Source organism: Danio aesculapii, chromosome 11 (assembly GCF_903798145.1).
Source record: "Danio aesculapii chromosome 11, fDanAes4.1, whole genome shotgun sequence".
NCBI classification, from domain to species: domain Eukaryota; kingdom Metazoa; phylum Chordata; class Actinopteri; order Cypriniformes; family Danionidae; genus Danio; species Danio aesculapii.
The window spans coordinates 3,463,183-3,535,271 of record NC_079445.1 but is presented as its reverse complement, the minus strand read 5'-3'; the positions used below and the strand labels follow the sequence as shown (position 1 = coordinate 3,535,271).

General features: G+C 35.9%; 5 protein-coding genes across 5 annotated transcripts in view; 3 read left to right on the top strand and 2 right to left on the bottom strand.

The window, feature by feature from the left end:
* The first annotated feature begins 2,720 nt into the window (after positions 1-2,720).
* Positions 2,721-9,258, top strand: tuba2 (tubulin, alpha 2). The gene is made up of 4 exons (XM_056467766.1): positions 2,721-2,812; positions 3,805-4,027; positions 5,889-6,037; positions 7,149-9,258. The coding sequence occupies exons 1-4, from the start codon at positions 2,810-2,812 to the stop codon at positions 8,127-8,129; spliced, it is 1,356 nt and encodes a 451-aa protein (XP_056323741.1). The 5' UTR covers positions 2,721-2,809; the 3' UTR covers positions 8,130-9,258.
* Positions 9,259-14,306: 5,048 nt separating this feature from the next.
* prph (peripherin) lies at positions 14,307-29,853 on the top strand. The gene is made up of 9 exons (XM_056468510.1): positions 14,307-14,878; positions 18,646-18,706; positions 20,191-20,286; positions 22,574-22,741; positions 23,938-24,063; positions 24,618-24,838; positions 24,913-24,962; positions 27,062-27,132; positions 29,068-29,853. The coding sequence occupies exons 1-9, from the start codon at positions 14,397-14,399 to the stop codon at positions 29,116-29,118; spliced, it is 1,326 nt and encodes a 441-aa protein (XP_056324485.1). The 5' UTR covers positions 14,307-14,396; the 3' UTR covers positions 29,119-29,853.
* A 1,581-nt stretch (positions 29,854-31,434) lies between these two features.
* On the bottom strand, positions 31,435-41,749 carry sarnp (SAP domain containing ribonucleoprotein). Its single transcript, XM_056468686.1, has 11 exons — positions 41,659-41,749; positions 39,871-39,970; positions 39,508-39,551; positions 39,244-39,302; positions 37,403-37,454; positions 36,719-36,792; positions 35,911-35,942; positions 35,339-35,358; positions 35,175-35,243; positions 34,372-34,461; positions 31,435-31,617 (listed from the first exon to the last, which is right to left on the bottom strand). Exons 1-11 carry the CDS (start codon positions 41,689-41,691, stop codon positions 31,576-31,578), a joined length of 615 nt encoding a protein of 204 aa, XP_056324661.1. The 5' UTR covers positions 41,692-41,749; the 3' UTR covers positions 31,435-31,575.
* A 2,245-nt stretch (positions 41,750-43,994) lies between these two features.
* Positions 43,995-53,477, top strand: cdk2 (cyclin dependent kinase 2). Its single transcript, XM_056468610.1, has 7 exons — positions 43,995-44,312; positions 46,314-46,391; positions 46,511-46,631; positions 47,968-48,138; positions 50,001-50,102; positions 50,190-50,393; positions 52,828-53,477. The coding sequence occupies exons 1-7, from the start codon at positions 44,197-44,199 to the stop codon at positions 52,930-52,932; spliced, it is 897 nt and encodes a 298-aa protein (XP_056324585.1). The 5' UTR covers positions 43,995-44,196; the 3' UTR covers positions 52,933-53,477.
* Positions 53,478-63,976: 10,499 nt separating this feature from the next.
* The window catches only part of mmp19 (matrix metallopeptidase 19), a 16,236-nt gene continuing 8,123 nt past the window's right edge, over positions 63,977-72,089 (bottom strand). Inside the window, exons 6-9 of the mRNA XM_056468003.1 lie at positions 70,344-70,472; positions 68,421-68,585; positions 67,332-67,459; positions 63,977-65,336 (exon numbers count right to left, since the gene is read on the bottom strand). Of these exons, the coding sequence (XP_056323978.1) occupies positions 65,103-65,336; positions 67,332-67,459; positions 68,421-68,585; positions 70,344-70,472 (656 nt within the window). The 3' untranslated portion in view covers positions 63,977-65,102. The remainder of the gene's footprint in view (positions 65,337-67,331; positions 67,460-68,420; positions 68,586-70,343; positions 70,473-72,089) is intronic.

Genomic DNA, 72,089 nt, shown 5'->3' with positions numbered 1-72,089 from the left:
GATATTTTACTGTTCAGTATTCAGTGTTGTAAGAGCAGTCTTTAATATTGATATTCCTATGGGAATCACTGCTTTGAAGTAAATAGAGGTTTTGAATACAATTTTGGTTTTGTCTTTTGTCATTGAAGGCGCACCATGTAAGTTTTTGTCTTTTCTAAATCATAAACGTACCATGTTTGCAGATATTTAAGAGTGAACACTGTCACCAAAGAAAATAAATGAGTTGCTAGAAATTAGTTATTAAGCCACCCTCTGGAAATACTTTGAAAAGAATCCAAACGTTCACAGGAGGGCTAGGATAAATAACAACACTTCAGGTGTTTAGAGAGGGTATATTTTATTTAGTTTGACCTGCGAAATCATCTGAAAGATAAACTTATGGATAGAAAAGAAAACAAAGATTATAATCTCTGCGCTCTTAATAAATGGTGGTGGTCTTGATCACAGCTGGCTTGACCGCAGAGCAACATTGTTCAATAACCCTGCTAAAAACGAAAGAAGGTAGTGCTGTCGCCTCACAGCAAGAAGGTCGCTGGTTCGAGCCTCGGCTTGGTCAGTTGGCGTTTCTATGTGGTTTGCATGTTCTCCCTGTGTTGGTGTGGGTTTCCTCCGGGTGCTCCGGTTTCCCCCACAGTCCAAAGACATGCGCTATAGGTGAATTGGGTAAGCTAAATTGTCCGTACACTAAAAAAATGTTGCATGCAGAACTGTTGCAAACAATTTCATTTGTGTTGAATTTTAACAAATTTAATTTAATAATGTTCTGCTTGATTTGTTTGCTTAAATTCAGCCCAAATAAATTGTTTACAACCCCTTAACGTAAAAAAATTTAGTAAATCCAAGCAATCATCTTTGAATAATTTTTTCATTGTAGTGTATTAGTGTGTATGGATGTTTCCCGGAGATGGGTTGCGGCTGAAAGGGCATCCGCTGCATAAAACATGTGCTGGATAAGTTGGCAGTTCATTCCACTGTGGCGACCCGGGATTAATAAAGGCACTAGGCCGAAAAGAAAATGAATGAATGAACTTTAGCCGGTGTTTTTGAATAATCTAGCAATATTTTTTTGGAAAATGCAAAATTACGCTAATCTTTAATTTAGCCTTTGGGACATTCTACCAGAAACTTACATTATCTGTCCCTGAAACGAAAACAAATGAATGAAAAGTATTTCATCCCAAAACTTTCTAAAATGGACTGATGGTTGATTTCTGTGAGTTGTCATTCATTTGGTTCTCAGTGTGTTTTTCTGTATTAAAAACACTTTAGAACTGTATAAACCCTGTCAATGTCCTCAGCCCGACTGAACCTACAGCTTTAATAGATTTGTTATGCTAAAAACTGTTATTTAGAAAAATAAATACTTCAGAAATAGCATAAGATGTTATCATTCACATCCCTTGATTAAAACCATGAAGTTATAAATACATTTTACAAATAAATACTACAAATATATAATACAAATACATTAACAACTGTCCCCATGTTTCAGTCAGTCCTGTCACATTAGCATTACATTTAAAATGAGTGCAATACACCTTTAAGGCTACTCAGAATTTACATGATTTTTCGGAGAAGCTGACAGTAAATCAATGATGGATTTTATCATTGAATTTTATGATTTATGCTTGTTTTTGTATATATTTTTGTGAGGACGACACATTCAGGGCCTGTCACATTTTTAAAAGTGAAAATTTACACTCCCTGACAAAAGTCTTGTCGTTGATCCCAGTTGTAAGAGCAACAAATACTAACTTGACTTCTAGTTGATCATTTGGAAAAGTGTCAGAAGGTGGATTTTTCTGCTGAATCATCTGTTGAGCTGTATCCCAATCATCACACATACTGCAGAAGACCTACTGGAACCCTACTGTCCTAATGAAATCATTAAAAATCAAGGCGTGACTATATTGTATTTTGGTGAAATAAGCGTAATCTAGAGGCCTTTGTCTTTCATATAAGCCACTTCTGATACCAAATGATCAGCTAGTAGTCAAGTTATTATTTGTTGTTCCTAAAACTCGGATAGGCGACAAGACAGTGTACATTTCTAGTAAAATGTCCCCTATATATTCCATATGAATAGGTTAAACGAGCCGGTAAAAGCTCATACTCTCTTTTAAAGCAGAAACACACCTTATTTACACATATAAACTGCATTTTGAACAATACATCGTGTTTTTGTAAATACAGTGATTTTGCAGTGCGCACCATGACGTCATATGCTCTGCTGCAGAATCTGTCACGTGAGGGCGGCGGCACTGCCCATGATGGCTTTATTGTTATTAGCTTTCAATTTGTTTCATTATAAAAACCTAAGTTGGCTATTTGGAACCGTTATTATGCTTTAGAAATATCATGTATACTACTTTAAACACAAGTCTGTCCGGATGTCACATTACGAGCTGCGTGCAGTTCATTTGACTGAAATTCGCCAATTCAAAACTGCACTGATGAAACTATGATATATTATATTTGTTGTGGAGATGATGTACACGTTTAGTCCATTACAGCCATGAATGAACGTGCATAAAAAGATCTTATAATAAAGGATTGTTAGCACACACGAAGTAGGCTAGCCTTATGTTAAGCTAAAAACGTTTTATTTATTTACTCATTATTTATTTAATTTTAATTTAGCTTGTTCCAGAATGCTCTAGGTAGAATAAAAATGTTGAGTGTATTTGATGCTGAAATGAGCCACTCCCTCCCTCCTGCAGTCGTTTTTTTCCCCTCATAGCGACGTCTCATCCTCCATCTTCTCTGAATAGTGCATCGGTCTGCACACCTACATCTGCAAAATCGCAAAATGGTGAGTACATACTTATATTCCTCAATTAATTACTGCTTTAGAATATTATTTTGTTCTTTTGCACTTAAAAAATCTACTGTTGCTGGTTATTGCTTGAAGGGAAAAATAGGCTACTATATCTCATTGTTAATAGCCTACTAAAGGGTTTTTGAACCACACCGTGTATTCAACCGTATATATATATATATATATATATATATATATATATATATATATATATAACAGTATTTTCAGCTCTCTATCAATGAATTTTACAGGATACTGTGGTATTAACTGTAATAAGTAGTACAGGATTTTACCGTGGTATTAGCAGCTATGTATTTGTATATAGGGGTCATTTGTTTATACTCGACTACTATAGTTGTATTACTAAAACAGATTAATTCAAATATTTTACTATAGTGTGATTCAGAAACACTACAGTGTTTACTATAAATTACTGTAGTATTTTTATGAAGCTTTTTGTTCATATTTTCTGTACTATAAATTATAAAGTGACCAATACAATAAGATTTTGTTAGTTAATGTATTTGCTGACATTAAGAAATAGTAAACAATACAATTATTACAGTATTTATCTATGGTAATGTTATTGAAAATACATTTGCTCATTGTCACGTTATCAAGGGTTATCGTTATCTTGTAATATCAAGCACAATTATTGGGTATAATAACACGTTAGTTAAGCTTGAATTAAGGAATCCTGTATAAGAATAGTTCATTGTTCATTAGGGTATTCATGAACTAACATAAACCTTATTGAGGCGCGTGACCTTATTTTTGTATTGAATTCATCTGGATGCTGTAATTTACACCTGGATAAACAAATATCTGCTTCTGTAAAATGTTTATGTTAATGTCTACTCCATTTTGAGATTAACATTTGATCAGAGTGTTATGTGGTCTAATATAAATAAATCAGATTTATTACATTAAAGCTTCAATGTCCCTCACTATTGTAAATGATCACTCATTTTGTTTTTGTGCAACAGCGTGAGTGTATCTCCATCCATGTGGGTCAAGCCGGTGTCCAGATCGGCAATGCCTGCTGGGAACTTTACTGTCTTGAGCATGGGATTCAGCCGGATGGACAGATGCCCAGCGATAAGACCGTTGGCGGAGGAGACGATTCCTTCAACACTTTCTTCAGCGAGACCGGAGCTGGCAAACATGTGCCAAGAGCTGTGTTTGTCGATTTGGAGCCTACTGTGATTGGTCAGTATACTCGTCTGATGACCACGCTGCAAAACCTCAGATCTAGTCAAGAGTTACCCTGCAAAAAATGCTTTATTACTTTGATTTTGTTGCACTGCACTAATAAAATCGTAAGTTTTTGTCTTGTTTCTAGTCCAAATATCTCAAAATTCTTAAATCAAGAAGCTTTTTCTAGATAAGTAAAAAATATTGCCTTGTTTTGAGAAATAGTATGCCAAAATCAAGTGAGTTTTTTCCCAAAAACAAGCAAATAATCTTATGTCAAAGGGAAAAACTAGATTATTTTGCTAGTTTTAAGGAAAAACTCACTTAATTTTGGCATATTATTTCTCAAGACAAGACAATATTTTTTTACAAGTCTATAAAATGCTTCTTAATTTAAGAATTTTGAGATATTTGGACTAGAAACAACACAAAAAAATCTAAGTAACAAAAGCAAAAAGTGATCGGTCTTGTTTTAACAATAAAATACTATGCAAAATCAGATTGTGTAAGATTATTAGGACTGGTTGTGATTATAAGTCTTTTTTTTTCTTAGTCAGGCTTAAAGTTAGGTATTTACCTGCAAATGTAACTTAATTACAATCATAAGACATAATCTAAGACCAGCCTTGCATTTATAAGACTTTATTTTAGCTGTAATAACTTTAAGTTGCATATTAAAAGACTCAGTAAATCAGTTATTCTGTAGTATAGCTGTAGTAACTTGTTTTAAGTTTGCTCATTTTAAAATGGCGACTTATACTTGTTTTTATTTTGAGAAGCAACAAGTAATAATTTTGCATTATAACTCCTGTCAAGTCTTAATTTGGATTTTTTTTAAAATAGCAGACAATACGCGTAAATGTTTGATTTTGATTTTGAATATTCTTGGTTAAGTTGGTCTTAAATTAAGAGGAATTCTCCTGTTTGGTAAATCTAGTTTTAACACCTTTTTCATACAAAATAAGAAAAGCAAAAGAGTTTAAAATGATATTAACAATCTAGTTTGAATATAATTAGTCTAAATCAGGGGTCACCAAACTTGTTCCTGAAGGGCCGGTGCCCTACACATTTTAGCTCCAACTCTAATCAAACACACCTGAACAAGCTAATCAAGGTCTTACTAGGTATGCTTGAAACATCCAGGCAAGTGTGTTAAGGCAAGTTGGAGCTAAACTCTGTAGAGACACCGGCCCTCCAGGACCGAGATTGGTGACCCCTGGTCTAAATACACTGCTTGGAATAAGTAGTAGTATACTTATTTTAAGATTTTTTTTCACAACACTGTTTTTGATTTGTTTCTAGTCCAAATATCTACAAATTTTAAAATCAAGAAGCATTTTCTACACAAGCAAAAAATATTCTCTTGTTTTAAGAAATAATATGCCAAAAATAAGTGAGTTTTCCCTTAAAACAAGCAAAGTAATTTGCCAATGGGGTCAGCAAAATAATCTTGTTTTTCATTTGGAGATTGAAATATTGTTTTCCTCACCCCACTGGCAGATCTTTTTGCTTTTATTAAAGAGAAAAACTCACTTAATTTTGTCATTATTTCTTAAAAGAACACAATATTTTTTTGCTTGTCTAGAAAATGCTACTTGATTTAAGAGGTTTTAGATATTGGGACTAGAAACAAGACAGAAAATCTGAGTAAGAAAAGCATTTTTTGCAATGTAAAGTCTGTTTTTTTAAAGATATCTTAATAAGTTTAATTATCTTATTCACTGGCAGATAATATGGATTCTTTCTAGTTTGTATCGTTCTTAAATAATTCGTTTATTTCTTATTTTTAGATGGTTATTTTTTGCAGGGCAGTCTTTTATAGTTAGTCCTCTACTTATTCTCATCTGCTCATTTCTCTTTCTCTTCTGTGGTTCAGATGAGGTTCGCACTGGAACTTACAGCCAACTTTTCCACCCTGAGCAGCTGATCACTGGAAAGGAGGACGCAGCAAACAACTACGCCCGCGGCCATTACACTATTGGCAAAGAAATCATCGATCTCGTTCTTGACAGGATTCGCAAATTGGTAAGAACTTGTTTGTGAATGAATGATGCACAGTGATGGTTGTGTGATGGGCTGTTATTTTTAGGACCAAAACGAAAGCTGATTGGCCCAACTGAGTCTGGTTTTTCTCAAGGCTTTTTTCATTCATTTTCGTCAATCTGTGAAGTTTGTTCCTCGCCACTGGCTTGCTTGGTTTGGGACTCGCATCGATGGATTTGCTCTTCAGTGTTTGGACTTTCAGCAGAGAAATTTAAACTCTAAAAAATGGACTGACGCATTTTCATTTTACTCGAACTTCTATGTTAAGCTGCTTTGACACAATTTACATTGTAAAAGCACTATATAAATAAACAAACATCAATTCAATTGGTTGGTCAGTTGGTTGTCAGTCATGTGACAAAGTGGGCCGTCGTTGACCATTCAAAGCAGCCAAAGTTTCCAGACATTTAGCCGTCAGTCTGAGGTCTGGCTATGCGAGGCTACAGACGTCTTTCGTTGTGACAACTTAGTATATGCATTTTTAGCACCAACCTTTATTCAAAATAGCACCATCTCATTTGAATTTAAAGCGACAGTCACCAAAATGGCACAATTTGGATAGAAGCCTGAAAGGGTCAGTTTTAAAGAGGTATAAAATATTACTGATGGGGTATTTTGAGCTGAAACTTCATAAACACAATATGAGGACACCAGAGACTTATTTAACATTTTGTAAAAAGGGGCATAATAGGTCCTCTTTACCATTTAATGAAATTTTAATGACAAATTCAATTTGTACCCCTGCAGTTGAGGTCAACAAAAATATTTATGACGCTGTAATAAAATTAATGACACAATTATAATAGCCTCATGACAACCATGTTTATAGTGGATTTATGACATGTTGTCTTGGTAATGTCAAGTTGTCATAACAAAAGACATCTCAAGCAGTGTCACCTTTGTATTTAAAATGACCTAACAAAGCAATTGATGTTTAAAACTTGCATAAAATCTCCATTATATTCATGTCAAGTCATGATTATAAAGGTCTTATGAACATTCCTTCAAGTAAAGTCAAATTGCCGTCTTTGTGTTTATATTGTGATTTATAATGCGATTTATATACATGTCTTCCATTCTCTGCTCTTCACAGGCTGACCAGTGCACTGGACTCCAAGGCTTCTTGGTTTTCCACAGCTTTGGAGGAGGAACCGGCTCCGGCTTCACCTCTTTACTGATGGAGCGCCTGTCTGTCGACTATGGGAAGAAATCCAAGCTGGAGTTCTCCATCTATCCTGCTCCGCAGGTGTCTACAGCAGTGGTGGAGCCCTACAACTCCATCCTCACTACCCACACCACCCTGGAGCACTCGGACTGCGCCTTCATGGTAGACAACGAGGCCATCTACGACATCTGCCGCAGAAACCTGGACATCGACCGCCCAACGTACACCAACCTCAACAGGCTAATAAGCCAAATCGTGTCTTCGATCACAGCTTCCTTAAGATTCGATGGTGCCCTCAACGTTGACCTCACAGAGTTTCAAACCAACCTGGTGCCATATCCACGTATTCATTTCCCACTGGCGACGTATGCTCCGGTGATTTCTGCTGAGAAAGCATGCCACGAGCAGCTTTCAGTGTCTGAGATCACTAATGCATGCTTTGAGCCGGCTAATCAGATGGTCAAATGTGACCCGCGCCATGGTAAATACATGGCCTGCTGTCTGCTGTACCGTGGAGATGTCGTACCCAAAGATGTAAACGTTGCTATCGCTGCAATCAAGACCAAACGCAGTATTCAGTTTGTGGACTGGTGTCCTACTGGTTTCAAGGTTGGCATCAATTATCAGCCTCCGACTGTTGTGCCGGGTGGAGATTTGGCAAGGGTTCAGCGCGCCGTCTGCATGTTGAGCAACACCACTGCTATTGCTGAAGCCTGGGCTAGGCTTGATCACAAGTTTGACCTGATGTACGCTAAACGTGCATTTGTGCACTGGTACGTAGGTGAAGGAATGGAGGAGGGCGAGTTCTCGGAGGCCAGAGAGGACATGGCTGCTCTGGAGAAAGATTACGAGGAGGTCGGTGTAGATTCAGTGGAAGGAGAAGGAGAAGAGGAAGGTGAGGAGTATTAGACTTGGTCCACTTCTCTGTGGAATAAACAGGGTTCCCACGCTTCTTAGAGGTCCCATTTTTAGATGTTAGTACCAGTATTGTTCGTTTTAGGGCTATCTATAAGATAGTGCCCACCAAAAATCATGTTTATAGAAAATCGATAAAATGGATTTCTGCATATATAGATCAACGGTTTTACTCACGTTACCTCATCAAATCTTCTGACCAATCAAATGCTCTCTAGTATCTGACATGCCCCGCCCCCTTCTTCTCATTAGCTTTTCATTTGATGCGCTTGAGCTCAACCACTCTCACTGGCAGAGCTGTGATGAAAACAAAATGCTATTGGCTGTTTTTTTAAAAGGGGAGGAGCTACTCTATGTCCCACCCTCTCTTCATGTTTAAGTTGAGATTACATCAAGCATTGAATTAAAAAAATGCACATTTCAAATCCCTTTATGGGACCTTCAAATGTACTTGAATTTCAGACATGAATTCAAGGCGTAAAAAGATCTGAAAAACAAACACAGGTGCTTGAAAGTGCTTAAATTAAAATTAAACAGGATGATAGCGGGATAGAATGGTAAAATACAGGAGAATCCCAGCAAAAACGGGAGGGTTGACAGGCATGCTGTGGTATGATTTACAAAGGTGTGCGATTTAAAATTAGTTTTGCTTTAAGAAGTCTCTGAAAGACTTTGAATCTGCTGTTGATGAAAGCGTGGGAACCCTGCATAAAAATAAAATAGCTGGTAGCCTCTTGACAGAACGATTCGCTAGCTGAAGAAAATGCCAAGTGATGTAACGGTTGTGTGTGTCTCTGATCAACATATAGCAAAAGCGGTCACACTTTAGTTTCAGTAACTATTCACACTATTAACTTCTGGCTTATTACCTGCCTATTAATATGATAATAACTGTTATAAAGCATGATCTTAGTTGACATCCCTAATCCTAGCCAATACCTAAACCCAACTACTAACATACTAACTAAGCCGCTAATTAGTAGTTTACTGAGCTATAAGTCTTAGCTAATGGTCCGTTAATAGCGTGAATTGTACATTCAAATAAAGTATGACCGCAAAAGCTAATTGTGAATATTACTGTGCCTATTTTGGTGTGAAGTACTCAATAAAAACAGTAAAAGAATTGGTTTGTTTTTTTTCCTTTACTTTGCATTGTTGCTAAGTTTTACTAAATTATTTAAATATAAAAGCAATAAATTGACCTTCGGTTCTGCAAGGTGTCACAAGAAATCACTATTCCTTCAAGTAAGTCAAGTTTTGTTGTCATTCTGCCTAATGTGTGGACATACAGTTGAAAGAAATACCGTGTCTCGCTGTGGACCACATGAAACTAGTTAAAATCATAGTCAAATCTGACATTATTAAATACAATTTTATACACAAGCTCATTCTGAAAACATAGTCCTATACACATTCCTGGAGATCGCCAATTATGTATCCAGAGAAACGTATGGCTTGATTTCGTCTTTAAAACGAATGCAATGAGGCGGTATGACGCCTTTACGTTTCACGCTTACCAGCTGACAGCTTACCTCCATATGGACGGCTTTCCTGCTGTTACCAGTTTTTCCAGTGGCTGGCCATGTACACCGGTGGACTTGAGACGCTGAGAGGAGTTGACAACAGGGTTCGAGTCCGGCGAAGAATGGCTCCTGAAAGCGGGTAAGACAAAAACTGAAGCCAAAAATGAAAATAAACAAGTAAATAACAGCGTGAGAATGTGGTAAAAACAAAAAACATGGTAAAAATCAAGCAAGGGGTCGGCACCAGTGGTGTAGTGGTTAGTGCGTCGACACATGCACTCCGGTGCTCACGGTGACCCGAGTTCGATTCCCGCCTTGCGGTCCTATGCCAAGCCTTCCCCTCTCTCTGCTTTCCTGTCAATACTCTACACTTTCCTTTCCATTAAAGGTGAAAACCCTGAAAAGTAATAATAAAAAAAAAGAAATCAAGCAAGGGCTTTTCTTTTTCTGGATTGCTTTTCAAAACAGTCGGTTGGGTTTAGCGAAGTGGCTGGGCTGGTCAATCTGTGCTTTTGAAAACACTATCGGTTTGGATAAAGGAAGGAAGAAGGTTGGTCACTCAGTTGACAGCGGTCTCTGGTGGATTTATGCGAGAACAGTAAACACGAACGGCACTCGCGCGAGAAATTTGAGACCTTAAAAAAGCATAGACAGCGGGCTCTGGTAGATTTGCGAAAACTAAAAATACAAAAAACTTAGCTCCTGGGATGTATTTGGCGCTCTCCAGAAATGTATATAGGGGTACGTTTTTAGAATGTTTATATAATTCCATCCACCTATTTTTATGCGCATTTTGGAAATGTGCATAAAAATCAATTTATGGAAACGCCAAGATGCACATCAATTTTGAAAATGCGCATAAAAACGAATGCGCATAACTAAGATAAACATTTTATTTGATAAGAAAAAATGTGCATCAACTATGATGGAAACACTTATACCGATCAAATGCCAGTATGAGCAATAAAAAGTCATGTGATTTTGTTAGAAGAGATCATGTGATGATAAAAATGTGTGTGAATGAACAAACCAAGTGGCTGACTACATTACAAAACATCAGAAACGTTGTTTTGTTCATTCTAAAGTGCCTTAACGCCACCACATGTTCATTGCGTGTCGGCATTGTCTTCTGAGGTGCAAGTAATTTATTAAATGAAGAAAAGATTTAGCTTCTCCTACCGTAGCAAATTCCATTTTTACTGATGATGTTTGGTGCCAGTTTATCAGAAAGTGACGATTTTGTTCTCTTTGACATTGATTGGAAACATTACTTTATTCGCATGTCTTTTATGCGATATTTCAGTTTTGCACATACATTTAATTTGCATTTTTAGATGGAAACTAGCTAGTGATCCTGTAAGTATCTCACATTTTTACATAGAAATGCGATAAATCATTTAATCCTTTAAAATTAAATCTGGCAGTATGTTACCCTGAATAAAAATAACTGTATATATGTTTATATTATACAATTGTATGTACACAAGATCCTTATTTTATAGATGCCAGGTGTTTAGAAAATATGTAATTTGATATACTTCCTGATCTTTAATGGTATTTATTGACCAAGAAGAGACAAATGTATGAATTATTAATGTAGCATACTCTTAGCAGTGAAGCAAACACATTATGTACAAGTGTAATCGATGTTATTCTGCATATCTTGCAGAATGAATCTGCACATTCACTGAACTACAATTAAATCTGTTTAGTTGCAGACAGCAGGTTGATTAACGAACAAAAAAGTATCATTTATTAGCATATTTTACCATTTTATCAATAAATTTAGATAAAATGCCAAAACACATATACTGATTAAACTGCTTCTTTCTTTCTTTTTACAATAAAAGGGGATAAAACAGACCTTTACCAGTCAAATCAAACATCAATAAAATAAAAGTGGCATATGTTTTGATAAATAATGCTGACATTAATGTTTAAAATATAGATTTTGTAATAATTCAGTTCAGTTCACCTTTATTTGTATAGCGCTTTTACAATGTCAAAGCAGCTTCACATAAAAGATCATAGTAAATTTAAACAGTGTAGTTCATTTTTCAACGTTTAAGTTCAGTTCAGTTTAGCTCAGTTCAGTGTGGTTACAGACATTTGTAATACAATTTACTGTCACATTGCGCATTAAAAAATGAAGGGTTTATGTTTTATTAATGTTTAAGTTCGTGTTTATCCCTAATAGATAAATATATACGATTACTTGAACATTTTGACTCGATAATGCTTTATGAACGATTATTTAATTTTTTTTTATTTGCAATCATAGTTCACTGACATGTTTTGTACAGTAAATATGCTCACATATTACAAGTTTTGTGAAGAGATTTTTGAATGAACGGTGCATTACTTGATTTTAAAATAATTGATGGAAACTCACTATCAAACCATCTCTGGGAAACATCCACACACACTCACTCACACTCATACACTACGGACAATTTAGCCTACCCAATTCACCTATTCCACATGTCTTTGGACTGTGGGGGTAACCGGAGCACCCAGAGGAAACCCACGCGGACACAGGGAGAACATGCAAACTCCACACAGAAACGCCAACTGACCCAGCCCAGGCTCGAAACAGCGACCTTCTTGCTGTGAGGCGACAGCACTAACCACTGCGTTGCCCGATTTTATATATATATATATATAAGCAATTCCAGCGTTATCGATGTGACATTTGCAGTAAAAACTCAAAACATAAATTCGCATAGAAAGTATATGTTAACATTATATTGAAACAACTGTTTATATATTCCAAAACAACTAACCACAGAGTTATACGAGCAGAAAAAGATCAATCTGTAAACATTTTAAAATCAGCAAATAAACTTGCGTTATGGATGTGACAAAAAAATCTGCGAGTTTACAGTACACAATATACTTTGTATAAATTCTGTAAATTAAATTGCACAACACAAAAGAAATAATGCTAATCAAATGGATAAGAGTCAGCTTACTATAAAACAAAAATGATTTATTTTATTATATTTAATACGTTTGCATTTATGAGGAACAAGTGTCGTTATGGACGTGACACTTTTCCGTTATGGATGTGACAGATGTGAAATTGCCATTTGTGTGACTTTGGTAAATCAAATATAATAGTTTGAAAACACTGACAGAGACATTTTTGAGTATTTCTAAAGTACTGTTAAATACTTGCTTAAACAAAAAATGTAGAAACGTTTTTTCTTTTTTGGTGAAAACGTAATTTTTTCATGGCAAGGTTGACATTTGCATGGAATTGCTCATATACATATATATAAGCATCTGTTGAGCACTCTCAACAACCGAAACAGCTACAGGAATGTTAAAAAAAAATGTAGGAGACTTCCCTTACACCAGTAAACGCAAAACAGTTGAAGAGCAAGGTAGCTTTTGAATACAAATTCTCAAGGCACACTTGAATTTAAAAAAATTATTAAAAAAACACATGCATACATAAAATATTCATAATAAATTTGTTCTGCATTAAATCATTCTTTAAAAAGCAGACCTATTGTGCTTTTTTGCAAGACTTAATATGTCTGATGTCCCTACAGCTTGTGTGTGAAGTTCCAGCTCAAAATGCCACACAACTAATGTTTTATAACTCTTTGAAATGGACCCTTTTAGGCTTTGATCCAATTTGTGCCATATTGGTGACTGTCACTTTAAATTCAAATGAGATATTTTCAAAAGAGGGCGGAGCTACAAATGCCTGTGTGTCTGCATAGTGACAGATTCAAAACAGGACTAATGTTATCTCTGAATAAAAACGGCTGCTTCTCACTCAGGGCTGCCTATGCTAATGAGGGAGAGATGGTCACTAGTGGGCGGGGCTTTTCCCCTCTGATGACACGTACAAAGGGAGAATGTCAGTCAAAGTGTTTCTGCAGACTGTTTTTATCAAGTGTGATTATAATAAATGAAAGGAATACAGTTTTACCATTAGAAGCTGGTTATATTCACAGACTGTTGCCACACCACTGTGGTTAAAGTGATTTTTTTTTGGGCAATAGGAGCCCTTTAGATGTGTGCACACGTAAAGATGTGCCCGCATAAATAATTCATAATAAATATGTTCTGCAGTAAATCATGCATTGAGTTCTGTTAAATAGATCCAAATTAAAAATCTGCCATCATTTACTGGCCCTTCACCTGTTTCAAATGTTTATGAGCATCTCTCGTCTGTTATAAGAAGATATTTAGGAGAAAGCTGGACACCTGTAACCATTGACCTCAATGGTATTTGTTTTTCCTACTATGGAAATCAATGTTTACAGCTTTCTTCATAATTTCTACGTTAGTGATAGACTGAATAATTATTTAAAAAACCTCATAAAGGTCTGTAACCAGTCGAGGGAGTATAAACAGTGAGTAAACATTCATTTTTGGGTGAATTATCCCTTTAACATGATCAATTAAATAATCGCACCCAATTAAATCTTCATTATCAGCACATAGAAGTGATATTCTACATATCATGTACTGTAGAAAGCATTAGAGAAGTGTCCAGCTTGGTCTTTTGCTAGGGAGAGATGATATGGATAAATGATGGAGGGAAGATGAGATCAGGGAGACTGGGAATGGGCAGGGCTGGGTGGAGCTCCCACTGAACTGACCAGCTTCATGTATAAAAGCCTCCGTCTCACATCCGTCCTGCTGTGACTCAGCTTTTCAGCAAAACCACTGGACACCAGAAGCACACCAAGGCTAACTAGCTAAATCCAAACCAACAACCATGAGCCACTACTCCTACCGCACCTCTCACCACCGCAGTTACGGGACTCCTTCAGTGTCCAGTCGCATCGGGGGCCGCTATACATCCTCCATCCCGTCCCGCCCCGTGGACTTCAGGAGCCGCTCCAGCGCTCCGGCTCCACGTCTCTCCTATGACAAAGTGGACTTTTCACTAGCCGAGGCCGTAAATCAGGAGTTCCTCGCCACGCGCAGCAATGAGAAAAGAGAACTTCAGGAGCTCAACGACCGCTTCGCCAGCTTCATCGAGAAGGTCCGATATTTGGAGCAGCAGAACTCCAGGTTGACCCTGGAGTTGGGTCAGTTTAAGGAGCAGCAGCAGGGGCCGTCGGGCCGCCTAGGGGATCTGTGCCAGCAGGAGATGAGAGAGCTGCGCAGACAGCTGGAGCTCATGGGGAAGGACCGAGACCAGATGCAGGTGGAAAGGGACAATCTGGCTGAAGATGTGGCCCTGCTCAAGCAGAGGTATGCACTTGTTTTATTTCCAAGAGGGGACTATAACCAGAATGCACACAGACACGTGGAGTTGTATCATCATGGAAACCAAACCAAAATTGAGGTTCCCATGAGTAAACATGCTTAATTTCAGACAGAACCAAGTATTTTGAAAATGTAAGCAGGCTCGTTTTTGTTCCTGTGAGGGTTGGGTTTTGGGGTAGGGGGTTAGAATATGGTTTGTATAGTAGAAACATCTATAGGAGTCCCCATTAGAATATAGGAACAAGTATATATATATATATATATATATATATATATACATATATATGTGTGTGTGTGTGTGTGTGTTTACTGGTTTTTTTTCCAAGAGGGGACTATATCCAGAATGCACAGACATATTGGAAGTTGTGTCCCTATGGGTAAACATGCTTATATTCAGACAGAATCAAGTATTTTGAAAATGTAAACATGCTGATTTTTTTTCACTGTAAGGGTTGGGTTTTGGGGTAAGGGGGTAGAATAAATGGTTTGTATAGTAGTCCCTACCGGGATATAAGTCATTGATATTGTATATAATATTTACAATTTTGTGGTAATGCATACTGTAGTAATAACTAACTGTAATAAATACAGTAGTATACTTCAGGTTTGTGGTGTATTGGACTATAATAGTTCAAATGAAAATGAACTATTTTGTTTTTCCTTCTGTTGAACACAAAGGAAGATATTTTGAAAAATGCTGGTTATTTGCCCTCCATCAATAGTAGGAAAAAACACTATGGAAGTCAGTGGGTGTCAGCAACTAGCATTTTTCACAACTGAAAAATCTCTGAATATGTTTTGAACAAGTGAAGGGTGAGTAAATTATTGAAAAAAATGTAACATTTTAGGTGAACTATCTCTTTAAGGAAAATTAAGGCTATAAAAAGTGTTAAATATCTCCCGAATATGAACATTTTGTCATTGTTCACTCACTGCCAATGTAAAGCTCTTTAGAGTTATTTATTTTGTGGAATAAATGTAAAGATATTTTGGTGAAAGTTTCTTTTTCTTCAATTTTTATGTTAAAAAAAGTATAAAACAGGATATCTTCTTTTTAACCGCATAGAGGCATGCATGATTGCATTAAAATGGTTGTGAGTAAACGATGATGAATTTTAATTTTGGGGTAAGTATCTACTCAGTGGGTAATGTAAAATGGATACTGACATTAATATTGGTAAAGTTAAATAAGTTGGTGTACAAACATAAATGTGAAAATGTAAAAGGTTATAATGATGTTGTAATCATACCTGTTTTATCAGGTTCAATGATCATACTTAATGATATTGATTGATTAATTAAGGTTGGCATTGAAGTAAAAAAAGGATATACTTTAAATTAGTTTGTTTTTATGGAAGGCTACAAAAGATAATAGCACAGCTTTAGGGTGAAAACTGCATACAGATGATTGAAATATAAACAGATTAGATCTTCTAAAATAAGAGTATTTGTATGAAGATGTTCGTGGTTACCATGGGCGTGGCAGAAAATGAAAGTCACACAGAGACAAAGAAGCTGCAGCTAGACCCTCCCATTATCATCCTCTATTATGCGGTTTACACTGTAATGGACGAGCCATTTAAACGATGCTCCATGTTCTGCACACATACTCAAGCAGGCTGCTGTTTTCAGTCCCCTGTAGGCTATCATAAACGACAAAATGCTGTACGTGTGCTGTAAAAACACAAAAACACGTCCGTAAGAAACATTCGTATCAACAGTTACTGCTTAAAACGTACTCTACCATCAACATTTAACTTTATTAAAATCATGTTTTGGTGTTTTATGCTGTACACGAAAGAAGCGCGCGCGCGGGAAACTGCAGCTGAAACACAACCGCGCCTCAGGAGATTATTATAGGATTTCCAATAAAATCTCTCTAGAAAGGGCGTTTTCACCCGAGGACAAAAGGTAGGAAGAGGTTCCCCAACAACAAATTTTATAATACGATATCAGAAAGTGTTTGCAAAGCACAAAAGGCTACTCTCACCTCAACAGACGAAGTAGAAGAAAGTGCCTGTGATAGACGCGCTATCTTGTTTTGGTTCAGTCCATATCAATTGTGTATATATAGTCGGAAGATATATAAACTTGGTAGCCCTTGCATGGACATACTGACAAGACAAGAAAATTAAATTTAGAGAATTTAATGAATTTAATTTAGTGAGGTCCTAGTGGTAAAAGAATAATATTGGATCTTTATTGCAATTAATGTTTCGTGAGTCTTGCATATGATTGACAACAATTAAGAATAATTATATTAATGTATATTGTGTCCCCCACATAATAAATAAAATACTATAGTAATTTATAGTGCTGTCGTTTTTCTGAATCATAATATATAGTTAAGTGTATAGTATTATAGTAGCCTATTTACAACATTTTGTTAATGAAAGCTACACCATATTGCAGTATTAACTATAGTGAAATGTTAAACTACTGTAGTAGCCTATAAGTTAGTTTATACTACAGTAAACTGTGGTGTATTGAAGGATATATAACAAACCCAATGTAAAAAACTAGTACACTGTAAAAAAAAACGCAGGGTTCCACACAAGTCATTCATGTTGTCCCAACACAAATCGATTCATTTAACTTAATCATTTTCACAAATTTAAGTGGATTGAACATAGAACAATTAAATTGTCCTAAAAGACTTAAGAATTGTGTTGTCAACTCACTTTAAATGAGTAGTTTAAACAAGCAGCAAAAGTCTTTTTATGAATGTAGAGTATCGTTAGTTGTTGTATTATTATTATATTATTATTATTACTATAGAATTAGTCTACCACAACAGATTATCTCCAGTAGTATGGGGTAACACTTTAAAAATAATGGTCAATTAGTTAATGTATTTACTAACATGAACAAACTACTAGGAATACACTCATTATGGTATTTATTTACTTTTGTTAATATACATTAGCTCATGTTAACAAGCACAACATTGGATTTAATAATGCATTATTAAATGTTGAACTATAATTAATAAATGCTTTACAAGATTATTCATACTTAGTTAATGTTAGTAAATAAATAATGGACCATTATTCTACCTAGTATGGTTCAAAAACATTATTTACCACACTTTATCACTCTTTACCACAATTTATTTTAGTTTTTTTTTTCAATTGGTTGTGACTTTGTTAGCGTGGCTTTTGAAATATTGAGAAATTATTTTTGTTTTAATTTAATTTCAGACTTGAAGTCCATTTTTAGCTAAACGTCACACTGTTAGCACGACAAATTATTCTTTCTGGTGGTCCCCATTTTTTTCGCCCTCAGTTTAGACCTCATTCGTCAAGCAATATTTTATTATAGGGATACAGCAGAAGCTGGGTTCACTCATGTGTTTAGATTATTACATTTGCAATAATATCATTCCACCCAGCCGGTACTAATGTAATCTCTGAGGCTTTTAGGCAAATCAGCTAATCGCTCCTCTGACTCTCTGCCAGCTGAGATTTAATATTTGTCGTACAACCTTTACTTCAGACACAGAGCCTTCAAGGACGTTTCTTTTGTTGCTTGAGGACAAAGTCACAGTTTTAATGCATAACTCAGGATAGAAAATAACAAAACATACATGCTTCATGCAGACTCACCCATCCTAATATATAAAAAAGATAGAATATAAGACCAAAACCACATTTTGTATTGCAGTAACATTCTAATATAAGTACTTTAAAATAATATTGGGAAAAGGTATTAAACGTATTTCAAAAGTACTATTTTCTCTTATTTATTTGCAGGTTAAATGAGGAGATGCAGAAAAGAGAGGAAGCTGAAAATAATCTGACTCTCTTTCGTAAGGTAAAGGGATTTTATAAAGTTTCTGTTTCTTAGTTTAATCAGTGGCTGCTAATAAAATCATAATTTATTCTTCTCTTTTTTATATGGATATAGTAATCTGTGTTATAAAGATGTATCTGTGCACTTCATTATTTTGTAACAATTAATTTGTCCTCAGAATCTTTATTCAAATGCAGCAACCTTCCCTCCCTCCACGACATTTTTGTCCTTTAAGGCGGGGCTGTAAGTCATTTAGGGTGGGGCTATCCGTCCTTTAGGGCGGGGCTATCAGTAATTTGGAGTGGGGCTATCAGTTCTTTAGGAGGAGGCTATCCATCCTTTAGGGTAGGACTATCGGTCCTTTAGGGCGGGGCTATTAGTAATTTAGGATGGGGCTATCAGTGATTTAGGGCAGAGCTATCCATCCTTTAGGGCGGGGCAATTAGTAATTTAGGATGGGGCTATCAGTGATTTAGGGCAGTGCTATCCATCCTTTAGGGCGGGGCTATTAGTAGTTTAGGGTGGGGCTATCAGTTCTTTAGGACGAGGCTATCCGTCCTTTAGGGTGGGACTATCAGTCCCTTTAGGGCGGAGCTATCAGTCCTTTAGGGTGGTGCCTTTAGTCTTTTAGAGGGTGGGCTGTCAGTCTCTCTAGGGTGGGGCTATCAGTTATTTAGGGGGGACTATCAGTCCATTAGGGCGGGGCAATCGGTCTTTTAGAGTGGGGCTATCAGTTCTTTAGTGCAGAATTATTAGTCAATTAGGGCAGGGCCATCAGTCCTTTAGGGCGGGGCTATCCATGCTTTAAGGTGGGGCTATCAGTCCTTTAGGGTGGGGCTATCAGTCTCTTTAGGGGGGACAATCAGTCCTTCAGGGCGGGGTAATCAGTCTTTTAGAGTGGGGCTATCAGTTCTTTAGTGGAAAATTATCAGTCATTTAAGGGCAGAGCTATCAGTCCTTCAGGGTGGAACTATCAGTCCTTTAGGGTGGGGCTATCAGTTATTTTAGGGGGGACTATCAGTCCTTTATGGTGGGGTTATCGGTTCTTTAGGGCGGCACTATTAGTCCTTTAGGGTTTAACTCTCAGTCCTTTAGGGCGGGTCTATCAGTCCTTAGGATTGGGCGATCAGTCTTTTAGGGTGGGGCTATCAGACTTTTAGGGGGGGGCTATCAGACCTTAGGATTGGGCGATCAGTCTTTTAGGGTGGGGCTATCAATCTTTTAGGGTGAGGCTATCAGACCTTTAGAGTACATTTTACACACAACTTAGAGGTGTTCAGCCAGTCACAATGCGCTGCATAAGTCGGCCAATCAAAGCACTCTGGGCTCTTATGAAGGCAGGGCTTTGTAGATAACAGACTCAATCAGAACCACTGGGAATAATATTGCTAAAAAATACGTTTTTGGATATTTTAGCACACCTAGTAAACAAAATATTCACAATTTGAAATCTTTAAAATATAAGCAAACAGATATTAGAATAATGTGACTGTGTGTACATGAAGGACGTGGATGATGCTACTCTTGCCCGTTTGGAGCTGGAGAGGAAGATTGAGTCTCTGATGGATGAGATCGAGTTCCTCAAGAAGATGCACGATGAGGTGAGATACGAAAAAGATTGTTTATGAATAATGGATTACAGAATTTCAGAATATTATCATCTTGTAGCTAAGTTAGAACAAGTAAAAATACCCCACTGGAGTACAGCACTTAAAAAGTCTTTGCACCACAAGGAAAGAAACACTTTTAAAACGAACACTGTTTCTAAAGTATACTTGTATTTAAGTCATGATACTTAAATACAAGTCTAAAACAATTTCTCCAGTGTACACTTTGAAATTTTGTTTGCACAGCTGAAAAAATTTTACAATTTAATTGTGATTTTTGATCTCACACCATGAATTGCATTTAAAAAATTTTAGATCCAAACTCATAATTTAGAGCCTAAGAATTATAATCATGAGAAATAAAGCTGCCGATTTGGAAATAAATAAGGAAGAACTGTGAGGAAAAAATCTGACTTCTGCAAATACAGTCGTGATTGAGAAAGATTGCAGGATATAAACTTGTTTATGCCTATTGGCACATCTACACATCATATGGAAAATAAATGGAATAATACAAATCCTTCACTTTTTTAGTTTTCAGATTTACTTTCAACAACTTTTGTCTATTCTAAAGCTATGTGCTATTTTTAATTTGCGTTTTTAAAACATGCTGATGCTTTTGGTTTCTTCACACTTGTAGGTTATGAAATCTGCTTGTGAGTTTGTGTGGAAGCTTTATCCTGACATGTCATCACAAATCAAATATTTTGTTCTTAATCCACAAGGACAACTACCACTTCACTTTTAATCATACTCTTTTTTTTCTTACAGATTACCTAAAAATGATTTAATTTGTCGATTCAGATCACCAAAAATATACAGTCGAAGTCAGAATTATTAGCCCCCCGTGTATTTATTCCCAATTTCTGTTTAACGGAGAAGATTTTTTTCAACACATTTCTAAACACAATAGTTTTAATAACTCATTACTAATAACTGATTTATCTTTGCCATGATGACAGTAAATTATATATATATATATATATATATATATATATATATATATATATATATAATATATATATATATATATTTTTTTTTTTATTGTGTTTTTGACAAAAAGTACAAAACATTACAGGTATTCAATAATAAATACATAATAAAAATTATTAAGAAAAATAAATAGATAAAAAAAAATAATAATGAAATAATCTTAATAAAAAAAATAAAAAACCTACGGGGGTAGGGACGTGGGGTGTTGGGGGGGCGGGGGGTGTTTCATGGTTGGAGGAGTACATTTGTCTCAATATGACTTATTAAAGGGTCCCATGTTTTGAAAAATGTTTTGGTTGATCCTCTGAGAAAATATTAAATTTTTTCTGTTTTCAAAAATTACATCACTAAGCCAAAGTGACAGTTTAGGTGGCATTGGTGATTTCAACTCTATAAGAATTCTTCTTCTGGCTATTAACGTTGCAAAGGTGAAGGCGTTTTCTACTTCTTTGGCTATATGCATGTCCTCATTTGGCACTCCAAACAAAGCCATTACCGGATTAGGTTGAATTCTTAAATTGAAGGCCGAGTTTAAAATCTCAAATATTGAAGACCAAAATCGTTTCAGCTTATCACATGACCAGAACATATGGGTTTGGTCTGCCTTGCATGAGTTGCAACGATCGCACAGTAAATAATATTTGACTAGATATTTTGGGCAAGTCATTGTATAATGATGGTTTGATCTGTAGACCAGTGTTTCCCAACCCTGTTCCTGGAGGCACACCAACAGTTCATGTTTTGGATGTTCCCCTCATCTGACCCATTAACTTCAGTTTTTGGAGTCTCTTCTAATGTTCTGATGAGTTGTTTCAGGTGTGTTTGATTAGGGAGAGGATGAAAATGTGTACTGTTGGCGTGCCTTCAGGAACAGGGTTGGGAAACTCTGCATTAGAAGAGACTCCAAAACCTGAAGTTAATGGGTCAGATGAGGGAGACATCCAAAACATTAACTGTTGGTGTGCCTCCAGGAACAGGGTTGGGAAACACTGCTGTAGACAATCAAATAATAAATATTGCTTAATTTTGACCTTAAAATGGTTTGTGAAAAAAATTGAAACGTCTTTTATTCTAGCTGAAATAAAACAAATAAGACTTTCTCCAGAAGAAAAAATATTATAGGAAAAACTGTGAAAAATGTCTTGCTCTGTTAAACATCATTTGGGGAATATTTGAAAAAGGAAAATAATCACAAGGAGCGAATAATTATCACTTTAACTGTATATATATTTATTTTAAAATAAAAATGTGCATTAGAATAAATTGCATGTCTGTTTTGCGCCTGCAGGAAATCCAGGATGTCCAGGTGAGTGTTCAGAGTCAGCAGATGAAGATGGAGGTGATGGAGACGTCCAGCCGTCCCGATCTGACCGCAGCGCTTCGGGACATCAGATCTCAGTACGAGAGCATCGCCTCCAAAAACATGCAGGAGTCTGAGGAGTGGTACAAGTCCAAGGTGAGATACAACATAAACTGTGTAATTATTCAATATAATTATTTACTGTAAATAAATTAATTATCTACCGAACAAGTAAGGGATTACTTTTCATTTTGAGGTCATTTAATTATAATATGTTTGCTTTAAAAACTTTTAGAGATTCAGAGAAGCAGATTAATTGTGTATATGTGTATTTTTGTTTTATTTACTTATGTTGCATAATAATTAAACATTTTAACTGATGAAGGGTATATAATATATAATAGTAAATATATATATATATATATATATTAATCTAACACATATATATATATATATACATACATACATACATACATACATACATACATACATATATATATATATATATATATATATATATATATATATATATATATATATATATATATATATATATATATATATATATATATATATCAGCATATTTGAGTACACCCCATTTTGAAAAATAAATATTTTTTAAACCATTTCTTAGTGAATATATATTGGTGCATTTGACCAAAACAGATTTATTAAACAGATATATTTATTAATATAATATTTTAATCACTAAACATCTTCAGAAATAGAATGATAATACATTTAAATTCAAGCAAAACAATGCAAAAAAAATTACAAACTACAAAATTTCAACAAAAGTTTATATATTTTTTTCTCTCATGATTTTCCTCTATTTACAATTAACAAATAGATTTGGGCTACTAACTTTTGGACCATTATTATAAGTTATTTTGTTAGATTAGCTCCAGATTTGGCTTCAGTACTGACTAATCTAATGCATATGCACAAATATAATATTGGAAAGCTTCCTATAGAAAAGGGAGGGAAGCTTCCTCTGTGAGGGAGGTGTGTACTTGTATATGCTTAGCACTATATATATATATATATATATATATATATATATATATATATATATATATATATATATATATATATATATATTGTTAAAAAGCCATAATTGTCTATGAACTTCTATTGTCTGTGCATTGAGATTTATAGGGATGTTGTATAGCATTGAGTCAGTTAATCAAATAACTTTTCAGACAAAGTAATTAGAAAAGTAATTTAAATACAGTTTTAATGATGCAAGTAGTACTTTTTGAAGTGTCCTGCCCAACACTGGTGTCACTGTATAAAATACCTTGAATACACAGTGATGATGTGTATGTGTTTCTTGATGTTTTCTCTATTAGTTTGCTGACCTGACGGATTCAGCCAAGCGCAATGCTGAGGCCATGAGGCAGTCGAAACAAGACAACAATGATCTGAGGAGGCAAATTCAAGCTCAGAACTGCGATATTGACGCTCTTAAGAGCACCGTACGTACATATAATTACATATAATAGAAAACTGCAATAATTCCTGTGTATTTTTATGTTGTTTTTGAACCTTAAGACTATTCACAATAGGGCTGTCACGACACTGGAATTCGATACCAAGGTGTCCTGAAATTTTAAACACGTCCATTTGCCACAAACATTTAAGTGCTGTTGAGTGCGTTCTTAAACAGCGCTGATTTGCCATTGTGTTCACATGCTCAACAGAAATGACTGTGATTGGCTGTAAACGTCATCAGTTCACCGAACTCACCGTTGTTTACTGAGTGTAACCACAAATACAGGGACACTGGGACGTTTTAAAGCCACAATTCATCAGCAGATCGCTCGTATGTCAGCTTATAGACAAACCAGCTGATCAACATAACTTTGAAATGCTCCAGTGTCCCTGTATCTGTAGTTATTTGTAGAAAAAATCCTTGCTCTGTTAAACATCATTTGGGAATTATTTGAAAAAGAAAAAACAAATTCACAGGAAGCTAATAATTTTGACTTTAACTATCTATATATATATATATATGTACTGTATTTTGCAGAATGAGGCTCTGCTGCGTCAGATGCGGGAAATGGAGGAGCAGTTTACTGTGGAGGCTGGAAACTATCAAGATGCTGTGGGGCGTCTGGAAGAGGAGATTCGACACCTGAAGGAGGAGATGTCACGACACCTGCGGGAATACCAGGACCTGCTGAATGTCAAGATGGCCCTGGACATCGAGATCGCCACCTATAGGAAACTTCTGGAGGGAGAGGAGAGCCGGTAGGACTGAAACCACTGAGCCAGTTTTGTTTTTTTGATCCAGGTAACTGATGATGTTTAATCTTGGCTTTCAGAATTGCGGTTCCTATCATGAAACTGCCTTCAATGAGTGGACACAGCGGAGGTGAGTCTAATGACACGTAATAAAAAGCATTATTTTATTATTATCGTTCAAATCTGAAAATGGCAGCATGGTGGCTCAGTGGTTAGTACTGTTGCCGCACAGCAAGAAGGTCGCTGGTTCGAGGCCCGGCTGGGCCAGTTGGCATTTCTGTGTGGAGTTTGCATGTTCTCCCCGTGTTGGTGTTTCCCCCACAGTTCAAACACATGCGCTATAGGGGAATGGGATAATTGAACATTGTGTGTGTGTGTGAATGCGAGTGTATGGCTGTTTCCTATACACTCTCGAATATTTTTGGATTAGGATGGAAAAGTTTTAATAATTATTTTTTTTTTAACTTTTTATTTAAGATTTTTCAATATATATATATATTATAATTATTATTATATTTTTTTTACAGAACAACCCCTTCCCTGACAATTTAACCCCTTGCAGATGAGGGAATACATAAAAAATAATGAAATTATAATGAAATTATTTTTAAAAATCAATTAAAAGAAAATAATAAAAATAAATAAACAAATAAAAGATATTTCCATCATAAGTACTTTTCAGGGAATACATTTGTACATCAATTTCCATTGTGTTACATTGTAGTTACCTCAAATTACAGTGATGATACGTTAAGTAACCTCTAAATATACATATCTAAATATGTCGTAATACTGTTCCACCTCTTCAGAAAAATATCAGCCTTTATTTGTAGGCATGCAGTCATTTTTTCCATTATATAGGCCTGTTTGAGTCTCTGAATCCACTGAGCCACCTTTGGAGGACTTTCTTCCATCCAGTGCACTGTTATCATTGTTTTGCCACCAGTAATAATATCCTATGGACAAATCTTGTTTCTTCAATAAACATTTCTTTGGACAGTGCTCCCGGTAAGCACATAACTGGATCAAGGGGTATTTCTATATCTAATATCTTATCTATTTCTTTATTAACATTTTTCCAAAATTCTTGAATCTTAGGACAGTCCCTAAGATATGTCCCTAGGGTATGATCTCCAAATTTACCCCATGTTCTCCAACACAAAGCAACAGATAGTTCCTTTACATATGTAGAAATTACAAAAGTAGTATGTTACGTTTCCCTCAACTCTGTCTAGGGGGACACAGGAACGCAACAGAATATTAGTGGAGTTTTGTGTGCGTGTCAGCAATGAGGTCACATGAGCAACTTCTCAAAGGACTAAAGAAAATGCAACTGGAATAAAGATTAACAATATTTATTAAAGGATTAAGGGAGGGTTCCAAAAGAAAGGCTTCAAGAGGGGGTTCAAGCCAAAACAACAAACAAACGTTCTCTAACTAAGAGAAAGGGAAGAACTGAATAATCTATCAAAGAAAAGAAAAATACAATCAAAAATACTCACTCCCTTACTAACTTAAACAGGAGAAAATGGTTACAAAAAGAAAAATGGCACCCCCTCCCTACTAACCCAATCCCAAATTAACAGAATAAAGAGTGGATAACAAAGTAGTATTGAAAACAAAAATTACCCTACAATCAAAAAAAAAAAAAAAAAAAAAGTTCGAGGCAAAAGCTATTTCAGATGATCAACAGCATCAACAGAACTTAAACAAATTAAAGCTCCTAATCAACAAATAATGCTTAAAGGATCAAACTAAATATATATTTATAAAGCCTCACAAAAACAAAGCCTCCACGCACGCACGCACGCACGCACCCTGTTCTAGTGGAGAACTGCTGCTTAAATGCCCACTGCTTTTCTCGTCCTCCAATCACAGAGTGGTTCATAAGTGGCAGCAGGTGATGGTCATTAGCTCCTACTAGGGTGTAGCAGAGAAAGAGAGAAAGAAAAAAAAACAGAAACAAATACGTCCTGGGACGTAACAAGTATTAAAGTACTTCATTTTTACTTTCCAATCAAATCATTTCCATAATTAGGTTTAATAATTAAATAGAATAAAATAAAATTGTACAGACCTGTACAGAATTTACAACAAACACATAAATCTGCAGACTGTTTTTTACATAATTCTGCACAGAAATAGCTAAATAATAATAATCGCCCTGAGATTCTGTCTGGCCCCAGTCATCACGAGTTGTTTCACTAAACCTTTACTGTCTTTGAACAGATTACCAGTTTTCTGATCCTGCGCCTGGAAAGAAAGTGGTCATCAAGACCGTTGAGATTCGTGATGGAGAGGTGAGCCAATCAGATGAAGCCACTTACTAAAACCAAACATCTAAACTGAGATGTCTAACAGTAAAACAGCCAGTCAAGAGAGACCGAGTATACTTTATTTACTTCATTAAAGTTTCTCTCAGTCGCTTTGGTGGATTTCTCAGATCAGATTTGAAATTCTCAAAACTACCAGTTCAATCTTCACATCATTGTGTCACTTGTGCACGTGCAATAAGCAGTTTTTCATTCCTTTGAACAAATTGCAAATGCTTTTGTACATGCATTATCAGTTGCTTATGTCATGTTGATCACAATGTATTATTTTGGTCTCTGTTGAATAGTCTCACCCCCACAACATGTCATCGTTTGGTCATGGCTAGGCCCACACGGAATCTGAGCGCGCAGAATTACGCAGATTTCCAGCCTATCATTAATTCTGTTTATTTACTTGAGTAAATGTGTGTACATCTATATTTATTCAGTTTTTAAATGAATTACAGTAATATTATTGACTAATATGAATATAGAACCAAGCCTCGGTTTTTAAACAAAACAAGCATTTTGTTCTAACTTCGTGTTCATTTTATTTATCACCACTTCCTGAATGCAAAGTTTCATCAAAAAACTAAATGAAAAATGCTTTTTTTTTCAAAGTAGTGCATTTTCAAGATATATATATATATATATATATATATATATATATATATATATATGGGGCGATGCGGTGGCGCAGTAGGTAGTGCTATCACCTCACAGCAAGAAGGTCGCTGGTTTGAGCCTCAGCTAGGTCCGTTGGCGTTTCTGTGTGGAGTTTGCATGTTCTCCCTGTGTTCGCATGGGTTTCCTCTGGGTGCTCTGGTTTCCCCCACAGCCCAAACACATGTGGTATAGGTGAATTGGGTAAGCTAAATTGTCCGTAGTGTATGTTTCCCAGAGATGGGTTGCAGCTGGAAGGGCATCTGCTGTGTAAAACATATGCTGGATAAGTTGGCGGTTCATACCGCTGTGGCGACCCCAGATTAATAAAGGGACTAAGCTGAAAAGAAAATGAATGAATGAATATATATATATATTTTTTTTTTCATTTATTTTCTTTTCAGCTTAGTCCCTTTATTAATCTGGGGTCGCCACAGTGGACGATTATATATAATCATTATATAATCATATATAGATAGAAAAAATATATTCATATATAGATAGAAAAAAATAATATAAGAGAGTAAGCCGAAGTAAAGTTGTATAACTCTTCATTTTTCCATGCTATCTTATATTTTGTATCCAGGAGACCAAAAAGTCTGTTATCGTAATACACCTAAAAAACACACACACGCACACAAAAATTATTCATTGGATTTAGTAAAAAAAAAAAAAAAAAAAGTTGTCGCGAACAATTTATATGGGCTGAATTTAAACAAACAAATGAAGTTAAACATTACTAAATTTAATTCGTTTAAATTCAGCTTATAAAAATTGCTTGCAACTACTTAAATAAATAGTGAAGTTTTTTTTCCCTCTCCGCTGTCGCCACTGGCTTGCATGGTTTGGGATCTGTAGAGCTGCGCATCGTTGGATTTGCTCTTCAGTATTTGGACTCTCAGTAGTGATTATTAATCCACACTGAACTGAGCTAAACTGAACTGAACTTAAACACTGAAAACTGAACTACACTGTTCCTATTTACTATGACCTTTTATGTGAAGCTGCTTTGACACAATCTACATTGTATAAGCGCTATATAAATAAAGGTGAATTGAATTGATTTGTATATATCAATCTTTTTTTTCAGTGCAGATTTCTGTAGAAATTGTCAGTGGCAGGGAGACGTTGTCCCTTAATTGACGAGTTATCTTGTCAGTGTTGGGGAAAGAGTTAAATGACATACAATGTTTGTTTTTTTTTGCTATCAAAATGTATATTCGCTGTGTACGTCTAAATAATTTGTTGTCCGTTGCTCAGGTGGTGAAAGAATCCACAAAGGAAAAGGCCAGAGATGAGAAGAAAGATTGACGTGGTCGGAGAGAATCTGACATGGGAGCCTGCAGATGAGGAAACGCTTGAGTTATTGTGCTGCCAATGTAAAGGTGCTGTAAGTGTAAAATTAAAGCAGGCGCACTTGCTGTTTACAGTGTTGCTCGTAGCATAGAGAATAATCAGCGACATGTTTGACTCGGTATTGTGTATGATGGTGCTAAACCCATATACAGTTGAAGAATTATTAGCCCTCCTGTATATTTTTTTGCCAATTTCTCATTTCTAATAACTGATTTCTTTTATCTTTGTCATGATGACAGTGAATAATATTTGATTAGATTTTTTTAAGGCACTAGTATTCAGCTTAAAGTGACTTTAAAAGGCTTAACTAGGGTAATTATGCAAGATTGGGTAATTAGGCAAGTCATTGTATAACAGTGGTTTGTTCTGTAGACAACTGAAAAATAAATATAGCTTAAGGGGGCTAATAATATTGACCATCAAATAGTTTTAAAAATGAAAAGCTGCTTTTATTCTAGCCGAAATAAAACAAATCAGACTTTCTCCAGAAGAAAAAATATTATAGGAAATACTGTGAAAAATTCCTCTGTTAAACATCATTTGGGAAATACCTGACAAAGAAAACAAATTCACAGGAGGGCGAATAATCCTGACTTCAAGTGTACATGAGCATAAAATATCAATCCCTTAACAACTGAACCATGTATGTAGAATAAAATCACTAACAACAAATAAACACCATTATCAGGATTTCAGAAGTTGACTTTAATATTATCTTCAAATGTAAAAAGATTTGCCTTGGGTATAATGGAGGGGGTGTATCTCCAACCATGTGGGTTAATCTGGTGTCCACATTGGCAATGCCGGCTGGGAGCTTTACTGTCTTGAGTATGGGATCCAGCCAGATGGACAGATGCCCAGCGATAAGACCGTTGGAAGGAGCACCCGAAGGAGCACCCGGAGGAAACCCACGCCAACACAGGGAGAACATCCACACAGAAATGCCAACTGATCCAGCCAGGACTCAAACCAGCAATCTTCTTGCTGTGAGGCGACGGTGCTAACCACTAAGCCACCCTGCATCACATTCAAGTATACTTAAAATACAATTGGTTGGTAATCTGAAAGTCACAAGATCATTTTTTGGTCAATGATAACACCCACAGACTGCTCATTGAGTAAAAAAAAAGTAATCTTTGAGGTATTGAGAGATATTAACCATAAACAAAGCAAATATAAACCATTTACTGTTTTTAATAGTGATTAAAGGTGCTGTATGTGAGTTTTTGACTCTTCTAAAGCATAAAAACACCATAATATGTTTACAGATATTTAAGAAACATGCTAAGTGAACATTCTTGTTTATCTGAAAAACAATGCTGAAGTCAGATATTCTGCTTTGAACATGTTTTCCGTGCCAGAACGCTGTCTTTGTTTTGGTAATTTTTCCCAATGCCCTTTTAGCCAATTATATTTCAGCACCTCGGGTTGCCTTGGTGGAAAACTACGCATTTCATTTCACTCATTCAGGAAGGCTCTGAAAGCATGCGTCCGTGACTGAAATGTGACCTCTGGTGGACAGTAGCAGACTCAGTTCCACATGAGGTTATTAATTAGCAAATAATATAAATATTATGAATGAAGGTGAGCAGGTTATATTGTAACCCCGTGTCCTAACAACACACTACGTGACAAGACTTGCAGTGATGAGCGATTTGGCTGTTTGCACCAGACGAAACACGACTGCAATTTAAATACAGCCATTCAGAAGCACAGAATAGTGCACTCACTTACGAAATGGTAATGTTATAATCTAATGAATACATATTAAACCTCTGCAACATTATTAAATTTAGATACTGAATTACTGATGTGTGTTGGTTCTAAAGTCACAGTTCTAAAGTTCAATCTCAAATGATTTATTTTATTTTCAAGATCTGAGGTGAACTATCTGCTGCTGCTTTCAGTGGTATGGTAATAAATGTCATGTAAAACGGCATTCAAACTCACATCATTAGCATTTAACACTGAATAAAGCACATGAGGTGTACCTGAGCTGATCATTGTCCGTTTTCTGTTGTTCAGCTGCTTTGTCCTCAATCTGGCAACCTGCGCTTGCATTTGTTTTGATCCATGAATACAATACCTAGTTCAACCACAGGGTGTCAAATTTACATACTGCACCTTTAAAGTTGAGTTTCTGTTGCGAACATGAGTATCAAAAACATGCGTCTTAAAGAATAATAAAAGATTCATTAATACCTCAAGGCCTCACATAGCAAACAATGCATATCATCAAATTACACACAAAAAAAAGACAACAAAGAGAAATTAGTTATGAACTGGGGTAAATTTATTGTAAATAGCAGAATAAACAAAACCATGGCACTACAGGGATTACAAGATTATCACAAAAAGAACACCGCATTAAAAAAATGAAAAAAAAAAAGGTATAAAAACTGATCCCTTTATTTACACATTTCCAAACCGCTCGGCACGTTTCCGCTTCTTTGCCTGGAAAACAAAGAGAGGGATACATTGTGAGAGACAGAAAAAAATACTTCATTTTCCTTCCGCTTTATTTATCAGGGGTCACCACAGCGGAATGAACCACCAACTATTCTGGAATATGTTTTAAGCAGCGGATGCCCTTCCAGCTGTAACCCAGTACTGGGAAACATCCAGACACACTCACATTCACACACACATCATCACATCACATCACACACTCATACACTACAGCCAATTTAGTTTGTTCAAGTCAGCAATAGCGCACGTGTTTGGACTGTGGGGGAATCCGGAGCACCTGGAGGAAACCCACACCAACACAGGGAGAACATGCAAAACAGAATTGTCTACTTGTCCAACCGGGACTCAAACCAGCGACCTTCTTGCTAACCACTAAGCCACCACGCCACCCAGTAAAATTAGTTGTAAACCTGAAAGGCACAGCAATTATGGCCACTAGAGGGAGTGTATTCACAACAAACAAAAGCATGTTTCGATGACAGCATGAGTGAGTGTGGAATTATGGGAGTTGTAGTTTTCATTAAATCCTACTGGACTCATACTGCAGAAATCATGTTGATGATGAGCTAAAATATTCAGCGCTTATTTTTACAATAGTATGAAGTAAAGCTGAGAGCTGTGGAAACGAAATGAGAGAAACGCTGAAGCAAAATATATGACGCTGCTCGAGTGGAGTTATTTTAAATCTATATCAGAATATGGATATTTAGAGGATACTTTTGTGATAAAAAAACTTGTTAATCTGTAATATCACTGCGTCCTTCCCGTGTGTTCCTGGAGTGCTACTGGGAGATTATTACAAGAGCTTTTAACTTTTTAACAAACAAAACGTCTGTGAATTCACCTGAACAGATGATGTGATTGGATAAGTGGATGAAGCAGATTTCAAATCACATTGATTTTAGCTGCCCAAGCGTTGTTTTTTTTAAATGAGTCTTATCAATGACTTCCTTGACCTTTTTATAGGGTGAAAAAGCATATGCGGTAACATTACTCAATACTTGTCTATATACACATTTATTCTTTCACCAATAAGAAGGTCTAGAAAATCAATCTGTGATTAAAGTTCTTTTCTTACATTCATTTTATTTTTTATCTATAGTTATAAACAGAATTGAATGTAAATCATGTGGTTTGACTGTTTACTGCCGTTTATTATTCCCCACAGGCAAACGAATCGGAAGTTCAAAAAGAAAAGAAAAGAGCTTAATTCCACATTGCAAAATAAGGTAATAATGCTTTGGTTAGTGTATGCTCCATTCAGCCGGTTTTGTTCGTCAAATTTGCGTTTTGACATTTGGCGCCATCTTGTGACCGAAAAAATGCGCAGGTTAGTGTATACTCCATCAGCTGTTTTCAATTATAGAATTAATAAACTATTACAGCTCAGAACAATGTTTTAGGTCTAATTAGCGGTTATTTTTGAAGAATAAAACCCGTCAGTCTTAAGGCTGGTTTATACTTCTGCGTCAAGCACATGCCTATGGTCCAGCAAAGCCTTCGCGCGGTCACCTACCCCTCGCCATGGCTAACGCTGACCTCTCAAAAATATGTAACTACACATTGCAAAGATGTATAGCACAAGCTCTGTGGTTGGTCGGCTTGGTAGCTGTGATGAGTGTGGGCGGTGTTGAGACCTGTGAGCCCGATGGAGCGAGTGTTTACTAGTGCAGAGTCCCGCTGAGGAGCTCCAGATGGAAACTTTTGTTTTGTGTTTACCTTATGATTAAAGTTGTTGCACGTCCACCGGTTCGTGCCTCAAATGAACAAGCAAAAACAAAACACCTGTGAAGAAACTCGACACAGGTCGGCGCCAGCGGTGTAGTGGTTAGTGCGTCGACACATGCACTCCGGTGCTCACGGCGACCTGATTTCGATTCCGCCTCGCGGTCCTATGCCGATCCTTTCCCTCTCTCTATGCTCCCCATGCTTTCCAGTCAATTCTCTCTACTTTCCTTTCCAATAAAGGTGAAAACCCCGAATAAAAAAAAGAAACTCGACACAGAGGAACATAAAAACCTACTGCCAGCTAACGTTTCGAAGGTGTTACTGCAGAGCAACACAAACAGAATGCAGAAGTATAAATGCACGGCTGCACGCAAGGGGCCAGACGGTCTGCGGATGTTTTTTGCAATTTCTGCTGAGAATTTTGGTAAAATTCTGCAGATTTCTGTGGAATTATCTTGGCAGTATCATAACTAAAACCTTAATATGTGAAAAAAACTAAATTTTTAATGTTTATTTAATGTTTAAAATGCAACTCCAATTAGATTCACTTTATTTGGTAAACAAAGCAAGTCTCTCATATAATATCTCTACTAAAAGACAGAAAATATTACTGTACAAACTGCATTGTACATAAATCAGATGAACATTTTCATATTAGTCAATAATATTACTGTAATTAATTAAAAAAACTGAATAAAATATAGATATACACTCATTTACTCAAGTAAATAAACAGAATTAATGAAGGGCTCAAAATGTGCAAAACATCTGCAGAATTCTGCGAGCGCAGATTCCAAGCCATGGGTCACGCCGATCACTCGACGCAGAAGTATAACCCAGCCTTTATACAAATTATGCTTCCGATAAGATGTTATTCTGCGATAACAACCTCCAGGATGTACTCTATCCCTAACGTAACATATTCTAGCGCATCTAAAAGCGAAACAATAACATTTTAGATCAGCTTCATATTTTCTTTTAAGGTTTTGCTCTATATCAGGACACGTGTACCTCTGAATCATCTCCTCCTCCAGAAGACGACGCGCTTGTGACGATGCCAAATCTCTCCTTCCTCTTCTTAAGCTTCTCATCATCCTCAACCTGTAAAAACACACACACATAAAGCCAATAAAAGATTCAAAATAAACACTTTACAAGACATCAATATGTATATTTTAAGAGTTCACACTTAGCTGATGATTGGTAATAAAGCTAGTTTGGTATACTGTCCTGGGAGAGAGCCCTGAGCTCATAAGATCCTCGAGCCCGGGGCTCCCTCCCGTTGGCAGGGCGAGAGGGGAGTTTGAGCTCAGGTAGATCTCCAAACCCCGCCCCCCTCCATCCTGCTGCTTAAGGATTGCTATGACAGTTTGCTGCTGGTGGAATTTGACTATGGTGTTGATTTGCTTTAGTCAGTTTACATATGTCTCATGTTTTGGACTGTGGGATGAATCCAGAGGCCCTGGGGAAACCCCACACGAGCACAGTGAGAACATGAACTTCGCACAGAAATGCCAACTGGCCGGGTTGAGACCCGAACCGGAGGCATTCTTGCTGTGAGGCAACAGTGCTAGCCACTGGGCCACCGTGCTGCCCTATAAAGGAAAAAGAGGAGGAGAGGGGGTGGAAGGGGGGATTCTTCAAGACGAAGATGACTAAGGTAAGATGCTTTGGTTATTTATACTAAGTTAGGAATCGTCTGATTGGTGGATCGTCATTAGCTTGAGCTTTGCATTAGCTTAGTGCCAATCATAAGCACGTGATCCTCTCGAAATCAGTTTAGAAATGAACTTCACGAAGAGCTCCAAACCCACCTTTTTGGAAACAGAGGACACGTTCATGCCAAAACGTTCTGCTCGCTTCTTTAATACCTCAACGTCAACCTGAAATCAGCGTCCAATAGTGAATGTGAACAGATTTTAGTTACATTTCAATTACTTTGCATTCAAATGTCAAAGATCCCGTCCAAATTACTTACATTTGTTTTCGTTGAAGTTCCTAAATAAGAACAACAAAAAAAGTCATTAATAAAAGTCTAGGTGGTACACAGCTTATTATCCGATCAAGATTTACAAGTCCAATCGAATAGATTACAAAAGGTTCAAACAATCCAACACAAAACAAGTAAAGATTCTAATTTCAATTAATGTGGTTATTTGATTTCACTTACATGTGAGCTGTTTTAAATTTGTATTGGGTGTCATTGCAGAACAGTACGATGCATATTACGGTTTTTACTTTTAGTCATGAGTATTCTTGTCACAATCAATAAATCGACTTGTTATGGAATATTTGGACAAAATCTTGATCAATTTTAATGATGCAATACACAGTTGAAGACACTATTATTATCCCCCGTATATATTATACATTTATGTTTTTTCAACACATTTCTAATCATAATAACTCATTCCTTATAACTGATTTCTTTTATCTTTGCCTTGATGACAGTAAATAATATTTGACTAGATATTGTTCAAGATACTAGTATTCAGCTTAAGGTGACATTTAAAGTTAGTGTACAAAAAAAAAAATCAAACAAGAACTCACCTTTGGAAGATTCAGGTGCGGTCACCCCAAATCTATTAAAACAAGAACAAGAATTGAGATAACCCTTCAAAACACACACACACTATCAATTACACAATTAATGACACAGTTTATTACTGGTCTTTACATTTATGGCTTTTTTTTAATCTATTGTTAAATGAAAATCGATTGTTTATGAAACCTACGTGTTTGTTTGGTAATCAATATATTTATATATTGCTAATCAATATATTTACTTACATGAACAAACAATTAATAATGCTTCTACAGCATTTATTAAGCACAGTTCTACATTTACTAATGCATTATTAACATCCAGCTATGTGCTTGTTAACGTTAGTTAATGCACCGAGTTAAACTAACAATGAACAACTGCATTTTCATTGACAAATGTAACAAGCATGAACAAATATTGATAATAAATATATTATTAGTGTCAGTATTTTTTTCACAACCATCAAAACAGCAGAAACTTTACTCCGAAAAGAATTCAAACTAAATCAATTTAGCATTTAAAACATTCTCCTTCAGATGAATAAACTGTGATCAATGTGTTACTCAGTAATTGTATATGAACCGTGTATATGTTCATCAACAAACTTCAGACTTAAAAAGTACGGTATGACACAGGAAAAGGCTAAATATATATATATATATATACATACATATACGGTCTGTTTTGAAGCAAACACACAGCTATGAGTCTGTGATTGGATATTTATCATGGTGATTGCTGGAGATTTTTAAAAACTTGCATCACTTCTTGATCAAAATGAACACAAATGCATTATCTGTACAACAAGCACACCTTGCTGCACGCGCTGCCTTTTTGTTGTCTCCACTCAGAGGAACATTAAAGCGCTCTGCTCTCTTCTGAAGCCTCTGCGAAAAAAAAAAGACCATTAAAATAACACATCTAAACAATCTAGTTTGTTTAGTTGCGGGAGTTCCACTGCCATTTTCCTGCACGTACGTTCAATAATAACTGGCCAATGAGTGATGTGGAATTTATCACATGACTGCAATTAGATTCTTTTCAACTGGTTTGGATCAAAGCAATCAGTGTGGTGCTACAATGTAACATTTGTTGCTCTTGGTCCGGATCAAATGGACAGAACCACAGATGTGAAAGCACCCTAAGAAAAGTAATTATACAGAGTTTTATCATATTATTTCTTAAATTAACCATTATATTGTAATTTATTAATCCCTACACAACCCTCAGAGTTATGTAAATACAGTAATTACTGTTGCAAGGTAATTGTATTGTTGCGATAATACAAATAATTCTTGTTAACTTCTGGCCACAGATGTCTCCATTCTGCAGCATGCGCCATTCTGAATAATTGACTTTTTTCCCCTTCATTGAAACTAATCAACTTGTGCTCGCAAAATGTAAACGACCCCATAGTATGACATGAGGGTGAGAATATTGATTTCTGTGTGCACTTTGTAAATTATAGGGAAAGTAAACAATCCATTCGACATTTACCTCATCTGCTTCCACAGGAGGGTTCAACTTGACCAGCTTTTTCTCAGGCTCCCTGAAATCATCAGCACAGTAAACAAACAAGAAAGAAAAATACCCTCAGACAACGCTACAAGTGGCTCATTCCCATTTTTAAAGTGTTAAGACAATCCGAATGTAATAACACAATTGCTCTTACCATTCTGCTTTTTTAAAACAAAAATAGGCTCATTTTGCAGCTCCCGTAGAGATAAACAGTTGAGTTTCACCATTTTTAATCCATTCAGCCCATCTCTGGGTCTGTCAGGAGCACTTTTAGCTTAGCTTAGCATAGATCATTGAAATGGATTAGACCATTAGCCTATCATTCAAAAATGACCAACGAGTTCTAATAATTTTCCTATTTAAAGCTTGACTATTCTGTAGTTCCTTCATGGACATCAAGATTGATGAAAAATCTTACATAGCTAGGAACATATTTGCTGTAATATTTAATTACTACAGTAATACCAATAGGTTTTTAAAACACTTCAGTCCATTCTGTTTGTTAATTTGTCCAACTGGTCACAATGTGCTTCTTATTTTAGTTCATATCATTTATTTCTCAGACTAGTGGTGTTGCAGTCTTTCAAAAGCCATGATTTGAATGGTAAATTGCAAATGTACTTCATGTTAGCCTGCTGAAAACATTGAGTTTCACCATTTTTTTATATATTCAGCCAATTTCTGGGTCTGTTGGAAGCACTTTTAGCTTAGCTTAGCATAGAGCATTGAATCGGATTAGACCATTAGCCTCAATCAAAAATGACCTAAGTGTTTTAATAATTATTCTATTTAAAGCTTGACTATCACTATATCTATACTGTAGTTACATCATGCACATCAAGACAGATAGAAAATTAAAAGTTACCATTTTCTAGGCTTGTATAGCTAGGAACATATTGCTGTATTATTTAATTACTACAGCAATATCAATGGGTTTTTATACACTTTAGTCTATTTTATATGTTTATTGTTCCAATTGGTCACAATTTGCTTCTTATTTTAGGTCACATTGTTTATTTTTCAGGCTAGTGGTATTGTAGTTTTTTTTAAAAAGCCCTGATTTGAATGGTCAATTGCAAATGTGCTTCATGTTAGCCTGCTGAAAATATTGAGTTTTACCATTTTTTAATCCATTCAGTCCATCTTTGGGTCTGTCGGGAGCACTTTTAGCTTAGCTTAGCATAGATCATTGAAATGGATTAGACCATTAGCCTATCATTCAAAAATGACCAAAGAGTTTTAATAATTTTCCTATTTAAAGCTTGAATATTCTGTAGTTTCATCATGCACATCAAGATTGATGGAAAAATCTAAATTTACTATTTTCTAGGCTTACATAGGTAGGAACATATTTGCTGTAATATTTAATTACTACAGTAACATCAATGGGTTTTTAAGCACTTTAGTCTATTTTATGTGTGCTTGTCCAATTAGTCACAATTTGCTTCTTATATTAGTTCATATTGTTTATTTTTCAGGCTAATGGTATTGTAGTCTTTCAAAAGCCCTGATTTGAATGGTCAATTGTAAATGTGCTTCATATTAGCCTGCTGAAAATATTGAGTTTAACCATTTTTTAATACATTCAGCCCATCTTTGGGTCTGTCGGGAGCACATTTATCTTAGCTTAGCATAGATCATTGAATCGGATTAGACCATTAGCCTCTCATTCAAAAATGACCAGTCTTTCAAAAGCCCTGAATCGAATGGTCAATTGCAAAACGTGCTTTATGTTAGTCTAACAAAATTGTCGTGAAATATACAATTGACTTTTATAATAAATCCTACTTAATACAAATGAAAAATAAATAACAACATACGTTTCAGTTGGAGAAAACTCTTCCTTCTTGTCAGTGCCTTCTTCTTTGGCAAAGGACTCCTAAAAAAGTGAAATTATATTCAATAAATAAGATACTAATATCTCAGTCGATCAACTCAATTGTGTATTGAATAAAACAATAAGCCCAAAATAAATAAATGAACAACATGGATTTAATTTTAATATATATATATATATAAAAAAACAGCAGCTATTACATTGTAAAGTGCATTTATTTTGGCTTCTGCTTCACAGGATAACTTACCTCTCCAAACCCTCCCAGAACCTCCTCTTCATTTACTTCTTCTTCTAAAAACACACACATTTGACATTAAGCCTAGACATTTGATATGCTTTGCTGAAATGTGTGTTAATAACCCATCTTTTTTAACTGTGCAGCACTTTAGTTGGCCTGTGGTCATTTTTAAATGTGGTTTATATATAAACTGAACTAATGCTAGAACCAAATTTGGGCAGTATAACACTTTAATGAGACGCGTATAAACATACTTGTAATCAGATCTGTTTAATGAGATAAAATATATATATATATATATATATATATATATATATATATATATATATATATATATATATATATATATATATACACGATAATAAACATTACCATGCTCTTCCAGGTAGGCTTGCAGTCGGGCAATCAGATCGCTTTTATTTCCTTTGGCGTCCAGACCACGAGCAGTACATTCTTGCTTCAGCTCCGCCAACTATGGATACATTATTAGTTTTAATAGCTGGTCACATTTACCACAGTGAATAATTGTAAACTTTGAGAGTCTACAATGTTTGCATCTTTACAAATAGATTACTAATCTGAATGTCCTATGAAATTGATAGATAGATAGATAGATAGATAGATAGATAGATAGATAGATAGATAGATAGATAGATAGATAGATAGATAGATAGATAGATAGATAGATAGATAGATAGATAGATAGATAGATAGATAGATAGATAGATAGATAGATAGATAGATAGATAGATAGATAGATAGATAGATAGATAGATAGATAGATAGATAGATAGATAGATAGATACTATTCCATCTTTATTTAGAGATTTTGTTCACTCTAAGCCTGAAACAGTTGGTTTTATATTCGAGCATTAGGGCATTTTCCTTGATCATATAATTTCAGAAAAGTATTATTTGCACATTCTAAATAGGGACATCATATTAGCAGCCAATAACTATCCAAATACAACACTGTACACAGTCAAAATAGTGCTAATGTTGTTTTGAAGTCAAACTTGAATGTGATTTCAGAACGAGTATTCAAAGTACGGGTGACACGGTGGCACAGTGGGTAGCGATGTCACCTCACAGTAAGAAGGTCGCTGGTTCTAGTTCCAGCTGGGTCAGTTGGCATTTCTGTGTGGAGTTTGTATGTTCTCCCCGTGTTCAAGTGGGTTTCTTTTGGGTGGTCCTGTTTCCCCCACAAGTCGAAAGACATTTGGTAAAGGTGAATTGGGTAGTCGAAATTGTCCGTAGTGTATATGTGTGAGTGAGTGTGTATGGATGTTTCCCAGAGATGGGTTGCAGTTGGAAGGGCATCCGCTGCGTAAAGCATATGCTGGATAAGTTGGCGGTTCATCCCACTGTGGCGACCCAAGATTAATAAAGGGATTAAGCCGAAAGGAAAATGAATGAATGAATATTCAAAGTACCATGGTACACAATATAGGGAGTGTGTCACTGAACAAATATGCGAATATAAAACCAACTTTACCTCAAATATAGCTACTGTTATGCCTGGTATCATTTTAGATAACAGTCAAGAGTGTATTTTCTCCAATATTACACTATAAACAAGCACATTTCGGTAACATTTCGAGTATTTTAAAGCAAGGTTAAGTTAAGCAGCTCGCGAGCTTTAAACGCATCCAGAAAATGCGGTTTCAGTGAGCTGTCGACATTAGATGGCCAAAAGAGTCGTTGACTTGTTTTTATGATATGTTGCCTGTTATTTCCCACTTTCTGTAATAGATATTGGTGGGGGAAAAAAATTACTGGTTTTGTTTTTATGAGTAAACTGGTGTGCTTTTACTGAAAGAACAGACTGTAATATCGGTGTGTCGAGAGAACAAAGTAAAAGTCACTTTTTAAAAAATAATACCCTCAAAATTTGTTTAAATGATGTGTAAATGAACTGTTATGTGTTTTAAAGCTTAGGGAAAGGATGAAATGCACACAACTTATTAGATTTTTGAGACGTTAGAGTAAAAATGCTGCCTACATTGTAAGCAACAGAAAGTCCGTATGAACCTTGAAACGTTATCGTCACATCTATTGATGCTTAATCGTCGTAATTCACATTAACAGAGCCAAGAAAAGTTAATCTTTAAAACCAGATGTAAGTATTAAATATACATATTAATCGTTCTTATGTTTTACCTTGAGTTTGTGCAGCTCTACGACTTCCGCCATTTTCTTGAAGAGGTTTGTATTTTGAAATCTGCTCCTATCCGGTTTAAGACCCGACTATTATTGCGCTGCAGCACCGTCTGTCGGTCAGGAGATATGGACAAATTTTACAAATATAATTACAACGTATATGTACACTCACCGGTCACTTTATTAGGTACTCCTGCTGAAAAATCCAGCTTAAACCAGCCTAGGCTGGTTGGCTGGTTTTAGATGGTTGATCAGCCTGGTTTTAGGGGGGTTTTGGCCATTTCCAGGATGGTTTCCAGCAATTTCCAGCCTGGTCTTAGCTGGTCAGGCTGGAAAATGACCAGCTAAATCCAGCTAAAACTAACTTGACCAGCCTGGTTTAAGCTGGACATAGCTGGTTTTGGCTGGGCTCCCAGCCTGGATAGGCTGGTCAAGCTGGTTTTAGCTGGTCATTTTTCAGCTTGACCAGCTAAGACCAGCCTGGAAATGGCCAAAACCCCTCTAAAACCAGGCTGGTCAACCAGCCAACCAGCCTAGGCTGGTTTAAGCTGTTTTTTTCAGTAGGGACACCTTACTACTACCGGGTTGGACCCCCCTTTGCAATCAGATCTGCCTCAATCCTTCGTGGCATAGATTTAAAAAGTTACTGGAAATAGTGCCCCGAGATTTTGGTCCAAATTCACATGATAGCATCACACAGTTTGTCGGCTGCACATCCATGATGCGAATCTCCCATTCCACCACATTCCAAATGTGCTCTATTGGATTGAATTCTGGTAACTGTGCAGGCCATTTGAGTACTGTGAACTCATTGTCATGTTCAAGAAACCAATCTGAGATGAATCAGAATCACAATCAGTTTTATTGCCAAATGTGCTCCACACACACAAGGAATTTGTTTTGGCTACAGAAGCTTCCAGTGTACATAAAGTGACAAGACAAAATAAATAAGTATATTTCGTGCTTTATGACATGGCGGGTTATCCTGCTGGAAGTAGCCATCAGAAGCCATCAGAAGATGGGTACACTGTGGTCCTAAAGGGATGGACATGGTCAGCAACAATACTCAGGTAGGCTGTGGCGCTGACACAATTTTATTTATTTTTTTGATTGGACGAGGTGTGTGTCATTTATTTATTATGCTTTAAACAGCAGCTACATGCAATGTAGTAAACAAAATAATGCCAGGGTGATAAAATGTAAATAATAACAACAGCACAAAAAATTACCAAAACAAAAACAAAAAACAAGAGTACAAATAATTAAATAAAATTCTTACAATTACAAACAAGCAGGGCCTTTACATTAATCAAAACAATTTTTTAACCTAGAGCACAGTTGGACAGTTTTTATGGCCTTTCTATTAGTGCTATGCTAAATAGTACCAAAGTAAATTTTCAGTTCCTTATAAAACACCATATATCTATGATAAAACACAGTACGAGGTGTGTGTCATGTCAACAAGCGGCTCTCTAAAGTCGCGTCCTGTGTAGCGTAGACCAGCGTCTACACAATGGCGCTGACATAATGCTTGAGGGCCCAAAGTGTGCCAGGAATGAAGTAATTAGCAAAAAAAGATAATATTATATTATTTTATTATATAAGTAAATGAATATTTCAAAATCAAAGTCATAACTACTACATCTTGCAAATAAATACATTATTTTTCTGATACTGTGAAGCTTCTTTGAAATAATCTGTGATTTATTTATTTATTTAAATGTATTTATTTATTTTTTTCATACAAATATATTATACAAATATATTTTCCAATTTTAGTTATTAACAAAAGTTATTAAATGCAATTTTAGTACATAAAATACATGGACATAAACATTTTTATGCAAAATTATATCCGTTTTAATTGCCTTTCTATTTTTAGACTTAGAAATCACTCATAAACATTTTAATCTCTTTTTCTAGCACCATGAAGAGAGGTTTGCTTTTTGCAAACTTAGATTTGTGATATAATAACAATACATAATTATAATACAAAGTTTATAATAAAACCAACACCTTTTAAAGAGTGATCCTTAACATAATAACCCCAAATCACATGTTTATAAGACAAAGAACATGTTTTTAAAACATTATGAGCAATAAAAGCTCAATTTATTTATTTATTTGATGATGGTTCACTGTGATCTTCGCCTTACCGTAAAGAAGGCGGGCGTTGTTTATTCTCGCAGTTCATTGGTTTAAACACGATAAAGACGATTCTGTGTGGTCTGTTTTAGGTAAAGTGGGAGGGGCTTGCTCATTCGCTCATTTCATTGGTTTAGAGGGTTGAATTGTATTCAGGAGGCGGGCCTTGTTTTTACGCTTTGTTGCGAGGGCGTGCTGTATGAAACGCGGGAACTGGCGGCGGTATTGATATTAAGTTGTGACAAGAGTTTCAGTCGCCCGTTTTAACGTATCAAATAAACGATTTTAATGTTTTTGATCGCCGGTTTGCATCTAATAGCACTTTCTCTGCACAGCTGCGGTTTTAAATAGATCCAGAGTGACGGTTTTCCCCGGAAAAGGGGCACTTTTGACATGGAGTCTTTTCAGAAAGTGGAGAAGATCGGAGAGGGAACATACGGAGTGGTTTATAAAGCCAAAAATAAAGTTACGGGAGAAACTGTTGCGCTGAAGAAAATCCGATTAGATACGTAAGTGTTTGCTATTATTGTTTTATTTGTCGCTATATTTTGTGTAACGTTCGTCGAGGTGTTTTTTTTTGAAGTCAAATAACGTTAACTATTGTAAACTGTAATTTAATACCGATATTTATAGATATTTAATCTTTATTTATCATAAAAACTGTATTGTACAGTTGAGTACACTCAAAGAGAGGTTCTGTCAAAGCTGAGGTGACCAGACTTCAGTGTTTGTTTACTAACTTAGCAGATAATGATGCTAACACTTAATGTGTTAAAGTTGTTTTTTATTCGCACGTTTGGACTTTATCCTTAATAATATAATTTCACATATTAAATCATATTAGCAGAATGACTATTAAAGTACAACATTGTTCACAGTCAATTAAATAGAACCAATGTTGTTTTGAAGTCATATTTACATTCAATTTCAGACCAAAACATTCAAAGTAGCATAATAAATAAAATAAATACGGTGTCAGATGTTGTCATTAAAAAAATTAACGAATGTGCTAATATAAAACTAACTTTATCTCAATTATTTTGCGTAACGTTCGTTGAGGTGTGTTTCAAAGTCAAATAACTAATGTAAACTAATTTAATAATGATATATATATATATATATATATATATATATATATATATATATATATATATATATATATATATATATATATCTTTATTTGTCATAAGGTTCTGTCAAAGCTAATGAATTACCGGTGACCAGACTTCTGTGTTTTTTTTTACAAGCAGATAATAATGCTATTGAGGTGAAGTTAGTTTTATATTCACACATTTGGACTTGCTCCTTAACAATATAATTTTAGAAAATAATTATTTGCACATTGTAAATGGGGAAATTATATTGGTAACTGATGACTATAAAAGTACAATATTGTTCACAGTCAATTAAATAGATCTAATGTCATATTTACATGCAATTACAGACCAAAATATTCAAAGTAGCATAATAAACAATATAAATACTGTGTCTCTAATTGTCACTGTTCAAAAATTAACGAATGTGCGAATATAAAACTAACTTTATCTCAATTATTTTGCTTGACGTTCGTCGAGGAGTGTTTTGAAGTCAAATAACTAATGTAAACTAATTTTATATATATATATATATATATATATATATATATATATATATATATATATATATATATATATATATATATATATATATATAATGTATGTATGTATATATGTATGTATGTATATATGTGTATATATATATGTATGTATGTATGTGTGTATGTATATGTATATATATATATATATATATATATATATATATATATATATATATATATATATATATATACTCCACACAGAAATTACTCTGCATTATACTACCATGTAGAGTTGTCATGATACTGCAATTCGATACCAATCAATGCTGAAATTTGAAAAAAATGTCCATTTCCCGCTAGCATGTTCTTAAACACTGCTGATTGTGTTCACGTGCTCAACAGAAATGACTGTGATTGGCCGTGAAGGTCATCACTTCATCAAACTCACCACTGTTTACTGAGTGTAAACACAGATACAGGGACAGTGGAGTGTTTTGAAGCCGTGATTCATCAGCAGATCACTCATATGTCAGCTTATAGACAATCCAGCTGATCGACGTGACTTTGAAACACTCCAGCGCTCAAATGTTAGCGGGAAAAAATGTTACCGCTCGGTACTGAATTCCAGTATCATATCAACCCTATTACCATGATAATAAGTGTTGAATACTTCAGTTCATCATCAAGAACAGGAGTCCCGTAGGAAGATGAAGACCACAACTCCCATGATTCCATACTCAGTGACGCCATCATCAAACTACACCTTTGTTTGTTGTGAATATGCACCCTCTAGTGGCCAGAATTACATACTGTGCCTTTAGGGCCAATAGGTCTCGGTTGTTTTCATAGGCTGTAAGATGAGTTGCTCTGTATGAACAGAAGGTTGTCTTAAATTGTGGATGCGATTGATTGACACGATTTTGTTTGTTTTCAGGGAGACTGAAGGTGTTCCCAGCACTGCCATTCGTGAGATCTCTCTGCTAAAAGAACTCAATCACCCTAACATAGTCAAGTATGTGCACTGTTTATGAATTTAGTCTCAACCAGCTCATGAGTAGTCCTCTGTTGTAATGTAGAGTAAGTGCACAAATAGCCCTTCTGCTTTGAGTCTTACAGTTTGCCTGCCTCCAGGTTGCGGGATGTGATACACACCGAAAATAAGCTTTACTTGGTGTTTGAATTTCTTCACCAAGACCTGAAGAGGTTTATGGACTCGTCGTCTGTCAGTGGCATATCCTTGCCACTCGTGAAGGTGAGTTTTGCGCATTAAAAGCAACGAGTGCTTCTCTGTGTTAACATCAGCTGAACTGATAGTGAGCCTGCTGAAATGTTAATGTAAATAGATTTTAATTTCGAGCTGTCCATTGGCTGAGAGAGCTCATTGTGCTGCATCTTAAGAAAACACATGCAAATGGAAAAAACATCAGCAGTTTAAGGAAGTGATGCTTCCTTAAATCTTCATTGGTTTGACAGCACACATGTTGGAAATCCTCACGAAGCAAACGCAATTAGAAAATGCATTGCAAATCCTCACAACGCAAGAGTAGCACTAATCACAACAGAAATGGGGATGAACTGAAAAACAGCCACGGACCTGTCTGGGGTTTGATTTTTGTGCAGTGACTTTGTTATTGGAGATGTATGTGACCTAAATGGTGAGTATTTTGTTTATTATTACATTTTAAATACACTATTCCTTTGTCTTTTGCCTATTATTAGCGTAAATAAACTGACGATTAACTATGAAATGTTATTAAGATAGCTATAAGATACAAAATTATCTCAATATCCTCAACTAAATATAATTTCAAGGTTTATGAAAATAATTTGCAATGTTTAATTGTTAAAAACAAGGTCACAGATATGAATGACATTTAAAAATATTTTAGGATGCTAATGATGGAAATGAGGACATGATACAAATACAACGTTCTGTTAACTTCAGTCAACTTTTTTCCAGATGGACATGTGCATGTGTTGTGAGGATTTGCAAAACGTTTTTAATTTGTTTGAATATTTGTGTTGCCGCACATTGAGCTCTCTCAGCCACCAGACATTCATATATTGCTGCCCTGTGCTAGTCTTTTCATTAATTTACTGTTTAATATTTCATACCTGCTAACTTTGTTCAGTTTTATAACCAGCATGTGCTTTGTGTGTTGGAGTACTTACTTTTGTCGGTAAAAATAGTGGTCAATGCAGTATGTACAAGAAACGCAATGATGTTGAACTGGTGCTGGTCTCAGATCAGCTTTAATTGGGTTTGATTGACTTTTTATGGTTTGAAAAACTAAATTATTGTTCAAAATTATTATCTTTTAATATCCCCAGTCACATTCAAGCGTTTTTCCAGTGTCTTATAAAGGGTTAAACCTTAAAAAACATCTTTATTAATAAGAATATTTTTCTTCCTGTGCCCAAACAAATTATATATATATATTTTTTTCAAATAATCAATTTCAATGCTGTTTAGATAAGTGGTATGCTGCAGGGACTAAGCAGTCATACCATTTTAATTGGGTGTCACAAAGCTCAAATCACAAAGCTTGTAATCTGTTTATCTGATTGATTGTCTCTTGTGTGTTTAGAGTTACCTGTTCCAGCTGCTCCAGGGATTGGCCTTCTGTCACTCCCATCGGGTTCTTCACAGAGATCTTAAACCCCAGAATCTCCTCATCAACGCTCAGGGCGAGATCAAACTGGCTGACTTTGGTTTGGCCAGAGCGTTTGGTGTACCCGTGCGGACTTATACACATGAGGTGAGACTCAGAAACATGGCTCTGGAGTTTTATGGCGTCACTGAGTGGTATATACGCATTTATTTCCATTTTTCATTTTCAATAGTACCAATATATGGAACCGTACTATTTTATGTGACCCTGTCGTAAGGGTATCTAGCAGTACAGTACGGTGCTAAAAGGTGGAGCTAAACTCCCTTCAGAACGCTGATTGGTTTTCAGAGAATTGACACTTGCACGTGCAACAAGCCATGAGAACAACAACAAAGAAATCTCCATTTTAAATGCATTCTGTTCAAACTGATCATTAAATTTATTGATAGTATAATATCTGTGATCTTGTCTAAGATCTGTGAAACTATTCCATTTTTAGTTAGTGTAAGTTTCATATTGTTCATCCCTAAAATCGGATCTATTGCTTTTTTTTTTCCAGTGTTAACCTGGGGTGTGTTCTTCGTATGTAAATTACTCCATTAGCTAGATTTAGTTATTGACGATTTGACATGATCCAGGATCGTTTCGTTCTTCAAAACTCTTCTGAGAGTTGTTGTCATAGCAACAGGTCTGGTAGCTCAAACCTGCTCGGGCTTGTTTCATATAAACAGGATTAGATCGGGTCTTTTCAAGCAAAGGTAATACTGAAAGTATGTACTAAATGCAGATTTTATTTTCTTACAGTAGTAATTATATGGACTTGGGAAAATAGTAATATTGTAAAAAAAAAAATTAAACTGAAATTCTATAATTTTTTTATTAAAGTAAAAAAAATCTATAAATAAAGCTTTAGTACAATTTGTGTAAGATAATAGACGTGCGCAATGTTTGACTTTTTTTTTTTTTTTTTTTTTTTAAGAAATAATAATTTATGCAGTCATGCACGAGTTGACAGCTAATTTGCAGGTGATTTGATGCTTTGCAAAAGCTGCAGGCACCTTTACTGATATCCAAATGCTTTTTTTGATGCAAAATTAATTTATACAGCCAATTATTCCTTACACCGATTAAGAAACTTGAATAGGCCTAACGTTAGGCTACTATAATAAAGAAAATCTGCTCTACATATAATATTAAATAAATTCTAAATACGCTTGAAAGTGTAAAGCCTGCACACAACAGTGGAAAATTAATTTAATTGTACTTTATTTTCAACTTAGTCCCTTTATTAATCTGGGGTCGCCACAGTGGAATGAACCGCCAACTTATCCAGCATATGTTTTATGCAGCAGATGCCCTTCCAGCTACAGCCCATCACTGGGAAACATCCATACACACTCATTCACACACATACACTATGGACAATTTAGCTTACCCAATTCACCTGTACCACATGTCTTTGGACTTGTGGGGGAAACCGGAGCACCCGGAGAACATGCAAACTCCTTACACAAATGCCAACTGACCCAGCCGAGGTTCGAACCAGCAACCTTCTTGTTGTGAGGCGATCATGCTACCCACTGCGCCACCGTGTTGCCCACAGTGGAAAGTCATTGCATATATTTAACAAACCATTTAACAAATTTGATGTAATTTTCTCACATGGATAATTGAATATTAATCAGATGATGTCATTACGCTGCTGTGCCGTCAGCCAATTGTTGCATTGCTGATCATGATTTAGAGGATCGATAGATTTGTCCTTCACAACACATGCATCGATCTCAGATCAGCTCATCCAGACATTTTAATCTGAATCGCGAACAGAAATCAGTTATCAAGATCTAAAGATCCAGGGTCTGTCAAATCATCTTGGATCATTTAAGTGTGGTACAATGAACGGACCCCAGCTTTGCATAACTATATATTTAATTTATTATTTTTTGTATGGATGACCTAGACACTCACAAAATTGCATGATGTAATCTTAACTTGATCTTTCTCTGTAGGTTGTAACTTTGTGGTACAGAGCTCCTGAGATTCTCCTGGGATGTAAATATTATTCTACAGCTGTTGACATCTGGAGTTTAGGCTGCATCTTTGCTGAAATGGTATGTTTGTATGTACTTCTTATCTAGCTTTTTTTATATCTTAAGACATTCATTTGCATTAGACTTCTCTTTGGTTTTTCATATCAGATTACCCGGAGGGCACTGTTTCCTGGAGACTCTGAAATAGATCAGCTCTTCCGGATATTTCGAACACTGGGCACTCCTGATGAGTCTATATGGCCTGGAGTCACGTCAATGCCAGACTACAAACCCTCCTTTCCCAAATGGGCTCGACAGGACCTGGCTAAAGTGGTGCCCCCCCTTGATGAAGATGGCAGAGACCTTCTCGGGGTAAGAGGGCAACAGTTTATCTATGATCACAGTCTGGCTGGTTTTGGTGAATCTACTTCACACTTCTACCCCTGAGGGAGTAGTTGTATTCTGTTGATGCCTTTTAGGGTAAATTCGAATTTAGTTATAAAGATTTTAGAAAAACATAATTAAGTTTTAATTGCCAAAATATGGAGTCAGATAGGTCTCAATAGTCATTCACACAGAAGACACGATGTAGACATGCGCAGCCGAAATAAAAATACATATTCATAAAGTTCTTTTCGCAAATGCTAAACACCATTTACAATGTTTAAAATTAGCGAGTTCATCCAAAATGAGAATGTGCACTTCCTCTTTCACATATAAATCACTCTGGAATTAGGTGTGTGTGGGTATTTTTGAGACTTTCCTGGCAGAAAGCGGGTCACTCGTACCCTTTAGCCAATCAGATGAGAGCTGTAATCGAGATGCTCCACTATGCACACCTTTTGTACAGTCTGATCCTCTCTAGCATGGCGAACACCCAGGATTCCTAGCCAAATATTAAATTCCCTGACTTTCACTGACTAAAAAGCTGAATTTTCATTATATCTAATGAACAGAAACAGGCTGTTCTTGGATTATATATTAATATGTCAAATATAAACATAATATTAATCTTTCCAACACAAATTAGAGCCTCTCTGATCATTTCAAACATGCTTGATAGGCTATTCAGGATTTTAAATCGGGATAATCACTGCTCTGATAAAGTATCCTGTATCATAGAAAGAGCTGAGTAGAATTGTTTCATTTTTAATTAATAAATATACATGTAATTTTCAAGACATGATAAGATTGTTTATACAAGATACCGCATTGGACACACGAGACTCACACATGAACATTTACTGAAAGGAGAAGAACCAGCAAAACGTCTATATTGCAACAAAAACCAAACTGTTAAACATGTTCTTGTGGAGTGCCCCATTTTTAATGTTATCAGACAATTTTTATCTGGGCAGACTTTAAATGAAATATTTTTAAATGTGAATCCGTCTAAAATTGTACAATTTTTATCAAAAGCAAACCTTAAAAAACTGTTTTAGATTTTTATCTTGTATATTATCATTATTATTTATGCATTTTACCTTGTATATTATTTATTGCTGTTGATTACTTTTAATTGTTAGAATATTTTTATAATTATAGAAAATTGGTATTTATAAAACGTGGTAAAATTGATCTATTTTTATTTTTTGCCGTGACATAGCTATAGAAGCTGAAATGGCAATAAAATTAAAACTCTCTCTATATGTAATTTTAACAAGCTTAATACTATTATGCTTTATTATTATGTAAATGAGCCACATTTAACGTTATTCCGGTGCGTGCGTGCGTGCGTGCATGGACAAATAGCTTATGAAACTAAAACGTTACCTCTATTTCAATAAACCAAAATGCTTCAACATATTAAACTGCGCACTTCTTTACTATTGGTTAACTACTGTTGAGACCTGTCTGACTCCATATAAGAAATAACTAAGTCTGGGTTGTTGTCATGAATATAATCATAGAAGCTGACATGATTTACGTGAAGATTGTTCTTCACATTTCCAAGCAGATTAATGGGATTGAGATCTGTTTGTGATTTTAGTTAGCTTCTGTTAATTACTCTGATATATCTTTTAAAGTCAACCCTGTAATATTTCCAAACTGTATTCACGTTAAGGCTGTACAATCAATAAAAGGTGATTGTGTTTTTTTTCTTGCGCATTTCGTCAGTAAAGCCAGTTCTGTAATCGGTAGTAAATCTCCAGCTACTACACATAGTTCACTGACAAACTATGCAATATCACAGACTATTTCATCAGATGATAATCAGATTGGTGTGTCAGCCTTAAAGGTCCTGTGAAATTAAAATAGCGTTTCTTTAGATGTTAGCATTACTATGTTAGTCTTGAGGATATCTATAAGCTAGTGTGCTACAAAACGTGACAAAAAAAATAGCATTTTGAAGATATAAGCATCTAAAGCTTGCAGTTTGTCACTTCTGCCTAATTGGATCAACGATTTTTTGACATCACCACGTACTTGAGTTTCTCATCAAATCTTCTGACCAATCAAATGCTCTCTAGTGTCTGACATGCCCCGCCCCTTCTCATTTGCTTTTTATTTGATGCGCTTGAGCTCATCCACTCTCACTGGCAGAGCTGTGATAAAAACTAAACGCTATTGGCTGTTTTGTAATAAAGGGAGGAGCTATTGTATGCCCCGCCCTCTTTTCATGTTTCAGTTGAGATTACATCGAATATAAAATGTCCATTTCACAGGACTTTTAAGGGCCCTAGAGATGTTAAATTAAGCAAATTCAATTACATGTCAGGTTTGTTTTTGTTATAAAAATAATTCTGTATAATAAATTTTCTTAAAAATGTCCAGTATTTAACAACTGCTTTATTTTTTTCCACAGCAAATGTTGACCTATGATCCAAACAAGAGGATCTCGGCAAAAAACGCTCTTGTTCATCGATTCTTCCGCGACGTCACCATGCCAGTGCCTCCTTTACGCCTATAAAACGAGATCGATCAACTTTGGCAGCACCAGACTGAGAGTTTCACTCAAAACTTTTCTAATAATGATTTCCAGTTTGGAAATCGTTCGGTTTTATAATCGATTTGTACGCTCGTTTTCCTAAAGTCACTCTGGGTTTGTTTTATTCTGAAGATTAGCCATTGCAACCTGCCACTGGAGAAAAACAGCTGTGCTAATAGTATGCGTTTGATTGAAATGACCCAGAGGATGTAAATTTGCATAAAGCAGACGTGACGTTACTAACATAACTTTAGTTCAGACATGACATTCCATGGTTAAATATTGCCGATATAACGTGTGACGTTGTATTGCTCATATCTCACAAGTACATATCGCATTGAACGCTTCATCTAGCCTGAGACTGAATGAAACTGTTTAGACTCCCTGTATCTATTTGCTGCTTTATTCCAAGATTATATTATTATAATTAAAGATTTTAAACCTAATTTGTTTTTAAAGTTTCATAAAAATAGTTCTCTCTGCATCTTCATCCATTAAACTCGTATAACATTTGGTTTATGTTGTTACCTATTGTTTCCATGTTTTTTTTTTTTTGGTCAAACGTATTTAACAGGCAAATTAAAAAGAATATATTTATAGGGGAGGCCATAGTACTGAATTTAAATAAAAAATTAGCAATAAGAGTAAGTGACTAAATGAAGTGGCTCTCCTTTGGCTAGTTTTAAAGTCGTGTATTCAATCTATATTTATATATATATATATATTCAGTTATAATGAAAGTGAACTATACTGATAAAACTGCAAAATAAATGTTTTAGGGAAGTTGTTCATCCTATGTGAAATCCATAATTTGAGAGAGGACTTTGCACAGTTTTCTTTACCTTGAGACACACAAGACCTGTACAGTCAAGTTTCAGGTTGGTTTTCATCAACTTTGGGATTTGTGTACTATTAATGTGGGTTGATCTTGCCACAATTATATTATTTACTTATGTACGACGGTGTTTTAGTAGTTTTTAGTAAAAAATTTTTTATAAAATTGAAAGGCACGAGATTAAAGTCGCAATATTTTGAGAATGAAGTCGAAATTTCGTACAACATGTTTTTTTTTCTTCTCACATTTCGATTTTCTCAAAATATTACAATTTTAATCTTGTATAACTGACTTTCTCAACATTTTGACTTTATTTTCGTAACATTTTGACTTTATTCTCATAATTTTTTTTTTTAATTACTCGATCGAAATTACTTCGATCTTGTATAACTCTGACTTTATCCTCGTAACACTTCAACTTTGTCAAAATATTACGACTTTAATCTTGTATTACTCAGACTTTATCCTCGTAACACTTCAACTTTATTGTCAAAATATTACGACTTTAATCTTGTATAACTGACTTTATCCTCATAACACTTCAACTTTATTCTCAAAATATTACGACTTTAATCTTGTATAACTCTGACTTTATCCTCGTAACACTTTAACTTTATTGTCAAAATATTACGACTTTAATCTTGTATAACTCTGACTTAATCCTCGTAACACTTTAACTTTATTGTCAAAATATTACGACTTTAATCTTGTATAACTCTGACTTTATCCTCGTAACACTTCAACTTTATTGTCAAAATATTACGACTTTAATCTTGTATAACTCAGACTTTATCCTCGTAACACTTCAACTTTGTCAAAATATTACGACTTTAATCTTGTATAACTCAGACTTTATCCTCGTAACACTTCAACTTTGTCAAAATATTACGACTTTAATCTTGTATAACTCTGACTTTTTCCTCGTAACACTTCAACTTTGTCAAAATATTACGACTTTAATCTTGTATAACTCAGACTTTATCCTCGTAACACTTCAACTTTATTGTCAAAATATTACGACTTTAATCTTGTATAACTCTGACTTTATCCTCGTAACACTTCAACTTTGTCAAAATATTACGACTTTAATCTTGTATAACTCAGACTTTATCCTCGTAACACTTCAACTTTGTCAAAATATTACGACTTTAATCTTGTATAACTCAGACTTTATTCTCATAACTCTTCGACTTTATTCTCATAACACTTAGCCCTTTTTCTTGTAACACTTCGACTTTATTGTCAAAATATTACGACTTTAATCTCGTATAACTCAGACTTAATTCTCTTAACACTTCAACTTTAATCTAGTACAACTGACTTCATTCTTGTAACATTTCGACTTTATTGTCAAAATATTGCAACAGTAATCTTGTATATCTCTGCGTTTATTCTCGTAACACTTCGACTTTAATCTTGTATAACTCCGACTATATTCTTGTAACATTTCAACTTTATTTTCATAACATTTCCCCTATATTCTTGAAAATATTTAACTTAAATATTTAAGAATTCTGTCTCGCAACTTTAGATTAAGTTTTCTTTATTTATTTATTTATTTATTTTTTTATACATGGCACTAGAACGCTGTCGTTTTACTGCATGCTCCACAGTTAAATTGTAAAAACGGTAGTTTTAGGCAAGATCTTGGACTGACTTCAGAACGTCTGTTAGCGAACACATCTCTGGTGCAATAGCCATTCCCCGGTTACTTTTGCTTTAGATTAAAGATCACAGCAACAACAAAAATGGTACAATAAAGTTCCATCACTTAATTTGTCACTTAGTTGATTTCTTATACATTTAATTTCAACAAATGTAGTGAAATGCATGCTTTCCAGGGAAGCACACATCAACTTCTTACTAAAATACTTTTTTTTTTTTTTCTCCAATGGAAGCTCCTTCCCATGTGTACATTGTAACTGGTCTATCCATACCATAAAAACTACTTCAAAACTTCTGTGATCAAAATCAGTCAGTGCATGCAGAAAAACAGCATTACACACTTTCTGTTTCCTATTTTTTTTGCCAGAAGTTCATGGCTTTGCCAAACCATTCAAGATTCCCCAAACCTACACCCTCCTTTGGGCACCCCATTAACCAAAACGAAGAAGAAACAAGTTGGTATTTTGTCTTAAGTGTGATTTTTAAGAAAAGTTTTCAGGTGTGTTCATACGCACTGAAGACGAACGAGACAGCAGAACACTAGGGGGCGACAAATCACAAGTGAAGGCCAATACAAATATGCAAAACAAATGCAAGCTGAACAGGTGCTCTAATAATATACACTGTAAGGTTTCAAATCCCCTTTATTAAACAAGGCTTTCAGTTTTCAATTTGACCCAAAAAAAAGGGTCACTTTCTCATTAATCGGTTTATAGTTAATGTTCAATTAAAAATATATTCGTTTTTATTAATGTATTGTTTACTGTTGTGACAGTGTGTTTAATAGAAATAGGTCACTATTAGGCCACAATACACAGATACTCTATCTGAAAATCACATTCAAACATCAAATTTTACATCCTAAAGTACTTAAAGGTTAAAATAAAAAATACTAAACCAAACCAAAATTTAAACAACGAACAATGTCAAAGTCTACTGCTTTGATTTACTATGTTTATATATTATATAACATTATATATGTATATATATATATATATATATATATATATATATATATGTATGTATATATGTATGTATGTGTATATATATATGTATATATATATATATGTATGTATATATATATATATATATGTATATATATATATATATATATATATATATATATATATATATATATATATATATATATATATATATATATATATATATATATATATATATATATATATATATGCTGTGTGGTGCTAAGTCTAAGTTCACAATTAGAAATTAACTTTCCAAGAATAATTTATATGATGTTTTATTTTCAAAATGCTGCCAGCCGTTTCAGCTAAATAGTTATTGCCAGTAGAATTTTTAGATTCTTTTTCAAATATTTGCCAAGTAATGTTTAACTGAGCAAGGTCATTTTTTAACAGCATTTCCTATAAATTTTTTTTTATATTTATAAAAAAACTGCTGAGGTCAATATCATTAAACCCCATTATGAATTTTTTTTGGCTGCAGAACAAACCAATGCACTCAATAACTTGCCTAGTTAACCCAATTAACATAGTTAAGTATTTAAATTACTTGGGCTGAATACAAATATCTTGCAAAATGACCAGTAAAATATTATGTACTTTCTTAATGGCAATAACAAAAGAAATTAATTAATAGTAAAAATTATTAGCTATTTGAACGGTTTAAAAATGTGTTAAAAATCTGTTAAACAGCATTTGGGAATTAGATATTAAAGTTTAAAGACAAACTTTATGCTGCTTAAGAAAGCCTGTTTGGTAGTAATTTGTTTAGGTTGAAAAACGGCTTGAAAAAGTATAGATAGATCGTATGACTTTGCTTATTAGCATCAATTAGTAGGTTATTAGCATGTTTCAAGTAAAAATTAGCAGGTCTTAACATGTTTCTGGTGTGAATTATCATGTTTATACTACGGATTAGCATATAAGCATGATTTCTGTATGAATTGGCATGTTGCTAGCAATATAATTAGAGAAATATTATGTACTTTCTTCAAGGCGAAGACAAAAGAAATGAATAATAGAAGAAATTAATGATAATAGAAATTATTGGCCATTTGAATAGGTTGAAAAGATGTCTTAAACAGCATTTGGGAACTTTATGGTGGCTTGTGAGCCTGTTTGAAGTTGTTGTTTAGTTTGAAAAACAGTTTGAAAAAGTATGCATAGATAGATATTATGACTTAGCTTATTAGCATGAATTAGCACATTAATAGCCTGTTTCTAGTATGAATTAGCATGTTGATATCATGTTTCCAGTATGAATTAGCAGGTCTTAACCTGTTTTCATTATGAATTAATGTTGTTAGCATGTTTCTAGTATGGATTAACATGCTGTTAACATGATTTTAGTATAAATAAGTGGCTGGTAAATATTATGTACTTCATGTCAAAGACAAAAAAAATCTATAAGTAGGAATTATTAGCCTTTTTAACTGTTGAAAAATGTGTTAGAAATAGATAGTATTACTTTGCTTATTAGCATGAATTACATGTTATGAGCATGTTGCTAGCATGTTTTTAGTTTGAATTATAATGTTACCATAAATTTAGCATGTTACTATTACAATTTAGCATGTTTCTAGTATGAATTACCACATTACAATAAATTTAGCATGATTTAGCAACTTACTATTACAAATTAGCATGTTTCTAGTATGAATTATCACATTACAATAAATTTAGCATGTTACTATTACAAATTAGCATGTTTCTAGTATGAATTATCACATTACAATAGATTTAGCATGATTTAGCATGTTGCTATTACAAGTTAGCATGTTTCAAGTATGAAATGTCATGTTACAATAAATTTAGCTTGCTTTAGCATGTTACTATTACAAATTAGCATGTTTCTAGTATGAATTATCATGTTACAATAAATTTAGCTTGATTTAGCATGTTACTATTACAAATTAGCATGTTTCTAGTATGAAATATCATGTAACAATAAATTTAGCATGATTTAGCATGTTACTATTACAAATTAGCATGTTTCTAGTATGAATTATCACATTACAAAAAATTTAGCTTGATTTAGCATGTTACTATTACAAACTAGCATGTTTCTAGTATGAATTATCACGTTACAATACATTTAGCATGATTTAGCAAGTTACTATTACAAATTAGCATGTTTCTAGTGTGAATTAGCATGTTGCTAGCATGCTTTCAGTATGAATTAGCAGGTCTTAACATGTTTCTGTTATGAAATAGCATGCTGCTAGCAAAATACAGTAAAATATGTACTTTCGTCATGGAAAAAAGCAAAGAGAAATGATTAGCCAACCTTTTTTGCAACAATACATGAACCTTTTCCAATCGCAGGCAAGATTCATGGTATCAGGTTATAGCAAAATGCTAATTTGCACCTTCCAGCTATAACATGTCTGTCCCTAACAAAATACATTTACTGCGATTAGTTGGACTAAATTTGACTATATATTACTCGATTAAAGCTGAATATTAGGTAAAACATAGTGCTTTGAAGAAAATCCCATTACTATAATATTAATTTGCAATTAACGAGTATTTCGGAGCATCTCTGTGATCATTAAATCTAGTTTTATATGTGACGAGCAATATTTTATAGTGCGCAAGCTATTCTGAATGGCATTTTAGTGGGTGTCTTCTGGTAATTATTAGCTTTGACCCTTTTCTTTGCTACTTTATGAAGACTTTTATACAACCACATCATGAATGCATCAAACACTGTGGCTCTTGTTTAATATCAGCTGCTCTCAGAGATGCTGCATTTTTAGCACTAGTTAAACAAGGCCAGTTTTACATGGACACCAAAGATTTGACACAGAATATTGAAAAATGCCCCGTAAAAACGTGCCCTTCGCTGACAACCCAATGCTGTTTGTCTAGTCAGTTAAACTCATTTGTCCCTGTTGGGTCTCGGTTCTGTCAATTGTATGAATATGTCAGCACTATAGGTCAACTGCAGTACAGACAGTGCAGTGAAAAGCATTTAGTGCATTGGCAGTGAACTCCGTTCTGGGCTTGAGCGCGAAACCTCACGGCCGTGTCATCTTCATCACACCTGCTGAAAATGCACCGGAGAGACTGTTTTCTGTTATGCGGATGGTTGCATTTTTACTTAGTTCAGCAGTAGCACTAAAGTACACTACCTGACAAAAGTCTTCTCGCCTATACAAGTTTTAGGAAGTTTGACTTCTAGTTGATCATTTGGCATCAGAAGTGGCTTATATGAAAGGCAAAGGCCTCTAGATTACGCTTATTTTACCACAATAAAATATGATCATGCCTTGATTTTTAATTATTTAATCAGGACAGTAAGGTCTGACTTTACTTAGACTAAAGTCTTGCCACTGAACCTTCAATAATGTCCAGTATAGAATATGTGGTCATGCTGCAGTGGAAACAGAATGAATATTGTGTCTGACTCCATCATGGGCTTGGAGGACTGCATCCATACATCTCTGCAATGACTCAAATCACTGATTAATAAAGTCATCTGGAATGGCAAAGAAAGCCTTCTTGCAGGACTCCCAGAGTTCATCAAGACTCTTTGGATTCATCTTCAAAGCCTCCTCCATCTTACCCTAGACATGCTCAATAATGTTCATGTCTGGTGACTGGGCTGGCCAATCCTGGAGCACCTTGACCACCTTTGCTTTCAGGAGCTTTGATGTGGAGGCTGAAGTATGAGAAGGAGCGCTATCCTGCTGAAGAATTTGCCCTCTCCTGTGGTTTGTAATGTTATGGGCAGCACAAATGTCTTGATACCTCAGGCTGTTGATGTTGCCATCCACTCTGCAGATCTCTCGCACGCCCCCATACTGAATGTAACCCCAAACCATGATTTCCAAACTTGACGGATATCTGTGAGAATCTTGACTCCATGTGGGTTCCAGTAGGTCTTCTGCAGTATTTGTGATGATTGGGATGCAGCTCAACAGAAGATTCATCTGAAAAATCCACCTTCTGCCACTTTTCCAAATGATCAACAAGAAGTCAAGTTATTATTTGTTGCTCTTACAACTGGGATTCACGACAAGACTTTTGTATAGTATTGTAGTATCGATTCTTTTTTTTTCATTCAGAAATTGCCAGTATTTTCAAAAGTGAAATTGCATTATGAAAAAGGGCAACAGAAAAGGTTTCTTTTAAATGTTTCTAATCAAACCGATCCATTAATTTGTAATTTGAATTAATTACTGTACTCAAATATAACTTAGCATACTCAATTACAATTTAATCCCACTTCTTTTACGAGTGTAGTTCTGAAGAAAAAACTCTTTCCTCACTTTAACATTTATATTTTATTATTTTATGCATATTAAATATGCTTAACTTTTCATTGCTTTGTTTATTTGTTTAATCAAATACAAACCAAGTGTTTTAATGAACGTTTTATGTTAAATTAGGTATAAATTATGCTTGGTCATTTAATGGCTAGTTCACCCCAAAATAAAAAATCCTCTTATTAATTACTCATCCTCACGTCGTTCCAAACCCATGAGACCTTTGGTGCTCTCATCAATCTCCAGCTGGTCTGTTTTAAGGATTTTAATTGTATTTTTCTAGACTTTTAACAAGCTGGTGTTCTCTCGATTTGTCCTACCTTGTCAATTTGTCCTACCTCCCTTTCAAAGATTAGGTAGCACATTAAAATGACTCCATATGCTACCCATCAGATTTTGCTACCAGTGTAAAATTTCATGTGGAGTAGTGTAATTTGAAGCTGTAATATCACCCTAACCTACCTAATCCCTAACCTCAGAACCATTCAAATACAGTGTTGGTAGCATAATCTGATGGGTAGGATAATATGTCAGGACACTGGGTCTTTTTCCATCTAGGGAGGATGAGGGAGCTCTCCGATTTCGACTAAAATATCTTCATCTGTGTTCTGAAGATGAACGAAGGTCTCAGGGATTTGGAGCAACATGAGGTGCATTGTTAACACATACAATTTTTGGCTGAATCTGTCCTTTAACTTGGAATGCCTAAATGGTATTATAATAGCCGCATTTCCACTGTCGGGCCAGTGCAAGCCAGGGATTTTATCGGGCTGGGCCAATCGCCTGGGAGGTTGAACAGTGAGGCCTAAATCATGTTGCGTTTCCACTGTCAGGCTAGTAGCTCGCAGCGCGTCACACAAACCCTGCCCCCAGAACGCCCCCCGAATCAAACATCACACAACCCGTCCACTTCAGCGGGAATCAGGCAGATAAAGCATGCCATTGATTCAACACGAAACGATTAAAATGAAGACAAGCGAAACAAATGACACGTTACTGTACAGCAGTACATTATAGGTCTATACGCACAGGCCTGTGTGTTTTCATTCATCATATTTGTTTACTCACCGACCGACTCTTGGCATCGAGCGGTCTCGCCACTAATCCTTAATATTTAACCACAGAAATTCTCTAATAATAACTAGGTATGAAATGTATTTTACAACATCCTCGTTTCGATAGACGTCGTCAAACATTCAGCCCAAATGCTCCGGAGAGACCTAAAACATACATTTTTCCCTAGACTATATGACAATTAATAGATAATTCCCCTTTATTTAAGGATGTTGCATATTATTCGGCGATCTTAAGTAAAGTGTTTCAGAACATAAGAGCAAGTAATAAAATATAGCCTATATTTCGTTGCGCTCGGCAGCTATTCACTAATAAAGCCGCATGTAGTCGCGTGCGATCGGAAAACTAGTGTATTGACGGCATGCCAGACTCGGGCTAAGTCCGCCTCTCCTTTAACTCCGCCCCGAAAGCCCCAGCTGGCCCTCTTTGGCCCAAGGTTTCGACGGGCTGAAAATGGCTCATTGCTGGCCCAGAGAAAGCCCCGCTTTGTCCCGATCAGGCCCCGGAAGTGACAGTAGCCGCATTTCCAGTATCGGGCCAGTGCGAGCCAGGGCTTTAATCGGGCCAGGCCGGGCCAATAGCCCGTGAGGTTGAGAAATGAGGCCGAAATCATGTCGCGTTTCCACTGTCGGGCTAGTTGCTCGCAGCGCGTCACGCAAACACCGCCCCCAGAACGTCCCCCGAATCAAACGTCACACAACCCGTCACACAACCCGCCCACTTCAGCGGGAACAAAAAACTCAAATTATAACCACAAACACAACCTGGCATCACTACGAGAGCTGGAAGATGGAGAACACCGAAGCGATTGCTTTTTTACTGTTTGTGGTCTGTTGGTGTAAGGCCAGACAGCGATCCCTGGGTAAGGACATTCAAGTTCGGCGGCATTTAACACAGTTTATTTGCCTCTGAACATTTTCCTCGGCCCAAATGTTCAGAAGAGCCCTGGTGTCCTCAACTGACCAGTACTGTCTGCTATCCATTTTTTCTTCTTCTTAGTGAGTTGATCAAGCGCGATAGCAAAACAAATGTAAGGGAAGAAAGCATCTTGTCTCCTCTTTACCTGACAGGAAAACTCCGCCTTTGTACGTAACCCCGCCCCGAAGCCCCAGTTGGCCCTCCTTGGCCCAAGGTATTCGGCGGGCCAAAAAAGGCCGGACGCTGGCCCCAAGGAAGCCCCGCTTTGGCCCGATTACGCCCCGGAAGTGATAGTGGAAACGCGACTGGCCTTGGCTCGCCCTGGCTCGCTCGCTTTAGGAGCGATAGTGGAAACGCGGCTAGTGGATATGCGAGTGGCTCTGGCTCGCTCGCTTTAGGCACGATAGTGGAAATGCGGCTATAGTCTACTACAATCTAAAGCTTCAAATGAAAACTAAAAAGGGACAGAATATCTCTGGGGCTGTATTATTTTTGTTTTCCAGCCACTTAACGATTTCCATACAATACATTTTTTACAAATAGTTCTTTACATTGTGAGAAGTTCCTTTCTCTTTTTTTACTTTGTATTTTTTTAAGTACATCAAAGTTTGATGTCTCTGAATTATTTGTGAAATTCACAGGCAACGTTTAAGTAAAAATAGCTTACGACACTTATTTTCCCAGCGTTGCAGTAGCATCGGTGTGACCTGGTGTGTAGCCGTTTATGATGGATGTTGGTTGCACCTTGAAATACATAAACTTGCACTCGATACTTCAGTACATTTCACAAGCTGATGTGTGAACAGACTCGCTCTTGAAGCTTTTTTTCATTTTCTCCCACAGCTCTGTGTGAAGAAACGGCCCACGCAGCTGCGCGTTTGTGCGACATAAACATTCATATGGAGTAATTATAGAAAGGAATGACTTTCAGATCAAGCTTTACAGGCACAGGCTCACAAATACAGGCTATTATAGGACTCGAGCCGCTGAAATATTTGCCTGTAAGCTGTCAACTGTGCTGTGCTTCAAGTGGTGAAGGTGTAAAAATGTAAATAAACCACACTGTACAGTATTTATGTTCACATGCGGCCCTGTTTGTGAGTTAAACAGACCTAAAAAGTAATGTTTTAGTAAGTAAATATGACCGATTAGCTAATGTGTTAGTCTTGGTGTTCACTTATAGCAGAAAGCTTTTAAAATGCGCGAGAATGCAATTGTAGTACTTTCATTTTTAATTCTGAGTACAACAGAATTCTTTAAAAAGACAAAATAATGTGCACGATTCATTTCATGGTGCGTTAAGTAAATGAATTCAGATTTAACATGCTGACCAACAGACTTCGGTATCTTCGTCAAATGAATGGAAGCACCAACAAAAACGCAATAAAATAAAGCTACTATAAGTAACTCTTTAAAATAATAAATAACAATGTTATTATAGAGAGAAAAACCTTCCTACCCAGAGGCCTCATTTATAAAATGTCGCACAGAAAGTGTTCTTAATTTGTTCTCATGTCTTTTTGCGAAAATGCGCAAGTGCGATTGAGGGAAAACGAATGCGTGCACAAAAACCTGTGTTGGTGCGTTCATAATCATAATAAAGAGAAGTTACACACAAATGACCACCTGCCAATAACTTTCTGGCATGAATAAGCAGAGTGATCTGTGTCGTTATAATGGCGTCGACAAACTTGATTGGTGCAGAAGGTGCCAAGAGTTTTTCGCTAAAATTACTAAGTACAAGCATGAAAGCGAAAGATTAAAGCAGTGTACTGACCCACTGACTGCCTGGACCCGCACATGACATGTGTGTGTGTGTGGTCATGTAATGTGTGTTTTCATCGGTAGTGTGGACGGAGAGCTGTTTAGAAATGCCAGGTGAAACGCCAGAGTGGATGTGGATCGTTTTCGCTCTGAAATGGCATTTAAAAACTAAGACGTGATCGTGTAAACGGGGCCTAACTGTGTATTTTTTGCAAGTGGATTTGCGGCGGGGCGGAGGCGGCTCAAGATCATGGTGTCTATCAGCCATCGGTGATGGACAATGGCATCGTCTATCGGCCCAACCCTATTGTTAAGCGAATTTGACGTGCGAATGATGCGAATAAACTCAAAATGCTCACGCACGAATAGTGCGTGCCGCGTCTGGTGTGAACACAGCATTTGATCCAATCTGAGCATACACACACACTTTAGAAATGAGGCCCCTTGTCTTTTCCCAATTACATTTGCACCATAATGACTAATATTTTCGATTTGTGGCATTGAATTTCACAGGAAATAGCATCTGTATTTACCAATCGTTTCACTTCATACCCACAGATTTAAGTAGCCGTAGTGTGAAACTGAGGGCCTTATACTGTAGCGTGAAACATTCACTGAGTTTTTAGGGAAACGTTGAGTAAATTAGTTGCACCTCATCCAGCGGACACGTTTACTGAGCGGATATCCAGAATCAACAGTGAACTGCTCACTGACGCGCCAGTACTTGTCACCTTTGAAGAAATACATTTTCCCATTGGTCCACGTGAACGCTGCATCGGGATTGGACGGGATGCCAGTGAACAGGCGTGAAATGGGCTTGGGGTAAACGCTGAGGTCATTGTAAACCATTTCGTCCCATTGCCAATAGCCTGAGCCCTGAAAAACAGTGATTTAATGAGGTCATGAGCTTGAAATAAACAATTAAATGCTTGATATTTTTGACATGCAAGAGATCAATAGACTATAAAACATACTACAAATATCTAAAGCTTCTTAAATATAGATATATATGCATTTATATGAAAAGCTAAATGATTTCAAGTCTTTAAATGAAAGTTTACATGATTTACATTTCTGACTTAATTTTGTCTTGTTTTCCACTACACAGATCAACAATTAAGACGCATTTAAATCAAAAGCATAAGATTTGTTGCATGAAAAAACTCAGTTAAAGCTTAAAAGAAGGAGAAAAACACGAAACTTTGTCAGTAGGGAAAATTATTCTTATTTTTCCTGTATTTTTTTTTGTTAACGTTACGTTTATGACAGTTTGGGGGCTGTTGTTTTGCTTTTGCTGGTTTCGTTTTGCATTTATAGGATACACGGGTTGGATGTCAATCGTTCGGGACACGGATTAACGTGCGATGACGCAATTGAGAGCTCCAATCGTTGCACTGCAGGATGGTGGGACACTATATATAAGGAAAACATCAGTTCGCGATAGCCTGCGTTTCGTGTGAACTTGAGCTGTGTTTGACATTTGCTTTCCGTGTATGTTTCTTCCCCTTTTTGCTTTGATCCATCATTGTTTGACTAACTTTTGTTGGTGTGCTTTGTTTGCCATGTAAATTGAAACGTTTGTTTCAAACTCTTGAGAACTGGAGTGTGAACATCTTATCTGTGTATTATTCTAGACGGAAGGAGAGGGAATAGGTAAGCTCTGTCATGTGATGTACATGCGCACACGCAACATTACTTTAATTATACACGCTAGATTACGGATTTGTGCCACACTTGTAAGTTTTTGCTTTGGAAGGAGAGAATAAATAAGATAAGACGTCTCAGACGTTGGTTTACTTTTTGTTTTATTTTGTAGCTCTAGGGTAAGACTTTAATGGGTTAGTTAGTTTATTTATGCTTTATTCTTTTCTTTTGTTCGGCAGAGTCCCTTCCCTTTGTCCTCCTTATGTCTGTTAAACTTTGTTAAATTAATCATTTGTGAAATCGTTATCTTATTTCTAACTACTTTTGTGTGAAGTCTTATTTTTCCATAAACATTTAAAAATCTCCAGAGTGAGTAAAAGGGCTCGCAATATCACTCTGGACCCCTCACACCCAGCACACTACCTGTTCGAACTGTTACCGTCTGGTCGGCGCTTCAGAGCACCAAGCACAAAAACAGCCAGACACAGGAAAAGTTTCTTTCCTCAGGCTGTCTACCTTATGAACAGTTAAATATTCCCCTACTGTGCAATAAATGTGTGCAATACTTTCTCATACGCACTTGTACACAGCACCTTATATCAATATACAATGCAATACTCTCTACATTCGCACTTGTACACAGCACCTTATAACCTGTATATTTATAACAATCTGTACATACAACTCAACATCCAGGTTTCTTGACTAACCGCTAATCTGTTTAATGTTATCATTTTTATTTTTATTTTATTATTTTATTATTTTTTCCATATTTATTTTGTGTTGTCAATTGTCACTGTATGTACCCTGGAAGCTTCTGTAGCCAAAACAAATTCCTTGTGTGTGTGAAGCACACTTGGCAATAAAACTGATTCTGATTCTGAAAAATACACAAGCTTGTTTATAATAAACAAGTTCACCTAAATAGCACTTTTGTGTCTTGCTGTTCCTCATCTATTGTAAATGGCAGCAATGATTACAACTGGCTTAATGTTTTCCTTTTCGTTCCCCCTTGACCAGTAAAAAGTCATGGAAATGATGTAACATTAATGGGGGGGAACCACTGACTTCAACTGAAAATGGTAAAAATATATTAACAAATCAGCTTATCTATATACAGAGAGCTATGTTCAGACATGAGCAATAAAGTATACATCATGTTTTTTTAAATATATTCTCTTTTTCTCATAAACAGGTCGTCCATAATGATGTTAAGATCTTAAATACCTTAAAAAAGAAAATTTTCTTGTTCTTCTCATGGTACAAAGCAGCGTCGATGTTGGCCGGGATTCTTTTCAGTGGTTTGGGATATCGATAATCAAGACGGTAATTTGTGTACCTCCAGACCTTTTCACCTGAGAAACAGAAGCAGAAGAAAAGAGCTTCCAACTGTCATATCAACATGTATCTATATGAAAATGTGAAAGATATGAAAGTAAGCATTTGTGCAACACATGTGGAATATGCAGATTTTGCATTGAAATTACAAAAAGATGCTTGCTAAGTATAATGGGATGTAGTTTTTTATACTTATGTCAACAATCATATATATATTTTTCATTTTAATCCTTTAATTTTTCATATTTAAAGATATTCGTGTCCTGCTGTACATCCCTGTGTGTGTAATAAGCAATGAGTAGGTGCGTTTTGTACCCACATAGGTGCATAACACTAGCGCGCTCTTTAAATAACAAATAAAAACCCTGAGGCATTGACTTTAGAGAAGGCTTTAATTGGTCAATAGTGCAATCTATTTCAGTTGCCTCAAACTAACAACACGACAACAATGCGCCTTAACACACCTCCTTTTCAGACCAGCACACCTATGAGCATACAAATAGGCACAGATGCATTTGTATTTAAACTAAGTGGCGGAAAACATGACAATGTTACCAGCGCCGGGCTGAAATGAGCAAAAAACACTTGGACTGCGCATGGTGCTGCTTCGTGCCGGGTGTATGATAGGGCTCATTGCCTTTATTTTACATGTAATTTAAATCAGGGAATCACCTGCTTCACATTTTTGACACCTGTCTGTCAAATAGGTGAAACAAACCACACCATAAAAATTAAGGGCTCACATAAAAGGCAAGTACGCATACACATTTTCTTATTACGACAATTAAACCAAAAGGCTGAAGACGTGGAAATATGCGGCAGGTAGGATAAAATACTGTGCTTTACAATACAGAGAGGGTGGTGAACCTTACATACACAAACATATACACACACACACAATTTAAAATTCATAAACATGGAAACACACATGAAAATGCTAGCAAACGAAACTTATATATGCAGAGAAAAACCATTCACCTTTAAAGAAGTACGTCTTGTTGGTTCTGGGGGAGTAAACCGCTGCATTCAGGTTTCCCGGCAGCCCCTTCCAGAGCAGATTTATTTTCACTGGAGAGTTATGACCTGTGTCTGTAACCGTCCACACATAATCCCCACTGAACGCATACGTTTTACGCCAGGGACCTGCCACCAAAAATCAACATTAGCAAAAACGTTTCACTACCAGTAGCTATAGAATAATCAATTCTACTGCATTTGTGTAACTTCAGTGTCAGAGCCACAGACTAACATTTGACAACACTGGCAATGGTACCACATAATTCTACACACTGTGGAAAAAAAATGGGCTTATTTTCAGAAATATTAGGTAAAAGTTAAGAGAGTTTTCCTTAAAACAAGCTAAATAATCTGCCAATAGGGTACATATTCTTGTTTTCGCTTTGAAATGAAACTATTTTGCTTGTTCTGTGGAAGAAGTCGCTTATTTTTTTTTTGCTTGTGCATTTTTAGTGCTGCAATATTTTTTGCTTGTCTAGAAAATGCTTCTTAAGTTAAGATTTTTCATATATTTGGACTAGAAACAAGTAAAACTTCCAAGTACGTAAATATTTTTTTGTTTGTTTTTTGCAGATATTGGCTCCATCACTAGATTTGGTTATAATAATATTACATATTATGTTTAGTCACTTAGAAAAGCACAATATTGAGTTAAGAGTAGCAGGAGTGTGAGCTTGGATCCACATATCTACAGACCTGTAAGCACCAGTTTAACGATCTCACTACTATTGTAAAAAGTAGTCTAACTCAATGCTTTCTAGAACATTTGTTGAGAAAACCACAAGTTAATAGAGATCTAGCGCAAATAAAACTGCTAAATTAATATAACTTAAAGCAACACTATACAACTTTCTCTGCTGGCTCCACCTTGATGTTTATAAGCGCAATTGCATTTTGTGCGACGACCGTTTTTTTCATCCTTTAAATTGCAAAAGTGGATCCGAACATACTCACAAGCTCACCTGTTCTGGGCACTTTGGGCCCTGTCCACACTAACATGGGTATTTTGAAAACTGCAGTTTTCCCTGTACTCAGTTTGGCCATTCGTTCACTTGAATACGCAGCATCACATGACTGAAACAGAAACTTTCTGAAAACTCCAGCCAGGGTGAAGATTGTATAAAACTCCGGGTACAGTGTAGTCGTGTGGCTAATGAATCTGGAATTTTTGTCTCATGACCTCAGCGTGCTCGCTGTTTCCTCCTTTCTGATTGGCCAACGCGGCTGAGTTCACACCAAACGCGGAAGACAGGATTAAGCCAAATTTTGTGCGTTCGTAGAAAATGCCTCACACATTCTGCGTTGTTCTGGATGGTAATCGGAATTGTTCTTACATTTGCATTGTCTTGCATTCAGTTTACCACACAAATACGTAATTCCACATTTAGTGTGAATCCAGCATATACGGCTTTTATTGCCATCTGTTGGGTCGGCGTTCCCCTAACATGCATCACAAAGCGTTTTCATGTGCACTGAAATTAGGTTTTTAACCTTTAATAGATGGAACAGTGTAGGGAATTGACAGGAAATCATTGGGAGGAGAGAGAGGGGAAGGATCGTCAAAGCACCTCAAGGCAGGAATTGAACTCGGGTCGCCATGAGCACATTGGTGCTATATGTCGGCGCACTTAACCCATAGGCTATTGGCGCCGACGAGAGATTTTTTTTTTTTTTGATGAAGGTGTGGAATACTCAGTTTATAAATATATCTGTGTACTTGTAGACATAGCATTAGACCCTGGTCTTGTTAAAATAGAGCCCATTGTCATCACTTATCACTTTGGCAAACTGGTAGAGCCACCAACGCAAACTCTGACAAAATTTATCCGCGCTGGTTGGAAAAAAGTTGCAAAATGTGACCATTTACTCGCGTGAATTCCTCACCCAGCATTATAGCATCAAGTTTGGCGTTGCATGGATCCAGAACATCACCTCTAGGGAACGGGGCCATCATTGTGGGATATGTCACATCATAGACATCATCAGCAGTAGTCGTACTGGAGACCCTTTTACCTAAAAATCAAAAGTGTAAGATTGTATTTATACAGCTATGGGACAAATGAAGAGACCGCTTGAAAATTCTCCGGTTTTCTGGATTCACTAGGTGTGTGTCTGAGTAAATAATTTGTTTAATTCTCTAAAGGTTTAATGACATTTCGTACAAATGTAAAATGAAAGTCTTGTCATACATCTTTAAAATTTACATTTAGTCATTTAGCTAACGCTTTTGTCAAAATCGACTTACAACTGAGAAGGCATTCAAAGGCTGATTCATACTTCTGCGTCAAGCTCACGCGTACGCTCTGGCGCAGCCTTCGCATGGTTGCATAGCCCTCGCCATGACTGACGCGCACCTTTCAAAAAACGTACCTATACGTCGCAACGATTCATAAGCTCCGTGATTGGTCAGCTTGGTAGCGGTGACCAGTGTGGGCGGGGGCAGAGAGGCCGAATGTTTACAAGTGTCGAGTCCCGCTGAGGAGCTCCAGATGGAAACTTTTGTTTTGAGTTTACCTTATGATTAAATTTGTCGTACGTCCGCGGGTTCCCACCTCCGAATGAGCGAGTTTTAGCTACTTGTACATTAAGGTAGTGTTCAGAAAAAACAAAACTGTGAAGAAACTCGACACAGAGGAACATATAAACCTACTGTCAACTAGCGTTTCGGAAGTATTATTGCAGAGCAACACAAACAGCACACAGAAGTATAAACGCACGCACAAGGCATGCGCCGTGGGTCATGCTGATCACTCGACATAGAAGTATAAATCAACCTTTAGTGCTCAGAGAATTAAGTGCTAGAGTAAGGAGGCTGCATGTATATTTTGTTTTTTATTTTAATAGAGTTTCTGCAGGTGGTTTGTCAAGCCCACTCACCGGTGTGAGACACTTCGTAAATGAACAATGTGCTTTTGGTCAAAATTACAAATGTTTTCGTTTTGTTTACAAGTTGTCATTATATGTTTTATAACAAGATTTTTGTTTGACTTTTTTTTTTTGATATATCATTAGCAGACTAGAAGAAAACAAAAATGACATTTACCTCAAACATATAACTATTAATTCAAAATTATAAGAGGTTAGAGTAGATCTGCAGAAATTTGAGTGGTCAAATCTTTCATATAAAAATTTGACATATGATAATATATGAAAATCAGATATATGACATTTTATACAGATATAAATATACAGTACATATCTTATATGTACACAAATCCAGTAATAAATGTGTAACCAATAAATAAATGTGCTTTCTAATGATGGCATGTTCAGATACAATATTTGGCCTTATACAACTATTTAAAAATCTAAAATATCTTTTCACTCATTCATTTTCCTTAGTCTCTATTTCAGAGGTCGCCACAGTGGAATGAACCATCAACTATTCCAGCATATGTTTTACGTAGCGAATGCCCTTCCAGCTGCAACGCAGTACTGCGAAACACCCATACACACTCATCCACACACTCTCATACACTACAGCCAATTTACTTCATCCAACCCCCCTATAGCGCATGTGTTTGGGCTGTGGGGGAAACCGGAGCACCCGGAGGAAACCCACACCAACACGGGGAGAACATGCAAACTCTACACAGAAATGCTAACTGGCCCAGCCGACACTCAAACCAG

Excerpts from the sequence above, each read along its gene's own strand:
- prph (XM_056468510.1), top strand. The coding sequence starts at position 14,397 with ATGAGCCACTACTCCTACCGCACCTCTCACCACCGCAGTTACGGGACT. Across the intron at positions 14,879-18,645 it reads GTGGCCCTGCTCAAGCAGAG|GTTAAATGAGGAGATGCAGA; the intron begins GTATGCACTTGT and ends ATTTATTTGCAG. Across the intron at positions 24,064-24,617 it reads TTGACGCTCTTAAGAGCACC|AATGAGGCTCTGCTGCGTCA; the intron begins GTACGTACATAT and ends TGTATTTTGCAG.
- cdk2 (XM_056468610.1), top strand. The coding sequence starts at position 44,197 with ATGGAGTCTTTTCAGAAAGTGGAGAAGATCGGAGAGGGAACATACGGA. Across the intron at positions 46,632-47,967 it reads TATCCTTGCCACTCGTGAAG|AGTTACCTGTTCCAGCTGCT; the intron begins GTGAGTTTTGCG and ends TTGTGTGTTTAG. Across the intron at positions 50,103-50,189 it reads GCTGCATCTTTGCTGAAATG|ATTACCCGGAGGGCACTGTT; the intron begins GTATGTTTGTAT and ends TTTTCATATCAG.
- tuba2 (XM_056467766.1), top strand. Across the intron at positions 4,028-5,888 it reads TTTGGAGCCTACTGTGATTG|ATGAGGTTCGCACTGGAACT; the intron begins GTCAGTATACTC and ends TCTGTGGTTCAG. Across the intron at positions 6,038-7,148 it reads TTGACAGGATTCGCAAATTG|GCTGACCAGTGCACTGGACT; the intron begins GTAAGAACTTGT and ends TGCTCTTCACAG.
- sarnp (XM_056468686.1), bottom strand. The coding sequence starts at position 41,691 with ATGGCGGAAGTCGTAGAGCTGCACAAACTCAAG. Across the intron at positions 37,455-39,243 it reads GAGTTTTCTCCAACTGAAAC|GGAGCCTGAGAAAAAGCTGG; the intron begins GTATGTTGTTAT and ends TGATGATTTCAG. Across the intron at positions 35,359-35,910 it reads CGCACCTGAATCTTCCAAAG|GAACTTCAACGAAAACAAAT; the intron begins GTGAGTTCTTGT and ends GTTCTTATTTAG.